The 71,093-nt window shown below is 48.1% G+C and overlaps 3 protein-coding genes across 6 annotated transcripts in view; 2 read left to right on the top strand and 1 right to left on the bottom strand.

The window, feature by feature from the left end:
* Positions 1–26,758: 26,758 nt before the first annotated feature.
* Positions 26,759–36,806, top strand: glis3 (GLIS family zinc finger 3; the record flags this gene model as incomplete). The annotated part of the gene is made up of 6 exons (XM_047045361.1): positions 26,759–27,032; positions 28,574–28,757; positions 29,011–30,166; positions 36,152–36,313; positions 36,511–36,621; positions 36,780–36,806. Coding segments are annotated over 6 exons (1,914 nt in total), but the record flags the coding sequence as incomplete, so codon positions are not given.
* A 5,383-nt stretch (positions 36,807–42,189) lies between these two features.
* rfx3 (regulatory factor X, 3 (influences HLA class II expression)) lies at positions 42,190–59,464 on the top strand. 4 transcript variants are annotated; one of them, XM_047044417.1, is made up of 17 exons: positions 42,190–42,317; positions 47,587–47,681; positions 47,807–47,895; positions 50,129–50,408; positions 51,435–51,509; positions 52,119–52,300; positions 52,823–52,942; positions 53,054–53,178; positions 53,438–53,553; positions 54,011–54,126; positions 55,514–55,668; positions 55,867–55,964; positions 56,212–56,361; positions 56,836–57,044; positions 57,842–57,995; positions 58,409–58,451; positions 58,964–59,464. In XM_047044417.1, exons 2-17 carry the CDS (start codon positions 47,592–47,594, stop codon positions 59,242–59,244), a joined length of 2,283 nt encoding a protein of 760 aa, XP_046900373.1. In that variant the 5' UTR covers positions 42,190–42,317; positions 47,587–47,591; the 3' UTR covers positions 59,245–59,464. The 4 variants fall into 4 exon arrangements, with proteins under 4 accessions (XP_046900373.1, XP_046900374.1, XP_046900375.1 ...); XM_047044418.1 differs by having other exon boundaries at positions 50,129–50,402; XM_047044419.1 differs by lacking the exon at positions 51,435–51,509.
* A 6,139-nt stretch (positions 59,465–65,603) lies between these two features.
* Positions 65,604–71,093, bottom strand: part of smad4a (SMAD family member 4a) — a 13,371-nt gene continuing 7,881 nt past the window's right edge. Inside the window, 5 exon segments of the mRNA XM_047044421.1 lie at positions 65,604–66,109; positions 68,218–68,356; positions 69,850–69,981; positions 69,983–70,019; positions 70,334–70,517. Of these exon segments, the coding sequence (XP_046900377.1) occupies positions 65,898–66,109; positions 68,218–68,356; positions 69,850–69,981; positions 69,983–70,019; positions 70,334–70,517 (704 nt within the window). The 3' untranslated portion in view covers positions 65,604–65,897.

Here is a 71,093-nt window from a genome sequence, read left to right on the forward strand (position 1 = left end):
ATATGTTTGTGTGCTTTTGTCTGTTATGAAAAACATGTGGGATCTAACCTTGACAGGGGGTGTTAATGGTAGAATAGAATGTATGCGAGTCTCTAACAGCGAGTCTCCCTCTCTCTCTCTCTCTCTCTCTCTCTCCTCTGCTCCCTCCCCCTTATGGATGACACATCTAAGATCAGTAGCTGTAGATGTAAACTTCCTGTGAGCTCCATTAGTGTTCTGGGAGGAATCTTCCTCGACCTCCCATCAAAGAGGAGGAAATTGGCCCAAAATATCAGTGTGCCAGAGCATCCATTCATCATGACCAGATTAAAGGTCACCTCTCCGGCTGCCTGTTTTACAGCCCCGTTGACGCTCTGTTGTGGTGGCGGAGGGAGTCGGAGCAGACTGGGAGAGGCGGGGGAGGGAGGCGTCTCTGTGACGGTGCCACCGCACAACACCGTGTCACCGGAGATAGCAACTTCATCAAAGACACACCGTGCTCTATCACGGCAGGTTTCGTTTTGTCGTCCGCGCTCCGCTTAAACAAAGAGACGGGCTTTAGCTGGGGGAGCGCCGGGCGCGTCGCGGACCGCTGCCTCGTCGGAGAGCGCTTTGTGAGGCTGCCCAGTGATGGCTTTTTAATACGAAACAGCCAGAAATCTGTAAATGGAAAATCGCGCAAGTGGGAGTGACTCTTGACATTTGCATTATAGGGGTGCAGTTAGGTGTAAAATAATATTTTGTGCGTGCGGCAGGGGGGGGGGGGGGGGGGCATCAAAGGGCCACTCTCCCCCCCAGGCCACCCCAGGCCCCCCCAGGCCCAAGGGGTCCCATTACCTAAATCAGCTCCATTAGACCCTCTGTGGGGGACTAAGGCAGGCCCTCACACCCGCCCCCGGACTTGAAAACAGCTTTTGTTGCGCCGCCCCTCCATCGCCCCGCAGTTTCTCCACTGATTTACATACAAATTGATCTTGAGGTAAATCAGATGTCACTTTTCTCCGGGTCACGGAGAACACGCTGAGATAATGAAATCAGGGTCCACTGAGTGCTGCACCAGCAAAGCTACCAGATGGGTCTCCCTGTTAATGCACTGCCTCAGTCTGTGTGTGTGTGTGTGAGCATTATCAATGTGTGTGTGTGCACCTTACATATTATCTTTTCACTTGTATTAAGTGCCTGTGTAGCTGTGTGTGCGTCTCAGTAAATAACACCTGACATTTTATCTCTTTATTTTCCTGACGTGAGTGTGAATGCATGTGTGCTGAATCCTCTGACAGCTCGCTGTAAGGGTACAAGGCTCTGCAGAGTGACTGGGTGGCTGCTGAGAAGGGCCTGTGATTAAGTCTGTGTGCTTGGCAGCTTTCGTTGCCTTCTACATTGTCTTCCCTGCATGTGAAGCCCTTCATGCCACCTTGGTGCAGAATGAGGTTCTACGACCGAGGTTCTACTGATGAGGTTTTGCGACTGAGGTTCTATTACTGAGGTTCTACTACTGAGGTTCTACTAATGAGGTTCTACTAATGAGGTTCTGCGACTGAGGTTCTACTACTGAGGTTATACTACTGAGGTTATACTACTGAGCCTAACTATTTTCAGGTGCATTCATACCTTTAACCAAGAAAAGGAAACTGTCAATTCATCACACCCTGCAGTATCTTAATATTTCTATTACACATCTTATTCCTCATTTGATTTCATTTTTTGTCATTTAAATTATCTTCGCATTCTTTTCAGAATCCTTGTTTGATTCAGTATATTTTACAATATACACACAGATTGTCATGTTAGGTTTCCACGACGTGGACAGCCCAGGTTTGGTATAATATCTACTAAATAATATTCCCAAGATAATGATACTGATATCAAGACACTGATGCATGTCCACATACGAATACACCGAAAACCAAGATTCACCACTCCTGGTGAATGAATGTGCTCATTTATCTTCTTCTCCTGAGACCATTTATTACAATCCAATCATGCCATCCCCTGGACAACCGCTCATTGTTGCCATGCAACCGTATTAATAATTGTTCTATCGTCTGCAGAGACTATGGGTCTGGACACTGTCAGGTAGCTAAGTAACAGACTGTCATCTGACCTCTGTGTGACCTTTAGGTGTTGTGCACTGGACACTCATCTCATTAATTGCCAGGCTGTGCTGCCAAACAGGGGCGGGAACAGTGGATAGAGATCTCAACAGCAGGTTCAAATCCGTCCCTCTACTGTGCGCTGCTTGGATACAAGTCTTTGCTAAAGGTAAGCGTTATCACACATAACACTGTGCCACACTGTACCACCGTGGATGATCCCCCGACAGGAAACCAAGATGTTCTGCCGCCTTTTCTCCTTTTGGGGCAGGTGCCAGCACCGGTTACGATGATCATCTGTGTGTTTGTGTCCCATGAGCGCTAGCGTGATCAGGTCGTACAACGACACACCACTCTCCCTCCTCCTGAGGAAAGGCAAGAGAAAGATAGACATAAAGAAACAGACAAATAGAACAGAGAAAAGACAGAAGAAAGCGTGGAGAGAGAGACAGAGAGAGAGAGAGAGAGAGAGAGAGAGAGAGAGAGAGAGAGAGAGAGAGAGAGACAGAGAGTGAAGAGCCGACTTGAAGGAGGAGGGCCCAGGGACACTGAGAAGCAGAAGAGCTACACGGACCATTGCACCCTATTAATGTTGTCAACGGGAAATTAATAAGCAGAGCAATCGGAGACATGTTCCGGTTCCTGGAACAGATTGGCAGAAGAGAAAGGTCTGTGAGCGTCTGTCTGGGGGAGAATGTAGCTGTTAGCACGGATATGTGGTGATGAGACTCACAACCAACTCACAAGACTTCGTATGTCAGCGTTTCTTTGAATAAAAGACTGTGTGTGTGTGTGGGGGTTTGTGTGTGTGTGTGTTGGTGTCTGAGAGTGTGTGCATGTGTGACACTGTGTAGCGTAACGTTAAAGCTTGTTATGGTTTGCCCTACTGAGGCTTATTCAACAGCTACTGGGTCTTCAGCTGGGCGAGAATCTCCTGACATCCCCTCTCAACATCCCACTGACCTGACTCAAACACTAACTAACCCTGACTCAAACACTAACTAACCCTGACTCAGACACTAACTAACCCTGACTCAAACACAAATTAACCCTGACTCAAACACTAACTAACCCTGACTCAAACACTAACTAACCCTGACTCAAACACTAACTAACCCTGACTCAGACACTAACTAACCCTGACTCAAACACTAACTAACCCTGACTCAAACACTAACTAACCCTGACCAAACACTAACTAACCCTGACTCAAACACTAACTAACCCTGACTCAAACACTAACTAACCATGATTCCTAATTATAAGACTTTTCTTGTGTGGTTATTTCTAGCAGTGAATCTGGCGTTGTGGGTTGAGTCTAGGGAGCACAGGGAGCCTCAGGAGTAATCAGTCAGTCTGACAGCTCCCAAATGGGACAATGCCTCAGTCACCTCCTCCCCAGACATGACACGGTTTTAATACGTGTTAAATAACACCACTATGCAGGAGCCAGTGGAAAAGGATTAGATTAGTTTCATTCCGTCCCCCAAAACACAGAGTGAGAAATAACTGGCAGTCAAGTGGCTGGTGACCCAATCTCTACGGCTCACCGGCGTTCAACGACTGTCTGAGGAAGACTTGGGTTTTACCTTCACTGAAGCAGAGTGAGGTTCTGGATTGTAGAACTGGGTTCTAATGGACCTTCACTGATGCAGGGCCAGGTTCTACCAGATTCTAGAACTGGGTTCTATTGGACCTTCACGGATGCAGGGCCAGGTTCTACCAGATTCTAGAACTGGGTTCTATCATACTTGACTGAAGCCAGCTCGCTCGCCTGATCTGTTAGGATGAATCCTTGGCAATTCGTTCTGAAGTGACACCACAGTGAACCCAATTTAATTAAAGATCGCTAATAAAGCTTGAAAAAGGGTACAAATGGAAAACCAAGCAGATGATGGTAACCTTGACGACGTCTAGCTGCTTCCACGTCCTCGTCCACATGGAAAGATTCCGACCCTCCCCTTCCTGTGGAGCATATGAGCGTGTCCTCTTCACGTATCTCTCATCACCCTCTGACGGCAGGATGGAGGAGAGCTCATAAGGAGGCCCGCTTCATGGAGCTCCCCAGAGTGGCCTGGCCTGGGCTGGGATGTCTCCAGCCTGTTCAAGGGGCCCGGTCCCTGGAACTTGATAAATCACCTCAACAATAACAGGAGTGACCGTGTCCCAGGGTGCACCACTTCAAGTGATAAAGGTGACGACTGACGAGCCCGCGAGCCAATAGTGGCGGCGGCGGCGTCCTAGTAAATTTAACACAAATTGTCTGCTTTAATTGGGTTCGTGATCTGTGGGTCCGCGAGTCGCGGGCCTCCAGTTAAACGGCCTGACAAATGGGACGGCCAGATTCTCTCTGCCAGTCAACGCTATTACAAAGATTAAAAAATACTGGAGGTGTCGGCGGAAGGAGATTGAGTTACTGCCAGAGTTTGTATTACCTGGGTGGACGAGTCTTCCCTGGTCTATAATGGAGTCTGAGTGATTTATGAGACAGACAGCCACCTAGGCTGGCAGTAGGACCCTTGGCAGAGAGAGGGAACCTGCTCGGTCTGGCCTAGTCGATACACACACACACACACACTTGTACACACGCACGCGCGCACGCGTACTCCTTCACACAACCACACATCGAAAGGGAGAAGAGATAGGAGAGAGAACAAAAGACAGAAAGATGAAAAGAGAGAGAGACACACATCCAAACCCTTGTTTCCTCTCTCATATAAAATCTATTACGTCTTTATTATTTCTGTCTCTCTCAATCCCTTTCTTTATCCCTCTGTTTCTGTACAGCAGCCTCTGAGCCCACCATAGCAGCAACTACAAGCACTGACCTCGGATTGTTCTGTGGTCCAGTTGAGTCCAATTAAACCCAATGTATCCATTATCTTCTTGTCTGTGTGCTATTAATTCTCATGAGCGCAACGGCATTTAGACTAAGTTATGAGCGTTTGGTCTCTAATTATACAGACGCAGCAGCAATGCATGTAAACAGCCATGGATCTCTGTCAGACGCGGGGACGCTGCGATCAGGTCACGTGACGGCGTGCATCCATGTGAGACAGCGACTGTGATGACTATTGCCCAGTGTTCAGCCCCACTACACTCTGCTGTAGCAGGCAGTACACACATCAAACCAGTCAGCACACACACAACCAGTTAGCACACACGCAACCAGTCAGCGCACATACAATCTCATCAAATACAAAGTAATTTTTTTTCAAAATGTCTAAATAAACGGTTTATAATTGACCTTGGGATGGAATGGAATGACAAAATGATTTCCCATTGTTGTGTTGATGGATTGCGTCTAAATGTTTAATGATGTACGGGATGTATCAGGTGTGAGTCATGGACAGCCCAGTCGGCTCTAAGTGATGGTTGAGCAGCCAAGACAGTGTGATTACGTGTATGGGACTTGTACTGTAAGTGATTATAACTTGTGATTATGACTCCTCATGGGGAAGTCAAATTTTTCTAAGCCCCCTCACTAACCCTAGCTTTATGCTGGCTGAGGAGAAAAGCTCATTTGTAACTGTCGTGGAATACGCACACACAGGAATGAGAACACACACAGGAATGAGAACACGCACACACACAGGAATGAGAACACATACAGGAATGAGAACACACACACACAGGAATGAGAACACACACACACAGGAATGAGAACACGCACACACACAGGAATGAGAACACACACAGGAATGAGAACACACACACACAGGAATGAGAACACACACAGACACCCCAGGGGGTCCCAGGGGCACAAGAGGCTGTGATACAGAGGCTGTGATACAGAGGCTGTGATACAGAGGCGGCTGGGCTCTGATATCTCCCTCTGATGGTTGTGTGTGTGAAGGTCGTTTGTCCCCCTACTCAGCCTGCCTGATCATAAATCACTGTGGAATGGACATGCTGAGTATTCATGGAGGCAGCTCCCTGCTACCCAGTCACCCCCCAGCCTCCCCCCTCTCTCCCGACTCTCTCCCACTCCCCCCCCCAGCCTCCCCCCTCTCTCCCGACTCTCTCCCACTCCCCCCCCAGCCTCCCCCCTCTCTCCCGACTCTCTCCCACTCCCCCCCCTCTTGCCCCTACTCTCCCCCCTCTCCCTCAGTCGGACACACTCACACAACTTTCCAACCCTCTTCCCATCCCCCCTCCACTCCTCCTATCCCCTCCTAGCAGGGGGGGGGGGGGGGTGGGGGGGGGGGGGTCTGTAGACGATGGGAGATGGTCTCATGTTTCTCACCACGCAGCACCTGATCTGGACCACTGCGTCGCTCCCGAACGTCATGAAAGCATCTCCCACACTGTCACATTCCAACAGTCTCTGTGACTATGCCGATGGAAGTGCTGTAAAGAAGCTTTCTGTGTGTGTGTGTGTGTGTTGGGGGGGGGGGGGGGGGTGCATATGTGTGTGACAGAGATAGTAAGTTTGTTTGCACATGCATCCTCATGTGTGAGAAATCGAGAGAGGAGGGGAGAGAGGGAGCGGGGTGAGAGGTAGGGGGTAGACAGAGAGAAAGGGAGGAGAGAGAGAGAGAGTCGAAGGGGAGGGGAGAGAGAGAGAGAGAGAGAGAGAGAGAGAGAGAGAGAGAGAGAGAGAGAGAGAGAGAGAGAGAGGCAGGCAGATTTGGGCCCTGAGGCGATGACAGAGCGATCAAACTCCACGTGTCAAATATAAATTGCTTTGACCTTTTTTCCTCTCAGACTCATGGCTCGGTGGCGACAGGGGACATTTTACGCCAACTGGAAATAGTGCTCAAGTCTGCAGAAAACGAGGGAAATGGAGGTTTGTTGAAATTAGCAGAGGTAAGTGTTTGTCCTCCAAGGGGGCAAAACATCACAACTCCAATCCTCTGGGAATATACGTTTCCAATTTCCCAAAAGACATTCGAGAAACCTTGACGTTTTTATTTATTTATATATTTTCAGCCCTCAGAGGAAATTGCATTCATTGTGTGATAGTGGGATTCAAATCCCAATGAATCTTTAGTTTTTTTTTTGGTGATGATCAAATGAAACATTGTCTCGCAAACATGAAATGCTCCATTTCATATGAGATAAATGTGTCATGGATGTAATTCAGGCTTGACACTGTCATATCTGTTCCCATCAGCTCACCCAGCCTGGACAAGGGTACACTACAGTATCTATTTATTAATTTTTTTAGCTGAACCATATTTACACATCTCCATTCTTCACGTCTGCATAAGTAGATGGCGTAAATGGACCTGTTGTCTTCAGTGACCATCTGGCCAGAAGTTATGTTTTATAAATGGACCTCCAGACACTTGACTTTTCAGCTATATGACGTGATTGCTCTCCTGGCCTAATACAATATTCATGTATTAGCCAGGACAGGCATTAGTTTGTCTCCCCTCCACACACTGCCTCCAGTAATTGAAATTTCTGAAGTGTGGCATGTTTAATAATGGAATTAATTTCCCATGGAAAGTGTATGAGATTGACAAAGCACAGTGAGCTGAGACAGTCTCGGTTTGTGGAAGGAGGGAAGAAAATGGCTGACCAGGAGCTAATTTGCAGTGTTGTTTTTTTCCTTCACAGTGGCATTCATAGATTTCCAACACTATTAAGGATTGTTTTTCTCACAGTATTTACATATTTGCTAACTCCTACCCCACAAGCAAGGTAAGCACACCTCATAACAAATATTTTTTATCACATTAATGTCGGGAGGATGTTTTCAAGGTGGTGTTTCACCGACCAGAAGGGGGAGAGGGATTTCCAGCTGGGTATGAAAGCTGATGATGTTGCCGGCGTGACCTCTGAACCCTGTAATGTGGAGCAGACTGCCTCAGGCGAGCCCGGCACAGATGACAAGCTGTCAGCGCTACGCAAAAAAAAGGAGCTGTCCAACCAGCCACACACACCTCCGCCACAGCAGCCTCCGAGGGGCCAAACACACACCTCGGCCGGGGCAGGCGGGAGGGAGGGGGGGAGGGAGGGACGCCCCGGGTGCAAGGCTGTGTACGGACGCAGCGCAGTCACTCTCAGTTTCACTCAGTTTCGTCTCAGAGTCCCTGTGCTGTCCCCAAACCTCACCGTCCTCTAGCTCTCTCTCTCTCTCTCTGTTTCTGTCTGTCTGTCTCTGTCTCTCTCTCTGTCTCTCTCTGTCTCTCTCTATGTCTCTCCCTCTGTCTCATCTCTCTCTGTCTGTCTGTCTTTCTCTGTCTCTCTCTCTCTCTGTCTCTCTCTGTTTCTCTCTACCCTCCCCCCCTTACATCTGTCTCTTTTTGTTTCTCTGTCTCTCTCTCTCTCTTAAAGATGATTAAAGATGAGGGGAGAGAGAGTGAGAGGAGACAGGGAGAAAGAGAGGAGAGGAGAGGGAGAGAGAGTGAGAGGAGACAGGGAGAAAGAGTGAGAGGAGACAGGGAGAAAGAGAGGAGAGGAGAGGGAGAGAGAGTGAGAGGAGACAGGGAGAGAGAGTGAGAGGAGACAGGGAGAGAGAGTGAGAGGAGACAGGGAGAAAGAGAGGAGAAGAGAGGGAGAGAGAGTGAGAGGAGACAGGGAGAGAGAGTGAGAGGAGACAGGGAGAAAGAGAGGAGAGGGGCACCAGCTGGGTGAAGTGTTCAGCAGCCAAGCTGTAGACACGTTAGGCTAATGAAATGTGCACAGGCTGTAATTGTGGTAATGGGAGGCCAACTCCCTGAAGTACCACAGGAGAGGGTAGAGACAGACAGGCAGGCAGACAGACAGGCAGACAGACAGATACACAGATGGACAGACAAGCAGACACACATGCAGACAGGCCAACAGACAGGCAAGGAAACAGCCTAGAGGACCAGACCTATCAAGCTAATGTGTTTGGTAATCATCACAACCATTGCGGTGAAATTTCTTGACTCGATAGAGACAATTTCCTCTGAGGAAGAGTCTTTTAATTTGTGAATTTTCCTGTTTTTTGGGGGGATTAGATTTTCACCTCAGCCATGCATAGTAAACTCTCTGTTGATCTCTCCCCAAGACAGCTCACACCTGCCAACAGTGCGGATGCTTCCGGGAGAAGGAAGTGTTAGAGACTCGCATACATTCTATTCTACCATTAACACCCCCTGTCAAGGTTAGATCCCACATGTTTTTCATAACAGATAAAAGCACACAAACATATCCTGTCTCTGAAAATGTCAGCTTTGTTAAGGATTGGCAGATTAGCAAACACAGTAGGGATGAAAGAGAGGGCAGTGAGTGACAAAAACAGAGAGAGACAGAGGGAGAGAGAGAGGGAGTGGAGGGCAGAGAGAGAGAGAGAGAGGGAGTGGAGGGCAGAGAGAGAGAGAGAGAGAGAGAGAGAGAGAGAGAGAGAGAGAGAGAGAGAGAGAGGGAGATTATGGAGCAAGTGAGCAGCATTTTAATACCCCCATGATAACATATCCTAAAGTGTCAAGTCCATTTCCATTTAAAGTGCTTGCTTAAACACCCATGAAGGAGGGCTCCCTGGTGCCACGCATGCAGTGATGAGGGGACATCCTCCCAGGATCCTGGAGCCCTCCAGCTCTCACCTCTTCTCCTCCTCCTCTTCCTCCTCCTCCTCCTCCTTTTCGTCACCCTCCTTTCGTCAGTCCTCCAACTTCCTCCCACTTCTAGTTCTACCCCTCCTCCCCTCCCTCGCTCCCATCCTCCTCTCGCCCCCTTCACCTCCGTCCTCGTCCTCCCCTCCTCCCCCCTCTCCCTCTCTCCTTCACTTCCATCTCTCCTCCTCCACCTCCGCCCCTTATCCTCCACTGCCCCCACACTCTTAGGCTGGGTCTGAATGAGACCAGTGCCCTGAGACAACTTAGACTCTGTGTGAAATGGAAGGGAAAATGACAATAATCACACACACATGGTCTGGCACACAGACACCCACACACACACACACAGCACCCACATCTACACACACATGGACTAGCACACACACACACACACGCATATGGCCGTGCCAAAACACCCATGCTCACACACACTAACAGACACATTTCTGGGGCCCTGGCAGCTCCAAACGTTCCCGGGCGAGCCTGTTCTAACGGGGCGTTTGGAACGTGTTCCCTCCCCGTCAAAACGCAGCGCTGGTGTTTGCCTGAGTGCGGCTCCATTGTCTCTCTCATTAAAGTGCCCTCACCCCGAAGTGCCTCACAGCCAGTAAACAATGTTGAACGATGTTCCCTCATCCCTCTCACCCTCGCGCTGATTTATGAAATCACACTTCTCTGCCACACCAAGCCCCCTTTTTCCCCCACTTGATTCATCCTCTCTAATGAGTTAGCTGATGCAGAATGACGTGGTGTAATGAAAAGGTAAAGACAAGCAAGCCGGCGAGACATAAATAAGGCTGGGAGCCGCAGGAATAATGACAGGAGTTTAATGTCCAATTAGATTAAAAGGTTCGGAGACACAAAGGCAGGAAGCGGACGCTGGTGACTGAGCAGCCCAATGAAGCTCAGAGAGACATTGATTAACGCTAAACTGATCTGTTACGCCCATAGGAACCGCGCTGATCAACAACTCTGCCTGGCACCGTGTACACTGCTTAACCCTCCGTGTGTGTGAGAGTGTTTGAGAGTGTGTGTGTGTGTGCCTGTTTGTGTGTGTGCTTGTGTGTGCTGGTGTTGCTTGCATGTGTGTGTCTGTGAGTGTGTGTCTTGTGCACGGTGAGGGTGCAAGCTGTAATTTCTTGTCTGTGTGTGTATGTGCATATGTGTGTTTGTCCCTGTGTGTGTGTGAACACATCCTACCACAGGTACGTTATGGTTTTAAGAGGGCTTGTATATCCATCAGCTTGCTCCTGTTCTCAAGGGCACCCAACAGATTGTTTATTCACCTTTTGTTTTTGCTTATTAATTTCATTCATAAACTTAAGAGCAAGCCAAGCTTAAGCGGTTTTACAATCTACTTTTGTTGATATACGAGCTCAGTAAAACACTAGGGAGTTGTCTTCACAGGAAGGTTCGACTGCGCATGGTTGCCATCGAGACAGGACAGCTTTGTGATAGGTTTGAGGGTCCGGCTATCATCACATGATTTACAGCCAGCTCACGCTGTACGAATAACGTCCGACAAACACCAAACACTCCAAACTTTATACTGTTGGCTGTTGGGTTTAGAGAGTTCGGAAATATTACTATCATTTTCACACTGCCCCAACAAACGCCAACAGGCACATCACACCAATCCAACAGAACCAACAAATGTTGGCTGTTGTTTGTTGGTGTTTGTTTGGGCAGTGTGAACTGGCCTTCATGGGTCATCAGCCTGGGTCTGTAGGAGGCCTGGCCTGCTCATCCTGAGGCCAGGGGGTGGGGATGAGGCCGGGGGATGAGGCCAGGGGATGAGGATGAGGCCAGGGGCTGAGACCAGGAGATGAGGATGAGGCCAAGGGATGAGGCCAGGGGCTGAGGCCAGGGGCTGAGACCAGGAGATGAGGATGAGGCCAGGGGATGAGGCCAGGGGATGAGGCCAGGAGATGAGGATGAGACCAGGAGATGAGGATGAGGCCAGGAGATGAGGATGAGGCCAGGGGATGAGGATGAGGCCAGGGGATGAGGATGAGGCCAGGAGATGAGGATGAGGCCAGAGGATGAGGTAGAGGAGGAGACAGAGGCAGAATCTCAGGCTGAGGCATCTGTGTGTTCAGCTGGGAGAGAGAGGAGGCTGACAGGCTGGTGAGGGGAATGGAGAGACGTGACTTTCACTGATTTGTGTGTTTGTGGAAGGGAGGGTTAGGATTACAGTAGAGTTGTGTGTGTGTGTTACAGCTGTGTGTGTGTTAGAGCTGTTTGTGTGTGTGTTTGTTCGTCAGTGGAGAGAGATGGATGGCATGATGAGAGCTGTCTGCTTTGGTGTGGGCTGTCTACACTTCTTACACATCACCCACAACCCATCATCTACCTCTTCAGCCCTCCACCTCACCACCACTCCATCTCTCACTCTCTCCACCTATTCATCTCCACCTCTCCACCTCTCCACTTGTAGCTAAGAGGAGCAGTTTTACAGGGTCCATATCAAACACAGAATGGTACTGTGTGTGTGTTTCTCTCTCCATCTCTCCCTCTCTACTTCTCTCTCCCTATCTCTCTCTCTCCCTATCTTTCTCTCTCTCCCTCTCTCTCAAGCTCCATCAGCTAGGATGTTTGTGCGAGTAGAGATAGTTTTATCTTCATATTGACTGAATTTACATGAGCGGAATATCAAAGAAAAACATTTCCCCAACGTCTCGTGTAAATACACATTTGAGTCATTCTGCAACGCAAGAACGCAACCGTCCTTCACACATCTGGAGAATTTAGCTGAGACAAATACATCTGTTAAATTCAATAGTCATCACTGGGTGTCATCTCCTCCACGTCTGTTGCGATCAGCCCACGTATCCCCGCTTGGCACTTGATTTACGGATTCAAAGAGTGCTTCTGTAGCTCTCTTTTTCAAACAAGCTTGAAACCCTTGTCAGGCACTTCAAAGGGATACAGGATCTTATTTTGTGCCGAAAGCAAGAGGAGAGGGGGAGGAGGGGGAGAGGAGACGGAGGAGAGGAGAGAGGTGCGGCTAAGGGGAGAAGAGGGGGGAGGAGGAGAGGGAGATGAGAAGTCGAGGAGAGGAAGGGAGTAGTGAAGAGGGGGAGGAGAGGAAGAAGGAGAAACCGAGAAAGATAAGACAGAGATGGGGATGCTTGTCTCTAATGCAATACCAGAGTAATCAAAGCCAAGGTCTCACAATCTTCCTCCTCAACAGAACTTCATCAAACTAACGACCTGGGCTTCGACATCACAGGTCACACCACCAGTACACTAGCTTAGATCCTTTTCCTCTACTTACAGCAATTAGGGGGAGGAGGGATAAGGGGAGGGGGGTTGATGTAGTGAGGTATTAACCCTAGAATAGGCTTGGAGTGAACTGGGAAGTAAAGTATAAACTGTAGAGGAAGAAATCAACTCCCAGCCAAATGGGCAGCCCTCAAATCAACACCAGTTTACCACTGCCAATGTTTCATTCATAAAGTGTTTCATTGCGTTAGATTTGATAGACCAGATTTCCCAATTACCTCTGTGACTTCGGTAACAACCTTTCTGTTTCGTAGGAAAGGCGTCGACAAAGGCCTGCCCGGTGTTTGGATACCATTTTTTGATGACGGTGGGACTTCTGTCCGGCAGGTGAAGAGTCAGGAGTTTCAGTAACGTCTCTCTCCTCTCTGAGGCAAAAAACGCCGCCGCCATTTGCATCACAGAGTGAGGAAAGATTGAGAATTACATCACTCTGAAAGTGGGAGAAGTTAATTAACTAGGTAAGCCTGGGGGCCCTGGGCAAAACGCCTCCCCAAGCAGGAGAGGGAATGACCCCCAGCTACCCAAGACCTGCTTACTGATACAGAAAATGTGATTGCTTTTTCATATTTCTGCGCTGTTTTTAACGTTTGCTGTTTTTTGCGCTCCGGGACACAGCGACGCCCAGAACACATTACAATAGGTGTGTCGTGGGAATTGGGTGAAGAAAAGAGGGCGGGGCCTGGGGGAACGGTATTAGTTAAATGCATTTTAATCAATAACGTTGAAACATAATGCAGCGCACGCCCCTTTTAAAAAGGGAATTAAATGCATGCGGAGCGTTTGTGGAATGTTCGTTCAATTAATATGTAAATCTACTATCTTAATGGGATGACATCACCCAGGTGCCAGAGAGCGTGAGAGTACCTGGACCCCAAAGTATGTAGGGATATCTCAGGAACCTATTGTACAGTGTTGTGGAAGTACAACAGTGTGTAGAAATACACTGGGACATCTGCAGCCCTGCAGACTGTCAGAAAGAGAAACGGAGAAAGGTCCTGCCTACGCTGAATGTGTGTGTGTGTACTTTGGCCTTGCTCAGGGCTCTCCCTGCAGCGTATGTGTGTGTGCGTGCGTGTGAGTTTGTGTGCACGAGTCTGTGTGTGTGTGTGTGTGTGCATGCGTGAGTGCGTGTGTGTGTGTACTGGACTGACATGAGTCCCTCCTCCTGACCAGGGACTGTCTGTCACGCTCATTATACTGACAGCAGAGGAAGAGGAGGACAGGACAAACGAGGCAGTGAGAATTGTCCAGGAGAGTGACCCCTGACCTCTAACATGAAGATTATACAGCACACACTACACAGCCACAGGCTGGATCCCAGGCACCTAGCTAACAGTGGCAGCCTGGCTGGCACCTACAGGATAGGATGCTCTGTTCTAATGACACCTACAGTATCCACTGTGCGGTGGCTTTTGTAGGGTAGGGGTGTCAATCAGTCAACAGCCAGACGCTCAGACAGTCAGTTGGTCAGTCAGCCAGCCAATCATTTGAACAGTCAATCAGTCAGCAAGTCCTTTGTACAGTCAGTCAGTCGGCCAGTCATTTGAACAATCAGTCAGTCAGTAAGCCGGTCATTTGAACAGTCATTCAGTCAGTCTAATGGTGTGGAGCTGAGGGAGTTGAAGACACCTGCGTCTGACGGCGGATAATGAATATGATGATGATGGATAGCGCCCTGCCTCCCCAGCCGCACTGCTCTCCAGCGGAGGGTGATTTCACCAGTAATTGGGATCCTTCGTGACTCCTGGTGAAGCCACTGATGATCACGTCATGACAGGAATACAGATAATATTGACATTACTCATCTCGAGACGCAAACCTGGACGCACGGCTTCACAAATCACCGCTGACAACCCCCGAACCGTAGGAGAGACGGGAGCCAGTCTGGACGGCTGGAGCCTGGTGCGGTGTTCCTTTGCGTCGCCGAGGCAACCAGAAACAACAGCTCAGGTCAAGTCGAGAGCCTTCAAGATGACTCTCGTCCCAAACAACATACGACGCGTCATGTGACATTGGCGAGCGGCAGGGTACAACGCCAAGGGACACTACGCCGTCTCGTCAACTCTCTTCATCCGTTTTTTTTTTCTCCATCCCTCTCCATCTCCATTTGAGATGAAAACAAACCCCATACCTGGAGTTAGCTGGTGTCCTGGTCATGTGGTGTGTCAGGTGGTGTGTCTGGTTCTGTCCTCTCTCAGGGTTCCAAGGTGTTGTTGGTGGCTGACGGGTGACCTCTGGGTGGAGGTGCAGGGGGCACGCCGGCTGGGGGCGGGCGGGGGGGTGTTAACGACCATCTGCTGGGAGAGAGGGGGCAGGCATCGCCTCCTTAATGAAGATGAATGTGGAGAGGAGCTGACCAGGAGGTGCCAGGCGGGGGGCTAATGACCCTCCTCGACCAGAGAACTAGAGAACTAGAGAACCAGAGATCCAAAGAACTAGAGAACCATATTCATAGAACCAGATCTCAGAGACATGACTGGCGGAATGCTCTTCCTGGATTCAATGCTCTGTACATCGACTTTGCTTCCTCCACAACCCACTCTTAGTTCCATTTTACCACATGACCCATTATCCGTCCCTTCCTCCGTGGCTGTTGGTAATAGGTGCATTATGAAGCAGTTCACACCACTCCATGCTAATGAGTTGCTGTCTGAGAGCAACCCTGTCCACAAAGGGTGAAGAGAGACGCTTTATTGTATCAAGCTCTTACATGAGTAGTAAATGGATGCTGTTGCAGAGTTAGTAAAAGGTGCAAGGTACAGATTGCTTGCCTCCAAACTCTTGAAGCTCTGTATGCTGTGCCGGTCTTTGGCTGTAGAGGTCATACATAATTCAAGAGGGTAAAAAAGTTTGCGAAGGCCCCAGATAAGTGCAGTCTGTGAGAAGAAAATACTGATTTGAAGTGAAGTGAAGTATTTTGATGTGCAGGCTAGCCACTAAGAAGAGTGGTTGTCTCGACTCTACAGCTCTTCACCTTCAGCCTGTCTGAAATGGAGAGCAGGAAAATAGTTCATCTTCAGGAAGAACTGGTGTACACCTATTCCGTCAAGAGGGGAACTGAAAGCACCCTTTTGAAAGGAGGTTGGAACCAATTGAAGTTCGCCAGATATAAAAGATGGGTAGAATAACACCTCACAGAAAGAGGAAAACCTGTTGAAAGACTGAAGTGGAACTTACCCTGCTTGTTTCTTGACACTGATGTATTCACAACAGCTCAGCCAACCAACAGCCCTGTCTCGTCAACGCACACAAACTCTATCTTCCTGTCTCACTGCAGCAGTAAACAAAAACCAGGGCGCCAGACAAGAAATCGTCTTGAAAATTGCACTCTAGACCTTTCACAAAAAAAAGAGATTCCCACAATGACATGATTTGTTTACAAATGTGTTTGCGACTTTCAGTACTCCTCTGAGGGTTGTTTCTGTTTCCTGTTCCATTCGCGGTGACGTGTCCTTCAACCCTGTTCCAGCCCCTGTCCTCTGAGCGTTCTCGCAGCGTGTTCCAGCTAACTGGCTGGCAGGCAGGAGGACGGGAACGCACTACGGGAGACATCTTAGCGGTCCCAGAATAGACATGTTCAGACTTATGAAGGGGGAGAGAGAGCCAGGGAGAGAGAGAGAGCCAGGGAGAGAGAGAGCCAGGAAGAGAGAGAGCCTACAGCAGACACCCCTAGGCCTGACCCCTGAAGGGATGCTGAAATTAAGAAGCAGCCTTTGGCCCACCGGCTGTTTTCGACACAGAGCTGTCATGTCAGCAGGCTTTTACTAGAACATTCCTGTTTAAAAAGACAACAGTGGCAAAAACACACTGGTGAAGAAAACGAGAGATACACCTGCACTTCCTGCCATTTGCTCAGTCCTCTCAGCTGTACAGAGGATCTTTTGTTTTAAAGGTCATTAGTGAGGGAGGGTGAGAGAGATAGAGAGAGATAGAGAGAGAGAGATGAAAAGAGAGAGAGAGAGAGAGAGAGAGAGAGAGAGAGAGAGAGAGAGAGAGAGAGAGAGAGAGAGAGGAGAGAGAGAGAGAGAGAGAGAGAGGAGAGAGAGAGAGAGAGAGAGAGAGAAAGAGAGAGAGAGAGAGAGGGTGAGAGAGATAGAGAGAGATAGAGAGAGATATATGAAAAGAGAGAGAGAGAGAGAGAGATAGAGAGAGAGAGGGGAGAGAGAGAGAGAGAGAGAGAGAGAGAGAGAGAGAGAGAGCTAGAGAGAGGGAGAGAGAGAGTGAGATTGATGGATCTCTGTGGATGATGGGATGAGGCATTTCCAGGACCATCACTCTGGCACTCGACTCATCCCTGTCGGGATGATGATGTATGACGAGATGATTAAAGAGCACTGAAGATTATGAGAAACAGCACACACACACACAAACACACACACGCAAACACTGTCAGACGATTATGAGAAACTGCATGCAATTCCAAGAAGTGTAACTTGTTTAAAACTGTGCAAGTTATGTGACCTCCACAAGGCCAGTTTGTTCAATCCTTTCAGCTGGGGTTGGTGTGTGTAGGGTACAACAGTGTTGATTGCTCCTCTGAGAATTCGTTAGCTGGTGGAGGACAGTTCCACCAGATTGATAACGTTAATCACTTTTCCCTCTTTCGTTCTCTCTCGTGTGCTCTCTCTTTCTTTCCCTCTTCACCCCCGCGTACTCTCTCTCCCTCTCTCTCTCTCTCTCTGGCTGCACTGAAAGGGGTGAGTCAGCTCTCAGTAACCTTATGTTTGACTGGGATTGTCATTAGAAAAATCAAATGTGGATTAATGACAAGACCAGAGGGAGGACATGCATTACCTTAAGTGACTATTGTAATATAGCTCGGAGAAAAATCACTAATGATCCCTCTTGCTGGCATTGGAAGGAATGGATGAGGTGCTTTACCACTGTTGGAAGTGCTGCTAGTGTCATCAAGAACAGACATTGATTCCCTGAGTGGTAGAGAGCTAGCAAGTGCATTAATCTGGCAGCAAATGTAGATCTCCAGAAACTCTTATCGGGCCAATCCCAGGTCTCATTTCTGCCTCTCTTTTCTTCACTTGCTCTCTTTCTTCGGTCTCTCCGATTCTTACTCCCCCCGCCCCCCTGGCCCCCTGCCCCCCCCCCCCCCACACACACACACACGCGCCTCCACACCTATTACCACCCACCACCCATACTATATTTTGTCTAAAGACACATCAATTTACATTCATATAGGTTAGGGGTTAACCCTTGAAATAGTCAAAATACACACACAACAGATACATAGATTCGTAGAACTTAAGCCAGATGAATAGAAAAGACCATAACCCAGTAAATAGACCTGAACTGCACTAGTTAATATAGACAGTTCCTGTGTGCTCCACACTTTGCAGCCAGCACACACAGCCTGAATAGATGAGAGAAAAAAAACCCTCAGGCAAAAAAACATGACATCTTGTTTCGGAGTGACCTAAATGATTCAAGACCAAGCTCCAAAATATGATCAATCAGGGGCACAAACATGTAGGTTTGTCTGGGAGTGTCTCAGACAAGCTTCCTATGCTGCTGTTGTTGTTGTTGTTGTGCCCCCAGCCTCTAGTGTTGCTACTTCACACCACGCTCTGACATTTGCAAACACACCGTGACTAGCTTAGCGCGGGGGAAGGAGAGGCCAAATCACAGTAGGACCGGTAGAAGATCGCAGCTCAGGGGACATCCACCCCCAGCAAGGACACTGTGTCTGTGATAATCATGTAAACAGCACTCTGTCACATCTAGATGACCTTCACAAGCTCCAAATGTTGCCCTTTCATGCATTTTAATAGGCATTAGGTATGCCTAACCCCCAAAACCAGATTTTGTTGGTTGCTATTAGCGACTCATGGCATCCTGGTTCATTGGTGTACTTAGACTAACCCCTGCTGGCAAGATGGGAATACTTCACACTATCCTGAGGAATGCTCAGCTGTGAACCTGGCCTTCAAGCCCAAGCTGAAAGCACTCTTGGTTATCAAAGCACAGTAGGCCTACAAAGACTACTGTCTTTGTGAAAGATTGTGAAAGATGTCAAATCTGTAATGGCAACATGTCACTAAAAATACATTATTTGTACTTTTTTTGTGAGGAGCGAGGGTTTAAGACAACGTTCCTTGTTCTTTAATAACCACCAGAGGTCATCAGAGGTTTTCGTTTCTGCTTTAAGCCGTTGCACATTCTTCCAACTATTATGGGCTCAAATTGTCAATTTGTAATTGGATTTTTTTAACCCTCCTGTTATCCTAATACTCTTAGTATCAACCGTCCTGTTGTGGCTCAACCACCAGCATACGCATACTTTCCAAAAATGTAAAGATATTATGGTTCCCCTCCCCACTTGAATGATAGGGTAGACTAAGTGCTCCTAATGTCATCAAAGTGAGTTCAGGAGCCACCAGACACACTGTCAACCAAGTCCAAACAGCTCCATCAATTGTAATGTAATGTGTAATGTATTCAATTGAAAATGATATAATTGAGATTATAAACAATGAGGGGAGGCACGTGTATGGGTACAGTTGGAAAGCCGATATAAAGCCAACAAAACTGAAAACATATTTATTTCAAAATGTAGGAAATTCAATTGGATTTTTGAGTGATTTGCATATTTTCCATAGTCAGGCAAAAGGTTGTTTTGATGTATAAAGGGGGGTGGGTGGAGTATTTTTTTTTATTTAAAGGGCTATTTAGGTGTGCCACAAACAAACTAAAGTACCTGACACAAAAAAAACCTGGGTACAAATCTGATTCTGGGGGTTAAAGTTGCTGGGGTCAAATTGACCCCAAGGACGAAAGATGTTAGTAAATTTGAGGATAACAGGAGGGTTAAATAATATATATGTATTTTTATCAAAAGTCACCATGACTGAAAGCCATGAGGAAAAAGACTGTAAAGATAAGGAACTAGTTCACTAGTATCAAACATGAAATGTTCTTGCCCAGCGATCCCAACCTGTGGGCCGTAGCCCTCTAGTGGTCCGCTAGGGTAATACAGGTGGGCCGCAAAACCTATGAAAACTAAAGTATGAAAAATAAATAAATATAAAAATAGACTCTTGGTAAATGATTATGAAAATTCTTACTAATTTTTAAATGAGATTCTAACAAAAATCTGGAAATGGGAGACTCCAAGGCGAGGGCGACCGGCTGATGAAAAAAGCAACAAGTTGCACAATCTGTTGGGTTAAAAGAGACATGAAATGTCTACATTGGGACTACATTGCTGTTTTGGCTGCTTGCAATGTTTGGGACTACCTCGTTGTTATGATCAGTGACCTATGCTCTTTTGTAAAGTTCTCTCTTGGAAGTCGCTTTGGATAAAAGCGTCTGCTAAATGCATAAATGTAAAATGTAAATGAAATGCTGTTTTTGGATGCTTTTATATAGGCCTTAGTGGTCCCCTAATACTGTATCTGAAGTCTCTTTCCCAAAATTCAGCCTTGGTGCAGAATTATAGCCAGTACGAGTAGTCCCACAATGAGCTTTCAGAACGTGCTGTTTTGGTGTCTGTAGCTTTAAATGCTAATGAGGAGGAGAGGGGCGGCAACATGCGCTAACGTTTACAACGGCTGAATCGCAATGGCTGGTAGCCCCCGTTGCTGTAAGATGCCTCTAATTTAGCCATTCTCATCTGATCACTCTGGTTTGCAGAGGTGCACACTCATAATCATTTCAATGAAGAGAAAGGCAGATATCTCGCGCCATAACACCAACAGCAGAACGGTTATCCAAATAACAAAGAAGTGTACAACACTCGCGTTACAGCGTTTGTATTCACACACACACTTGATGCCATCTACCTTTACATTAGCGACAGTAACTCAGCTAGCTCGTAGCCCCGTTGCTGTAAGATGCCTCGAATTTGCCCATTCTCATCTGATCACCCTGGTTTGCAGAGGTGCACACTCATAAATCATTTCAATGAGGAGAAACGCAGATATCGCCCATGCCATAACACCAACAGCAACGGTTATGTTATCCAAATAACAAAGAAGTGTACAACACTGGCGTTACAGCTTTTGTATTCACACACCTACTTGATGCCATCTATCTTTACATTAGCAAAAGTAACTCAGCTGTTAGCTGCAGAGCTAATGTTACAGCCACATTCTAAGCAAGCTAGGTAACCATATACAGTAAAGCAACAAAATGATATAGCGTTAGTTAACTTACTTGTCCAAGATTTGTAGCTTGACCAAGGAGAGTTAGTAATCATCCAGAATTTTATTTCAGCAAGGCCAGTTTTGTATTGGCTCAAGTTGAGGAAACAGTAGAGGCTGAAATGTTTGGCGCAAACATACAAAACTTTGTGAAGTTGTGTCGGCGCAATTCCAGCGAAAATTAAATTAAGATACTGGTTGTGCAGAAGCTTGGATGAAGGAACTAAAAAAATACTTTTATTTGTACATCCAAGCACTGAGCAACTGTTATGCTTCTTTTGTTTGCTCGCCATGATGTCTCTCCAGGAAAAACCGATATCGCACTCGCCCTTGCACGGTGGTAGCTCAGTTTCTCATGGGCGGGCCAGATGATCTGGACGGGCAAAGCAGAGAGAGGGGAGGTAACCTCCCCCCTAACTACGTCACTAGGGGGAGATTTTCAAACAGAGCAATTGAGCCTTCATTTTGTCAAAGGCGGAGAAGAACACGCAGGGCTTGGTTTACACTTATCGAAAATTCTAGCCACTGGGGGACCAAAGGCAGGCTAGGGGAACTCATATTAATGTGAAATAACCTCATAAAATGAAGTTTTCATGTCATGTCTCCTTTAAGAGAGCAATAGCTAAGGGTTAACAATAGGGATGGGCATAATTAATCGACGATCGATTATCGATCATTAAGAATTTAGTCGATAACATTATTTGTTCATCGATAAAACTAATGCGTGTTCTGTTGCGTAGTGTGAGTCTTGAAGGATTGCAATGGATTTCGCTATGTGGCAGCAATTAGCTAAACATTTTACCAAATGAAGCCAATGTTTGGGAAAAAACGCCACAGGCCTACTAACGTATTAAAAACGTTAGGCCTATGTCACAGCATTATACTTTAATATATAGATACACGCCCAGATAGCAAACTTCATTGAAACTACGTTGAATCAACATTCCGCTGTCAACACAAATTTCGTTGAATCAACGTCAGACTCTGATGTTGATTCAACATCATTTTGCACCCTTATTTAATATTGAAACAACGTTGAAATCACAACGCAGAATCAACGCGGTATCAATGGTATTTCCACCAGTATTACTATTGAAACAACGTTGTAATCATAACCTAACTATAGATCAACATGACTTCAATGGTATTTCAATCGATATATCACAGAAAGCGTATAATTGGTGAAACTGTCCTGCTAACAGCCAGGATAAATGTTATAAAGGCTATCCTACACATTAGGTTTATGTGATATATTAATGAAAAAAGACAATTTTTGTTAGTAAAAATATTTATTTGTAAAAGAAAAAAAAAAAACTTTCACTCCTGCTCTGTTTGGCGTCCAGCCCCACTGTTTGGGGCATAGCGCAGTCATTTTGGTGTGGCCTGGGCAAATGCAAATTCTGAGATTCCTGTCCCCATTTGCTGAGTTGGGGCATCTGAAACAAAAAACATACAAACAAACACAAAGTTATAACTTTCAGTTGTGATTTTTTATGCTGATGATCTGTGTAATCAAGTCTGCAGTCAAACTTTCCAACGTTCCACCCCATTACAGTTACGACCGTTTCTTACGTTCATTTGTTAAAGATTTGCCACAGCAACTAAGAAAAGTAGCCTCCTACATTGATATATCTAAACCACTATTTCAAACTAACAACGTGTAGTTTTTCCTAATTGTATTGTGCAGCGTCAAACTTGACATTTCTCTATTGAAAGTGACTGGGCTGTCGATCACGCCGGTAGACTAGCTCTATACGTTAACACAGTCAAGGCTAGCTCTACCAAAAATGACGATTCCCGACATAACCATTGGATTTTTAAGCCGGAATGTTTTGAGCTTGGTATGTATCTACCTATTAAAGTACACGTTTTTTTTGTATATCCACATTTCTGACGAGGGACTAGAAATAGCTCTAGCCATTAGCACTAGCTAGCTACAGAACCAGTACAGAGTTGGTAAATTGGCCATACACATTCAATAAATACAATATTGATGGAAACTTGACTATGACTGAATTTAATATAGACAATGTAAATTAACGATAAACGTCTGCAAATATTACATTTGGTACAATTTCACATTAAATCAATATTCTGCTTACCTGATGTGGATCCACAAAAGAGAAGAACAAGTTCATCTGACGTTGATTTACCAAACGATGGTCTCCCGGTCAACTATAGCTCAATGACTTTTCGATCATATTTCCCGGTCAACTATAACTCAATGACCTTTCGATCATATTTCCCGGTCAACTATAACTCAATGACTTTTTGATCATATTTCCCGGTCAACTATAACTCAATGACCTTTCGATCATATTTCCCGGTCAACTATAATTCAATTACTTTTCAATCATTGTTCCCGGTCAACTACAAATCGATGTTTAATCAATTAATCAGGACAACTATAAATCAATGTTGTTCCAATGTATCCTGTGTTTCATCGATATTGCAATAGTGATTCAACGTTTATTTAGCATTGAGATTTCAATCTCAACCATTCTGATGATTTAGATGGAAAATCAATATTGATTCAATGTCGTCTTGCTATATTATAACATTCCGGTATTGAAATCCAATCCGGATATGCCTAGAAATGTTACTTTCCTGATTTTAGCAGTTAGCCAGGGGGTCCCATTATCATCCACCCAACCACTTTCAATGGAGAATTGTCAGTTTGACGCTATGGAAGGCAAATGCTACACGTACGGTTTGAGAGCGTATTTACACACTCAAATCTCGAAGTAAGAAGCTGTAATTTGGTGTGCAGCATAATAAGTTGTGTACATATCGATGAGTTACTTTCTTTCGTTGCTGCTGCATATTTTCTTTAAGAAATTAACGGAAGAAACGGTTGTGGACGATAATGGGCCCCGAACGTTGCAGATTTAGAGTGGACGATAATAGGGCCCTTTACACTACAGATCTCAATGCGGAAACACGCTGTGTTTTTTCTATTTTCACCTCATTTTAATATAGCCTATAAATTGTGAATTTTAATATAAAAATGTTAATGATTAATCGAAAATCGATCGTTAATTCTCCCGACGATCGATTAAGACTATTTAGTCGAATGCCCATCCCTAGTTAACAACCTGTTCTGGTTATTAAAAGTCTAGGTACTAGGTACTAGTTGCGCAGGTTAGCTAGTCTACCTCTTTACAATGTGTGCTTACTGTGGCGATGATGGACAATTTGTCTTTGATTCGCTCAAATAAATGTGTCCATGAAAGCGAACTGTTTGGTTCCGGTGGTGTTGTTGTTAGCTAACTTAAGTGATAAACGCAAATTAAGTGAAAGGATGTGTTGGGCAATCGCAAAAATATTTGAGCTATGCAAGTGGGCCGCAAAGTGGAAAAGATCGGGAATCTAGCCAACTAGTACTAGTCGCTAGCTAACTGAGTAAGTAGCCTACACACAGTACAGTACACACGCTCAGTCGGGAGAGAACATTTCCCTCATCAAGCATCTGAGTTCTGACTTGGGACATTTTTGTCAGATAAGTAGCACTAGAGCTACCTTTATTCGTCCTACAATGTGCTTCACCTTGCATACCCGCTATCTTGAAAGGGTTTAGACACACGTCCCTATGGACAGAATGTTTTATTTCATAGTTTAGACCCTTTACTGTTTATTTGGAGCTAGGCTACTCATAGACATATATGAGGCTACAAGCCTAGCCCCTGTAATGTGCCAGCTAGCGCTACCTTCTTCTCGTCATGTCTAGTGTAAACACAGCGGTTGCCATGCCAACTCGGAGCAAGCTCCACGAGCAAACATTCAAGTAGCCAGGGGGATAGTGCTTAACCACGGAGGCGGACCTGTGTGGGGCTGTAGGGAGAGGACGGGATAGGACAGGTTGGTGCCCTATTCTAGGTCTAAGTAGGGCCACTTGTAGATTGCGAGTATTACATCTGTAAATACAGAGCTTCAAAGGGCGTAAAAGGCGCCTAAGGAAGCGAGAATTGAGACCTGCTTTTAAAAAACAATCTTGAACAGAAAACCTCAAGTCTCAATACACAGGCTACTACTACATCATGTAAAGAGTAGGCTAGGCTAAATGGAAGGAGCTTTCTGCCAAAATGACAGATCAAGTGTGTCATTTGAAGGAAGCAGCCAAATATATGACCGCCACAGCAAACACAGGCATACACAAGATAAGAAAACAGTGTACAACTTTTAAGAACATTATTGGAATACAATTAAACTCACTCGTAGGCTAAGTATAGGCTACATGTGCATAATATCCTCTCGTCAGTCTTTGTGTCCGTTTCACAAACACACAGGCCTCACACACAAACACACAGGCCTCACACACAAACACACAGGCCTCACACACAAACACACAGGCCTCACACACAAACACACACAATCCCTGGATGGGGCGGGATTTTAAACAATTCTCAGAACGCAATCAAAACAATAAAACATAGGCTACAATCGTAAGGTATAGGCAAATATTTAACTCTGAACAAGGTTCGCGATAAATAAAAACGGTCTTGTTATTAAATTTGCATAAGGCACCCAGAGCTTCCTCTAAGCACATCACTCAGGGGCTAAAGGGTAACCGATACTCCTTCCTAGAGACTGACCACAACTGGAGTCAAGACTTGCGTCCAAACTCCGCGGGGGGATTCCTGCAGTGGACAAACTGTAGAGAAAGAGAGAGGCAAACAGGCAAGGCAGTCCATTATCAACATTTCGATAGAACTGAAAACTTTTTCGATCGTCTCTTAAGACCAGCAGAATTTAACTACGAATCTCGAAGTGGAGTTTGTTTTGAAAATGTCAGAGCTACTTAATTTAGTTGATTTGAGGCAGACGAATTTCCAGGTGAGTACATTCTTAGCGACCTTGCAAATAGATACCATCGTTTTATTACTTTTATTGAATTATGTTGCACATCATCACATGATGATAAACATTTAGTGAATGACAAGTTCAGGTTATTTAATCTCGAAGTGGAGTTTTTGCACTACTGTAAATTGATTTCTTTGTAATCTATTTCTTAATCATAAATTAGCAACTGAATGCATTGGTCACACAGTAAGCATCTTGGCAAATCATTGATTTATTGTTCCATGTCAAAATAATTTGTTTAATTAGTCGTTTAGCTTACAAGCGTTTTATAGCCTAGACCTTTTTATAGGATAAATTGTTTTATTTCTGCTTTACTGTATTAACATATAGTTTCCTTGGGATAGCGATGCAGTATGAATGTTAAATTTACTTTTGCTTAGTCCACTATTGTAGTGTATTTCTTTTTTATATCTGGGCATAGGTGCAAAAGAGTGGTTGATTGCTGTTCAAGAGAGTGTGGGTTCAAGTACCCCTCCTGTGTTAAGTGGTTGTAGATTAAAGCACCTGCTAAAAGAATACACTAATGTGTTTATTGAATACTCTCCTATACCTCTTATATCCTACGATCCATAACCTTTCTGTGCCATTGTTTAGTTTCAGATATGTCAGAGGAGGTAGACCTTCAAGGATCAGTCGCATGCTCTTTCCTCCACTTCCTCCATCCTGTCTCCATGACTGTTCGGACTAGGAGCACAGCGGACCAATTCGAAGCACTCCACCGAAGCACCCAATAAGACGCAATAGCTCAGACATGAACGGGAAGGGCTGTCAGCTCCTGGTGTCTCCCTCCGGCGGTCACCCGTCCCTGGGCATGATCCCAGGGCACCAGCGCCCTTCCGTACGGATGCCCGCCCGCCCCTCTCTCTCCCCTGGACGCTGTGCCAGCTTGAGCCCCTCGTCTGGGGCGGCCCAGGGGCTCCACTTCCTGGGGCCCGGGGCCCAGACAGGAAGCTCTGTCCAGCTTCCTGCTCGGAGCCTCCGAAGGCAGGTGTTGACCAATGGGAAGCAGCCTGGCTTGCTGACCGCTTCCCAGCCCCCTCGTCAGGCACCTGTCCTTCAGTTGTCCCCGGCAACGGCGGCAGCTGCTGTCAATCATACGTGTTCTGGGAGTGACAGTGGTTTTAAAGGTAGAGTTACCCTCTTGTGTTTACATTTACATTTTAGTCATTTAGCAGACACTCTTATCCAGAGCGACTTACAGTAAGTACAGTGACATTCCCCCCGAGGCAAGTAGGGTGAAGTGCCTTGCCCTGGAACACAACGTCATTTGGCACGGCTGGGAATCGAAGTGGCAACCTTCAGGTTACTAGCCCGATTCCCTAACCGCTCAGCCACCTGACTCCCTAGGTTTAGGGACGGACAGTTAGGGGCATGTCCTGACTGATGTCAAAAGACCATTGAAACATCCCCACCAATATGTTGCAGCAGAGCTGGGGTCGTGTTGTAAGAAAAAACAAACGACAACAAAAAACTTTTCTGTAGCACATTGCACGACAAACTCTCTGCGCCCCTTTATTAAAACGCTCCTTCCCTCCGTTCTGAAACTACAAGCGAACACACGTATCTTCATCCCTCACTTCCTCTCAATGCTGTCCTCCCAGCCCTCGCTGTGTCTCCTCCCAAACCGCTTGTTCTCTCATTTATTGATAGGTAACCAAGCAGAACGCTTGTCCCTAAATTATCAATGGAAGAGAAAGAGGAAGGACAGAACATCTCATTAGTAATTAACAGAGCAGAAAGCATCTTGTTAGTTAGAGGGAATTCAAGTATTCATAAGCTTCTATTGAAAATGAGAAGGTGAATAAAAAGGAAAAAATACTATTCAGTGTTCGGGATGTGATTTTTGTTCAAGGCCTTTGCTTTGCAGGTCCCTGTTGTGCCAACAAGTCCGTTCGTGAAGTGAACTGTGATTGAATTACAAGTGTCTACATCTTTGCCAAACAACCACATCAGTGATATACAGAGTGTGCAAAAAAATTTAAGCATTAGTTGCAAATGCACACCATTAGAGCTCCTGTATGGAGAGTATGCTCCAGCCTGTAATTCACTTAGAAAAGCTTGGTTTCATAACCAAGGAAATGGGGCAGGGTAGTTGTGGTTCTAGATCAGGAGTGGGAGTCAGATGGCTGAGCGGTGAGGGAGTCGGACTAGTAATCAGAAGGTTGCCGGATCGATTCCCCGCTAAGCCAAATGACGTTGTGTCAAGGCACTTCACCCTACTTGTCTCGGGGGGAATGTCCCTGTACTTACTGTAAGTCGCTCTGGATAAGAGCGTCTGCTAAATGTAAATTTAGATCACTCTGTGTTTGGCTTGATTGATTAGGCTTTTGTCACAAGCAACCACCCATGAAAATTTGAAGGGGCCTAGAGAGAAAGGGCTTTACGTATCCTCATGATACCAAGTGAGGACCACATATGGTAGGTTCATGATTAACCTTACCGCAACATTTAAGAAGGACTTCCCTGTAACTGTACTTTTGACATTGTCTCATTCCTGTGAAGTATTTATATGTAAATGATTCACCATGGATATCACAATTCAGATCATTTGTATTCAACGTGAGTAATACACAACGAATAAAAGACTGTCAGAGTAGTTTGTTTTAACAAGGATGCAGTCTTTTGCTGCAAACACATTTGTATACGGTGGCTTTGTGTTGTCCTCCAGGTCCTCCAGTCACCAGTGCTGATATGCAGGTGTATGGCCATCCGGCTGGGGCCAACCTCAGGGTGACTAGTAGCCCCATGGTCGTCCAGAACCAGACCCCCTACCCAGTTGCAGCCCTGGCTCACAGTTACAGCTCCGGGGCCCCACACTACCAGGGCCTGGTGGTGCCCTACAGCGAGGCCAGGTGAGACGAAACAAACAGTCCCCCAGCTCTTTGGTTAGAGCATGTGACTGCAGATCTAGAAGCCGCAGGATCAAATCCTTCTCTGTGTGTCGATTTGGGGGGGAAAAACATTATATCATCATTTATTGATATTGTTGCCAGCTTGTGTTCGTTGTTGAGATTTGGCGCGGGTGCTCAGGGCAGGCCTGTCACGGCTGACGGTAGCGAGAGACGTTTTCTGGTGGAGGTTGACGTCCGATGTTGTGTGTTTCAGGTCTCTGCTGTCCCGTGAGTCCCTGGCCTCCACCACCCTCAGCCTGGCTGAGACCCAGTCCGTGCTGAGTGGCCGACAGGACTGGACCTACGGCTACCGGGTCCTGCCCCCCCTGGGGCCCGGCCAGCAGGGGTCGGCCCAGCCCGGCGAGGGGGTGGAGCAGCTGAGCCTCCCCTCCGGCACTGCCATGTCAGGGGCCACCAGCAACTCCGCCTCCCTGCCCTCCTACCTGTTTGGGGGCGACGCCGGCAGTCCCCGCCACTCGGCTCGCTCCAAAAAGAGAGCCCTCTCCATGTCGCCCCTCTCCGACGTGATGGGCGTCGACTTCAACTCCATCATCCGCACCTCGCCCACCTCGCTGGTGGCCTACATCAACGGCTCTCTGAGCTCGCCCTCCTCCCACCCTGGCCTCTCGCCCCTCCAGCCGGAGGTCTACGGACACTTCCTGGGCGTGAGAGGAAGCTGCATCCCTCAGGCCAACGCCCTGAGCTTCCCAGGCTCGGTGCTGGCCGTCGCCCCACAGAGCAACCCCGAGTGCGGCCGCATGCAGAGGCTGGAGCAGGGTGGAGCTCTGGAGAGCCAGATGGCGAACATGGTGGTGGAGAAACAGTGCCTCCCGGAGGAGGGAGGGACGCTACAGCCGGCCGTGAGGAGCAGAGAGGAGCCCTCCAGCACCCTGCTGCCGTCCGTACAGTTCCAGCTGCAGTTCAACACCATCATCCGGTCAGAAAGCCCTCCCCAGTGTCCACCGCCCCCCTACCACTCCCACCAGCACCTCCACAGGCCTCACAGCTTCCTCCACAGGCAGATCCAGCCTCAGGCCCAGCCTCGAGGTGTCGCTCCCCAGGCTTCCGCACCTCACCCTGGGCACGGACCCAGCTTCCAGCCCCTGGTCCCCATGCTGGAGGAGGAGGAGGGGGAGCTGGAGGAGTACGGTGGGGCGCACTACTGCAGGTGGATGGACTGCAGTGTCTTCTGTGACCTGAAGGAGGAGCTGGTCAGGCACATCGAGAAGATCCACGTGGACCAAAGGAAGGGAGAGGACTTCACCTGTCTGTGGGCGGGATGTCCTCGAAGGTTCAAGCCCTTCAACGCTCGCTACAAGCTGCTCATCCACATGAGGGTCCACTCCGGAGAGAAACCCAACAAGTGCACGGTACGCCGTCTACCTGCATTGTGGCGCAGCGTCGCGGATAAGTGTTAATGTCCTTTAACCAATCAAAGTCGCCGCCACCACACACCCTGTCTGACTACCATCGGTTCAGTCCACTCCGTTAATCACAAAGGGACTTGACACATTCAGGCTGCCCCATGATGTGCACAGTTGCACAGAAATGTTCAAAAAATAATCGACAGTGGTTGAATTCTGCTTAACAGTTCCAATAAGACTTATTCTCCTGTAGCGAGAATGTTTTCCCTTAACTGCATGATTAAGTGTGACAGAGGTCTGCAGACCGAGATATTCTTAGAGCAGAGACAAAGACGGATCTGACATGTTCTTTCTCACATTTAGCCCATCTGTAGGATGAACTAAGGAGCCTGTCAACGTTACTGTATTAGTAGTTCAGTTAGAAACAGGCTGTCTGAGGTCCAGTATAGCACACGCATTGTACTTCGTTATTGCCTTTGTGTGCTGTGATGTGCCTTCGTGGTCAGGTAGAAGGTCGGAAAACGCAGTCTCTCCCTCCTTTTAATTCCAGCCACGGCCTAATTAGTGCAGCTCTGTGATAATTGACATGGGAGTTAACTCAATTATGTAGTTATTAAATCAGCACAAAAGCAGCCCCGGCGCTTTAGATCTGGCAGGAAACCAGATGGGCCTCCTACATGCCTCAGCCTCCCCTGTCTAAGGGCTCTCCAGTGAGCCTCCGTGGGGGCTGGGGGCAGCCAAGAGCCTGCCAGCCAGTCCCAGACTTGGCCCTGGTTCTGGGAAGGTGCCGGCCCCAGGCCGGCCCGCGTCTGATCAGTGTTGGCCCAGTGGCGGAGAGAGAAGAGGGCTTGAATTGTGGTGGTCTCAAAGCTTAGTCTCCTTGGACCTGCTTCTGTTGAAGGGCTGTTTTTTGTTCTCCAGACTGGCTGAGACAGGTGCTCTCCAAGGCTGCCTCTTATCTCTGATATCCTCCTGGTTAGGAAAGACTCCAAAACCTAAGGTAAAAAAATTACGGTAACGGTAGCTCATTCAGATGTAAAAAATAATAATAATTGAGACAAATTCAGTCTACTGTAAAATCACTGTTTATCCTGTTGGAGTTGAAGGGAAAGGAGTATTCTTATTCCTTAACCCTAAAAGGCCTATAATGTAGGGTACCAAGGGCTCTGACTCTGGATGATACGCTGCTTAGCAGTGTGTCATGCTAACTGTGCACTCAAAGAGAGAGTACGCCATACACGTCCTCGGATTAGCCACGTCGCGGTTGAGAAATTAGAGTAGAGCGGGGTTAACCTTGCTGGATTTGCAAGATCTGGCACTACAAAAATCCATTTTACCAAGCGCCAACTTAACCGTTTGAGCCCAAACCACAGTTGTTTGGACCAATCAGCGTCCTATGAGGAACTATTGGCAGCTACAGGTGGTTGAAGTTACCTCGTGATAGACAGATGGTTCATCCAATCACCTGCCAAGTATCTTTTTGATAGTGCCTGCCCTTTTCCAAACAGTTTCCACCGTTGACTTCCCAGATGAATATGTGAAACAAACTCAGGTTTGAGCCTGATGTCTTACTCAATCCCCCAGAATGCTGGAGGTTGGGATGAGTAAGAGGGCCAGCCATTTAAATGTCTCATTTCGCTGCTTTTGGTTGGTCAATTATTAACAGCTTGCATGCCTGCGGTCGACCTTTCGTTCCAAAACACTCACTTATTAGTCCTTACCGGTCCTGTTGCCATGGAGGCTTTAGACGGTACATGGCTTTCTCTACCATGCAATCACACTCGGGAGGGAAAATATCCAAGGTGACGAGCCACCGGGAAAATAATAGGGTGAAAAAGTACCCCTAAGTGATTTTACAGTCTTTTCAGAAGTCTCAACCCAGTAGCAAAGGCTAAAACATCAGACTTAAAATCACAGTTGATGGTCAAAGAAAAGTCTTAATTGTAGCAACTTGAGAAATACAGGATGTAGATTGAGAAGAAACCCGTTTCACCTCACAAAACGGTCAGAGACACCTGTTGTCCCTAGTCGTGAAGTGTGTTTCTTTTGTGAGGAATAATTGACAGTTTATCTGGGCCACGAGGCACTGGCCGTAGAACAATGGGGCAGATCTGATTACACAACAAACTGAAGGAGGCAAGCCATGACTTGTCACTGGGACTGTGAGCATGTTTAATGGTGATGGAACACATGCTTGAACGCTACCTGTGTGTAGAGCGTGGACCATGACACTGGGATGTCACTGAGTCCATAGAGGTTGGACGAGTGTGAGCCGACAGCAATTCACTCCTAAACACGTAAACCAGTTAGAATTTTTGCAGTTCCTTTATACAAAGCATCACTGGTTTGTCAACTCATCTACAAACACATCGATTTGAGAGATACTTTTGAGGCTAATGTTATATACTATCCTCCTTAACTTTAGTTAAAATTATGTTTTGTATCACAAGTAGCCTTTTGTTATTTTTTGGAACTTTCCCCCTAAATAGTCACAGTGAAACTGTATTTTAATTTCTTTCAAATGCTCGCATGGCAAAGAAGTGACCTTTTTTCCATGTGTGAAATTGTCTTGAAGGCAGGTCTTTGCTTCCTGAATGGTAGATCTGTAGTTTGTTTGAGAAGGTGGTGTGTGCCCTACCAGCTGGGAATTCTGGGTTCTGTAGTTTAATGCAACTGTCTGGAGTGTGCAAGGAAGCGTCATCCTGTGACCTACTGTGAGTGAGAAAGTTTGCTCGAAAGGTTATTCGTTGCATACACAGGGCCACTTTGTTGTGTTTAGACACTGTGGAAATGTTTGGATAAGTATCTATAATATCTACTAATCTTCACATAAATGTTCTTAGTAGGGATAGGAAAAACACTTAATAGTAAATTAATAGTTTAATTTACTATTACCAAGAATACTGCTAATTACGAAGAACTATTAACATTGATCGCTTGGCACTTACAGTTGTAGAGTCAGAGTCAAACCGGTTCTCTGCTTAACTGATCTGCCCCAACAATTCCTGAAGGTGAATGTACTCAAGGAATCATGGTGCGCGCATGAGCTCACGCTTGGTTGGGTTTGAGCATCGAATGTAAGCAGAAACCACGTCAAGGTGACAGACAGTCACAGCAGCGTGCTAATCCAGTTAGCTTCCCTGCAATTAGCAACTTGAAATTCAAGTCCTGCTTGCCTCCACTGAATGCTGTGGGCTGATGAGATTTCTGGTTTGCCAAGATTTTTAGCGGCATCTTCACAATAGTTTGGAGGGAAATAATTCATTTTAGCGCCAGAAACTCTCACTTCAGATGGGTTTTGTCACAAAGACTGTCCCTCCTACCATCCCATCACAGTTTGGCTCGCAACAAAGAACTACAGTTCAGCTCTCCACACAAAAAAGTATGGTTCTGGAGATGCTGTAGCCTATACAATTTCTGATCAAGTGTAGAATTGCTGTTCTAATGCAGAATAACAGCCTGTTATCGTGTTTCATCTTATTATAAAGGAATGCATTCCTTTAGCGGACGCTTCTTTCCAAAGCAATCAGAAGGGGATTAGAACTAGCAACCAGCTGAAGTCAAATGCTCTAACCACTGGGCTAAACCCATCTCCATCTCATGGATTTCATCCAATGCTCATTCCCATGCACTTTATTCTGCTACAAAATATATATATACATATTTTTTTTTTTTACAACTGTTACCTCAGTGGAATATCAGTGAGCCAAGGGGAGGTGAGAGAGTGGGTAGATTTCAACCTTTATTCAACCAGGCAAAATCATAAATAAAAAATTCTTATTTTCAGTGATGGCCTGGCAAAAAGCAGAAGCTTTTTGACGGCGAGGGGAAGGCGGCTAAGGAAGAAAAATCTGGTTAAAAAAGCACAACGGCACACAACCACAGCAGTAAAGACATACAGAAAGGTTCGCCGGCCGTTCTCCAGACACGTTCATGAGAGCAGGGCTCCGTATCCAGCGAGCGGGGGATGAGGCAAAGGAGTTGGCCTGCCCACAAGAGACGACAGATTTAAACACAAAAACAAGACAGAGCAGAGATGAGAGGGGGAAGGGGTACATCGGGCACCGGACTGACTGTTGGCACGGCGACGGCGCCTCGTTCTTCAACCGGGGGCGCGGCCGTTTGCCAGGAGCTGTCAGAGGCTGGCGGTGGCATCGAGCTGCTCAGAGGAGCCATGTTGCTGTCCATTCAGACACAATGTCCCCTCGCCGCAGCTAAAAGGGAAGCGAGAGAAAGGGAGAAAGAGAGAGGGTGAAAGAGAAAACACACACTGGGTTGCTCCTGGTCACCGCTGCACTCCTGGCCGTGTGTTTGGGTCTGATTCTGGTCGTCACTTCTCCTCCCCACCTCCCGCCCCCCCCCCCCCCCCCCCCCCCCCCCCCCCCGACCCAGACTGAATGAAGGGTTTACCCTGTTCGTGCTGTCGGCGGGTTGTTTTTCTGATGGGGTGACGTTGACCTCTTTGTCTCTGCTTTGTTTTGGAGGGTCCGTTAATGGTCTACTTTCTTGGTGGGCACTTTCATAGTAAAGCTTTTTGGGACCCAGAATTCCCGCTGTGTGAGAAGGACAACGTCCCTGTGTGTGAGGAACTTGCCCAAATGTGCCGCTAACCGCTGTCTGTCCCTGTGGAGAGGAGCAGGACCACAGAATGTCCTGTGTCACAAATGTCCTTTGTGTCCACAGTCCTTATACACTGTAAATAATCAGTCCGTCTGTATGCCTTAGGGTCTGTCTGTATAACTGTTGGTCAGTCTGTCTCCTGCCTAAGTGTCTGTTTGTCTGTATAACTGTTGGTCAGTCTGTCTCCTGCCTAAATGTCTGTCTGCCTGCCTGTCTGTCTGTCTGTCTGTCTGTCTGTCTGTCTGTCTGTCTGTCTGTCTGTCTAACTGTTGATCTGTTTGTTTGTCAGCCTGAGACCTCACCCTCACACCCCATCTCCCATTCCTCTTCTTGTCCGTAGACACATAGTTCATCAGAGGTAGTCTCTCTGGGAGAGGCCCAGCGAGGGGACAGTCTTCTGGGAGTGCTGTGAGATTTTCCCAGCAGGTTTTCTGGTGGAGTTGCTGTTGTTCTTCAGCTGAGAAATCATGCTTTTACTGCTTCAGAAGGTAGCCCTGCTAACGCAAGACATCATTTTATATTCTTAAAGTAAGACATAATGGCAGTTATTATGACAGTGAGATATGATTTTTACATTCTCCATGAGGTTGCACCGCAATGGAAAAAGGTTTCTCCTTCGAGAAGCATTGGAATGTGATGAGTCAAATATTAAGCTTCATTTGTCGAATGAAAGGCCAGAGGGAGATGGAGCAGTGTGTGAGGAATCCAGTCTTGGGAGGAATGATAATAAATTCGGTCACGGTATGTGATTCAGCCCCTGCTCTTGAGAAAGGACATTCCAAGGCTTCAACCACAGAGAGTAAAGTGCTGGTCTGGCAATCGGAATCCATGACACCTTGCATACCTCAGGAGTGAGGTCATCGGAATGCACTTGACCAGAGAACAGTTCTGCTGACTTGAATAAGCATACAGTATCCATCATTTCCAGGCAGTTAGGAAACTAAACAGTCCACTACATCATCATGTAGCAGGGAAATTATACAACTGCTCTCATCTTATGCCTTGCTGGGGGGGTTTTCTAGCTCATTTAGTTGTTTTGCACGGTGCTAATTGGCTACGAACCCCATGCATACAGACTGATTTGAACTACTGACACGATTATTAAAGAGACACTGACCCCTGCTGGTAAAATTGCCCACCACACCCCTTTCAGCTTGCAGCCATAAGCTTCTGAAGACAACAGCTTGAAGAGACACGAGGCCACTGATGATGAATTCCTTGGTGTACAGAACAGACTTGTACACTCACACTGGTCACCCCCCCCCCCCTCCAGGCCCCCTCCTGGTCACCCCCCCCCCCTCCAGGCCCCCTCCCCCCCCCCTCCCTACCCCCCATGGTGTTGTGAATCTGTGTCCTCTGATGTTGTTCCAGTTCGATGGCTGTCAGAAGGCTTTCTCTCGTCTGGAAAACCTGAAGATCCACCTGCGTAGTCACACCGGAGAGAAGCCGTATCCCTGCCAGCATCCCGGCTGCCACAAAGCCTTCAGCAACTCCAGCGACAGAGCCAAACACCAGCGCACACACCTGGACACTGTAAGTGGCCCACCTGTCACCACAGCATGGATACTGGCAGTGATTAAGCAAAGTTGGAGCAAAGCAGGGCTGATTTTCTGCGTGTGTTTTGTGTGTACGTGTGTTTTGTGTGTACGTGTGTTTTGTGTGTACGTGTGTTTTGTGTGTACGTGTGTTTTGTGTGTACGTGGCCTCGGCGTGCATTTGTGACTTTGCAGAAGCCGTATGTTTGTCAGATCCCAGGATGTGTGAAGAGATACACAGACCCGAGCTCTCTGAGAAAACACGTCAAGTCCCACTCCTCCAAAGAGAGACACCTGAGGAAGAAGGTAAAGCCACTCGTCCATACTCACTGCCTCTCATCCCGTTCCCGTAGTCATTATTCACACAGATAAACAACTTGTGTTGTTGCTCGGCTGCGACAGCGAGCTTGTTAACATTGTTGAGTGTGAGAAACAACGCTCATTAACACACTGTTGCCGTGGAGGTTATCGCCATAGATACAGAAATATGAGGTGAGCGGTTTCAGTCTGTAAAAGTTACAGTTTTTAAATGCTTCCACAGAAATATACAGTTGAAGATATTAAGCAGTCAATAAATAAGCTGTCTTTTTTCATTATGATTCATTAATCCTAGCACATTAATCTACAGTACATACAAAAATACATTCTGCATATTTTTTCTCTATAAGTTTCTCTTTTAATTGTAATCGTTATTAATATAATTATAATTATTAATTATAGATAATTTTAGAATATGATTCTTATATTATCTTGTATTAATATTATAAGACTTTCTAACACAGCATCCCTCTTGTCTGAAATGTCTGCCATCCTGTTTACTTTGGTCTGTGATTGGTCTACAGCTGAGGTGTTCAGTTGAAGTGACCCAAGAGGCACTAAAAGACTGCCTAACCATTCATCCTCTGCAACCCTGCCTCTTCCCTCTGGGTATGATTGACAGCAAGTTGGACCAATCCCCTGGTCCCTCTCATGACCTATACACAGGTATAAAATGGTTACAGTAGGGAGATGGGTATATGGCTGAGTCTTTCACTGCAGATCGAGAGATCGCAGATTGAAATACCCCCCCCCCTCTCCCCCACCTCCGTACATCTCTAGTGTTAAATAAATACTTTATTATTAGTAGTACAGAATGGAAAAGACGCTTGCTCAGACTGGTTGACTTATCTCAGTACAGTTTTCATATGATGCCTTAACTCTAGTATGACATTACACTTTTATATGTGATTCATTCGGCAGTCGCTTGTATCCAAAGCGATGACATGGAAAGCACAGCAGGAGATCAAGGATCAGAAGTGCCCAGCTCTGTGTTGTGTGTGTCACAGGTATTCTCTCCAGTGTTCAGCCGGGCCGTGCTGTCTCTTTGTCCACCCCTGCTGTTCCACACAGTCACAACACCTCAAACGACTTCCACCAGACTCTCCTGCCGTCACTACAGGATAGTTACAGGTACTCTCCTGCCCTCACTACAGGATAGTTACAGGTACTCTCATGTCCTCACTACAGGATAGTTACAGGTACTCTCCTGCCCTCACTGCAGGATAGTTACAGGTACTCTCCTGCCCTCACTGCAGGATAGTTACAGGTACTCTCCTGCCCTCACTGCAGGATAGTTACAGGTACTCTCCTGCCCTCACTGCAGGATAGTTACAGGTACTCTCCTGCCGTCACTACAGGATAGTTACAGGTACTCTCCTGCCCTCACTACAGGATAGTTACAGGTACTCTCCTGCCCTCACTACAGGATAGTTACAGGTACTCTCCTGCCCTCACTGCAGGATAGTTACAGGTACTCTCCTGCCCTCACTACAGGATAGTTACAGGTACTCTCATGTCCTCACTACAGGATAGTTACAGGTACTCTCCTGCCCTCACTGCAGGATAGTTACAGGTACTCTCCTGCCCTCACTGCAGGATAGTTACAGGTACTCTCCTGCCCTCACTGCAGGATAGTTACAGGTACTCTCCTGCCCTCACTACAGGATAGTTACAGGTACTCTCCTGCCCTCACTACAGGATAGTTACAGGTACTCTCCTGCCCTCACTACAGGATGGTCACAGTTACTCTCCTGCCCTCACTACAGGATAGTTACAGGTACTCTCCTGCCCTCACTACAGGACAGTTACAGGTACTGCTGATTCACCCCACTAAACGTTATCATCCTGGACTGTGATCTTTGTATCTAATGAGATCTTATTTGATCCTTTCAGGTATATTAATATTTTTTTTATAGCTTAGTAGGATACTTTTGTATGTAGATATTCGACTGTAGATTTGTGTGTATCTTTAAATTATGACCATGTTCAAATGACTAACCAGTTGCCTCCATCATTACAAGACAAAACTCCTTAGTCAGCACTTCAGAAGTCAAGTATTTAGATCCAGAATTGTACACCAAAAGGTTGCAGACTTAATTCATAGAAATGTAAACATAAAACATGAAAATAGTATAGTAAATGTATATTCTTTATTACAAAGTTTATATATATTTGTAATTACATTTTTTAAATCATGTTCATAGCCTCTGGAACAGCCAACTGTTCTTGGTCCATTTAAAAGGTCTATTGGGCCGCCCATTTGGTATATTCTATTCATTTTAAGTTCCCACTGGCACAGTGCCTGCAGCCATGACTGATTTAACTACCTCCCCCTTTTCTCTCTTTTTACTGATCTGCAACAAATAAGTACATTGGTTGTCATGGCTTTATGGCTAAAACCAGAGTTTGAATAATCAGATTAAGATAAAGCTCTATTTTCTATCCTTTTGAAAGACTCCAATGGGCCTTTTTGTGGTCTCTGCATCTCTGCTGTGAGGACAGAGGCTGGGAAGAACATTTACAGGTTGGGAATGGCCAGCAACACTGTTGCATGGTCGGCCCCAGTAAACTACATTCCTTCATCCATCCACTTCAAAGTCGGCGAAGAGAAGGGGGTGTATTTTGAGTGTAGGCCAGCCAGATGCTAGGCTTCTAACTGGCTGTGATTGTGCAAAGCAGCAGCAGTCGTCCTCACCGCAGGCTTCTGGGTAGACAATTGGCTTGTGAAAGTGGACCTCGCCTTGCCTCATTGGTCTCAAGGGCTAGCATTATCGGACGCTATGGCCACCAACTGGAGTGGCTCAGGAATTCAATAAATGAATCATAAAATCTGCAAAATACCATTTCAAGTCTGGATGGAGAGGATTGCTGTAATTACTTTTCTAGATGTTAAATCGATTGTAAAATCCCTGCTGCCATTTTCCCCTGGTCTTTTATGTGGGTGTTTTCTGTCGTTATTTAGCTAACGTTGGTTTAGTTACCACCTCAATCAATTGCATTGTCATAATTTCAATTCCTTTATTTAGCATCCTGATGGCAGTAAGATAATGAAAGATGTTATTCTGTAGCAGTTGTTTGGCATTTTTTATTCAGCTTTCAATTTGGCATGGCTCATTGTCGCAGTAAGATGTTTTTACAGTGCTGCGTATATTATGCAAGGGAGACTTGTTCAAAACGACTGCTGTTAGTTTTCAAAAAGTTACAAAAGGTGAACATATTTACATAGAACACTAAATGGGCATAAAACCAAAACTTAAAATATCCTTATTATATTATTCGTATTTACCTAAACATGTGTCCCTTTATGTTTGACTCGTTTCAGGTTTGTTGACAAGTCCCCCCATCAGCTCCACCCTGGGGAGGACTTTGTGCCAGTGCCTCCCCCATGCCTCCCCCATCCTCCCACATGCCTCCCCCATCCTCCCCCATGCCTCCCCCATCCTCCCCCATGCCTCCCCCATCCTCCCCCATGCCTCCCCCATCCTCCCCCATGCCTCCCTCATCTTCCCCCATGCCTCCCCCATCCTCCCCCATGTCTCCCCCATCCCCCCACAGTGATACCCCAGTCCCAGCAGCACCACCCAGACGTACAGAGCCTGCCCAATCCCTCTCTTGCTTTTAACCATTTCCACCCAGGTACAAATCTCTGATTAGTGCACCTGTTGTTCAGGATTTGTTAGAAATTAAAGATAAAGATCAGATTACATTGCTGCTTGTGAATATCGCAAGTAGGAGAGAGGGTTTGGGGGGGGGGGGGGGCACAATTCTTTCTGTCTCAAAATTCCACTGCGATAGTTATCGTGTGTTGTAATCTAAAAATCCTATTAACAAATGTGTGGGTGGTGTGACAATCTGTTTTGACAGAGACTTTCCAGATGTACATTGATCATGCAGTATGTGTAGTAGGCAGCAGGTGGTTAGTGTTTATCTACTAGGAAGAGCCAGCTTCACTCTCCTGTAGCTTGAAATAGATTGCTGCCTTTTCCCTCTAGACCTGACAGAAGCAACAAAGATGTTCACACACACAGTGCAGCTTTCTTCTTGATGAGAGCAATGCTTAAAATCACTTCTAGCAAACTTCACATTAAATTGATTTTTTTAAACATGATGGGTCGTGACAACTTCACTCACAGGATTCACAGCGATAAGACATTTTTTTGTCTGTGGTAGTCAGAATAAGTTGTTGTACTGTTGTCCGTATGACTTTTCAGGGTTCACTGGCCACGTCCAGATGATCAACTCTCCACCGTACAGTGGTAGCACTCTACCTACAAGCCTTTGCCAGGTGATGCAATTTCCAGCATTAGATGACAACCAAGCTTTAACAGTAACCAATCAGAATGGAGACATTTCATCATCAAGAACTCTCGCAGGAACCCTTGGTAATACATACATCATGGATTGAGATACAAGCTGTAGATTCATTTGAATTAATTTAATAGAAATGTGTTTGTCTTTGCCCACAGAATTTGATCTCCATAGTGGATCCCCGGACTTTCATGGCAATCCAGTGAAAGTCATGCAAGATGACAGCTTCCTACACGTCAATGCAGCAGATCGCTGTCCGAGCCAGCTGTCCTGTATCTACACCGAGGGCTGACTTCTCCCTTGTCTTAGGGGAAAATATGTATCAGAAAAGAAGGGATTTGGGGATCTTCTGAAGATAACTATTGCCTTTAAACTCTGTGAGACACTGTTTCTACAAAACACTATCAACTTGTAGGCCACTGAAAATGGAGAACTGTTTACATTGATTATTATATATTGCGATGTTTGTGTAGAGTATATTATTGTTTCTTTAATGAACCCTATTTTAGCCCTCCATATGAAGATTTATACTGCACAAATGACCACATTATCAAATTATTACCAGGCAAATGAGGATATATCAACATTACTTTACAAAAATCTGAGTAGATGATGGTATAATTTTGGCTGTGATCTTTATTAAATGGCTTTACAATTTTTTTTATAGTAAATTTGTAAATATTTTAAGAAAATAAAGCACAAACATTTCTATAAAGAGTGTGTTCTGAAGAGGCCATGCCGTTCTTTTTTCATTTTCTCGCCTGTGCTATCTCAACCAATCTTTAATAGGCGACGACAGTCCCGCCTTGAAGCGGTCCTGAGAACGGGAGCTCCAACGTCTCGTCTTCTTTGCAACCTTTTTCTCAGATGTCTTACGAAAGACGTTATATACTGATACAATTTTTGTTTTTGTCAGTTAATGATGAGTAACTGACAAAATTTGAGATATGTTGGTAAAGAAGGAAAGCTTGTGCTTCATAATGTTAATGTACATGTGGCTTTATCGTTAGCTACCAACACTAGCTTGCATGCACCCTTTTTTTTTTTAAGTGGCCTATATAGCTGAGTTAGACTGAATCATGTCAAATATATCATGCTACTTGATATAAATGATAATATCTCGAATGTATATTATATTAAGAATGTGTTTGCTCTGTCAAATATTGACTGTAATAAAATGCAGCATCAATCCCCTCCCACTACCACTGGAATCATGTTCGGTTGCGCCTAGTGAGCTTTATAGCAACTGTTGCCGTGTGAGGCAGCGCCATAGTCACCGTAGCCCTGGCGACTGTAACCCACCAACAACAACAACCTCTCGCTCCATCATTACCACCTCCACCATCCTCATCCTCATCAACCAGTCCTGTGCCCAGGTTTGAAACTCTTTTATTCTGAGCTAACTTCGTTCTGTATTTACAGTTTTAAGGATTTTATTTCCATATATTTTTTACAGCAAGCTTCTGTGTGCTCTTTGTAAAATGAATTGGCTGATGGACTGTGCTAATGTCAGCTAGCGGCTAATTTCAGTTAGCTAACACCTCAGCCAACTAGACATCTGGATAGCTAACTTGACTAGCTATCTACTCTTTGCCAAATTAACTATAGGCTTCCACATATTTCTTATACCTACGTGCATGGTTAGATGCAAGCTAGCCAACTCCTCCTTGCCTTGTCGACAGTTACGTTTTGTGACGTTTAGCGTGTATCAAAGTTAACTGCGTTAGCTGTGTCGTGTGTATCGTTAGCCACGGAGCAGGTGTCTGATTGATGGACAGTGCTAGCTGGTTTAGCTAGCTAATGTCCATCGCTAGCCACATAGCTTCCTGGTAGCACCAGCTAAAATGATGGTCGGAGTGTTTCATTTCCACCGATATGTCAGCAATGCAATGTTATTACTTGTTATTATGCCAAGTACATATGTTTATGAACGTTTATAGCGTTGACTTCATAGCTGAGCTATTGCTGTAAACATTCAATTGCTAATTGACATTAGCTGAGCCTTTCTTCTCCCTTTTGTCTCTGTGTAGCTAACGTAGCTAGCCAACGTTAGCTTCCAAGCAAGATATCATTGCAGGCTATCAAGCTTTAATTATAGTCAATAAGCATCGAATATGATTAGAGCTAGCTAGCTCGCTAATTAGAGTAGCTTACAACATATCTAGAAATTAATCGCTCGGTAGAAATCTAACTTGTGTATTTTAATATGCTGTAAGGGGATTTCCCACAACGGTCAACTAGCCTTACAGCAACACAGAATTCCGCCCATCTAACTTATCATTGCCTTAGTAAACCAGGTGGCTAGTTGTGGGAAAGTGATGTTGAATTAAAATAAACGTGTATGTGTGTGCGCACGCCATTGATGATGATTGGCTCTTCAGGGTGTGCATTAGGACGCATTTCCCTTGTAATTTTTCGATTGCCGTGCAGTAAGAGAAGCTGGCATGGAATAATGCACTCACACAAATTCATTATTGTAAATTAATTAAACATAGATAGACAATTAAAATGTTTATTTTCTCCTAGTTACTTTTCGTTTTTTTATGTTTATTGTGAATTGGGCGACAGGGACCCCTTAGAAATATACAGGTGTTGTATTCAATATCTTATAATATCTTACTTCAGGTCCTCTCATATTTTGTGGCAGGTAAAGGTTCCAGCAGGTTTCTCTGTGTTGCATCATTACTGTCCCTGGTCCATTGGGTCCTCTCTGTATTTGAAGTGCTCTGTTCCCATTAAAGCTGGGGAACAGGTGTGTGTGTGTGTGTGTGTGTGTGGAGGGGGAGGGGTGTTGGGACAGGTGCACAGTTGGTCGCAGGAGGGCTCCTGACTGTGGTGTGGGTCCTGGATGACCAGGCATAATGGTTTGTGACCCCACAAGACAAACTCTTCAATGTTAATCAAGCCAAATAGTAAACATGCCTGTGACTATATTACCTACTGTATGTCTGGACTCTCAAGACTACTCATTTCCACGTGATGCTGCGATTATCTAAGCCAGGGACCATTTAGTCAGGTGGAGGAATAAAGGCTGAACTATATCCAGGGTTGTATGTGGATGAGGCTGGTCCTTGACTGCACACACTCAGATGCGCCATGAGGACAGGATTTTAGAAACCTAGTTATCAGATCAGGTTACCTCGTACCTGAAGTCAGGTGTAGGGCAAAAATAGGGCCCTGCCACCTGTCCACTAGATCCAGTTCCCTTTCCAATCAGTTAAAAAGGGGCTAATTAATTAAATTATTCATCCATCTATTTTCATGGCTTAGTAGCTTAAAATGACTTTGGCTTGTTATCTGGTTTTACAGGCTGTGTGCATACATACAGAACATTGTTTACGGAATGGGAGATCTTCAAGGCCTGTGTGTGTAACCCATAAACTCTCCTGCTGGCTGATGGCTGAAGGGAACATGGTGCATGTTTGGCCACGGATCTCTTAAGCTCTGTTTTTAAAAGGTGAATGGTGGGAGTAGATGGACCGCTGTAAAGGGTCGTTTCCGGTGTGTTGTAGCTGTGTATTCATGGAGGATTGTGTGCTGACTCGGTTTGTTGTGCGCGTCTTTCAAGTTTTTTTCTCGGGAGTAAAGCCTGGCCATCGTTTAGAGTTTTAGCTCAACAAAAGGTCTGCTTTTATGCTGTTGTGTTCTCCGGTCAAGCTGGGTATTGCACGTCTTTGGTGCTTATCCTGTGTTCCGCAGTACGGGTCAGTTTATGGTGCGGTAAATGTGACGCGTGGACAGCTGGAAACTAACTGTGGACTGGAAGTTAGGATGCAAAAGCCCTCCATACCTTGTTGTTGCCCCCCCCTCTCCTTCTCCCGGCTGTCAGTCAAACAGGAGGGGGGGCTAGGAAGGGGGGGCTAGGAGGTGAACGTCGCCCTCCTCTGTGCCCTTTGTTCCTGTGTGGCTTTGTAAGGCTCGCAGAAGCTCAGTGGAGCACGGTTTATAAGTGGGCCACTAGGGAGTGTCTGAAAGGGGGTGGGGGGGGCCGGGGGGGGCGGGGGCGGTGTTGGTTGGTGTATGAGGAGGCTGCAGGAGTGAGGCAGGTGCCCCTGTTTACACGAAGGAAGTCTCTCCTCTCTTCCTCCTCCTAATCATCAGGAGGCTCCTCTGTGGGCACGCGGGAGGGAGGGAGGGAGGGAGCAGGTGGATCCTGGAGGCTCCTGGCTCTCCGGGGCTCCTGTTGGAGCGAGGGGGGGGGGGTTCTACAGCCACAAGTCCCCTGTTCCACCTTGCGGAAAGGAAAAGAACCACGTACCATAGACGCGTCAACACGCCGTAACCGCCATATTCTTCATCCCCTTTATTTATGTGTCGTTAAAGCCTCCTACCCCCCCCCCCCCCCCCCCCCCCGGCAGGGGCGCCCTAGCTCCCCCTCTCCTCTGGCAGGGACCCCCTAGCCCCCCCTCCCCCCCGCTCAAAGATGAACCCGGTGTGTTCCGTACGCAGGAAGCAGAGAGAACCCTTTGGCTGGCCGTCGTCTCCAGCGCTGTGAGAAGGAGTGCATGGATCTTGGAACACCCGTTGCTTTGATTTCTATGTGGCAATTTATTTATTTATTTTTCTTAGTCCAAAGTGAAAAGGTAGAAAGCAATAGATGGTGCTTCATGAGATGGTGCGGTGCTGAAGGCTGTGGCCCGTTCTGGCAGGATGTTCTGGCAGGATGTTCTGACAGGATGTTCTGACAGGGCTGGCTGAGACTCCAGCCTCCCCACAGAGACACAAAGCTAGTGTTTTGGACATGCATGACATGTGTTTTTGATTTGAATAGCCTTCATTTACTGTTTTTGGTCAAGGGGAACTGTGGCTATTACGCTGTCTGTCCCACCGGTGTCCACTCAGGACTCAATGTTGAGCAGTGGTACCTGCCACTAAGTGGAGATGCCCAGCACAAGCTGTTAACCTGAGATACTACAGGGGGGAAGGGAGGGGAGGAGGGGGGAGGGAAGGTTGTGGTTGGTGAGGAGGAAAGGGAGATGAGATCGGGGAGGGGGAGGGGGTGGGGGTGGGGGAGGAGGAGGGGGAGGGGGAGGGGGAGGGGGAGGGGGAGGGGGAGGGGGAGGGGGAGGAGGAGGTGGAGGTGGAGGGGAATGGGGAGGGAGAGGGGGAGGGGGAGGAGGAGGTGGAGGGGAATGGGGAGGGGGAGGGGGAGGGGGAGGAGGAGGTGGAGGGGAATGGGGAGGGAGAGGTGGAGGGGAATGGGGAGGGAGAGGCAGTCCTCTGAGACTACTAGAGCTGTTTGGAGAGTCGGTTAATTACCCAGAAGAGGCTGGGTCATGGAAACTAAGTTGTGGCAGAGGGGAGGGGGGAGGGGGGGGGGAGGTAGCTTCAGGAGAGATGGGTGGCGTTGTTCCTCTTTTTGTTGTACTGCCACTGTCATCACCAAACCCCGCCCCCCCCCCATTGCTCTTCTTACCTGTGACCCGGGTGAGCCAACAAACCTGGAGCAACATCACACATATCCCGACTCGCTGTCCCTTCCCAGTCCAAGTGCCGCGTACAGATGGATACCTCACCCAGTGGTTTTACATTTAACCTGGTTCTGTAGCCAGTGGCCTAAACACCAAACATCGGACTAGCACGGAGCAGGAAGTCAGTCCGAGCTTGGAGAAAGCTCTGGACGCTTGTTAAACATTAACTTGTTTTATTGCTGTGAACATGGAGAGGAGGAGCAGGGAAACAGACTGGATGGAGTACATTCAGTCCTACTGGACCCTGCAGCCACACCAGTCTGCCTCAGCACAGCCAGTTCTCGCCCTGCTTATTGTCTGTCCTGAGCTAAAATCATTCAGCTGGACACACAACTCAGAACCGCATCGCCATTAGGCCTATTAAAGGCAGCCTACTTAAACCGTCAATTTGAGATCATTAGGGCGTTTATTTCCTTGATGGAATGTTTTTATATTTTCACATACTGTTATTATAATTATTGTTTTCACCAAGGCACCCAACACAGTTTATTTAGGCTACAGCTTGATAGCTTCTAGATAGATTTTAATAGTCGGTTGGTTAGATTTGTTGTGTCGTTACTTCAGTGAAACCCTGTAATAGCAGATTAACATTACAGATTAACAAAACAGGTAATAGGGGGGATTTGAACCTGCAACTTCTTGATGTGCAGTCAAATGCTCTAACCATTGAGCTATACCCACCCCCCAGACTTCCTGCTTATCTTGCCTGTGACATCACAGCCGTTGTGCAGGTCTCGACACGGCTTTCATTTAGGCGTCCAACGTTATCTTTTTCATCTCTAACCATGTGACCTGCCGGAGGAACACTTCCAGGCAGGAGGGAAAGAAAGTGTAATGATCAAGACACGGGCTGACACACAGAAACATCACGTCCGTACCTCAGAAACATCACGTCCGTACCTCAGAAACATCACGTCCGTACCTCAGAAACATCACGTCCGTGCCTCAGAAACATCACGTCCGTACCTCAGAAACATCACGTCCGTACCTCACAAACATCACGTCCGTACCTCACAAACATCACGTCCGTACCTCCACGGCTAACCCCTCACTCCTAGCCATTTTTTTTTGTGTGTGTTTTCTGTTGGTAGTGTGCTGACGTGTGTGTGTGTTCTGTCCTGCAGAGTGTTGGTAGTGTGCTGACGTGTGTGTGTGTGTGTGTTGTGTCCTGCAGGCGCCATGCAGACCCCCGAGGCAGGCACTGACTCTGCCTCCACTGTCTCTCTCCAGACCACCGTGCCTGTCCAGTCTGCAGGCTCCACCCAGCAGGTACACTCTCCCTGTGTGTGTGTGTGTGTCTCACTCTGTGTGTGTGTGTCTCACTCTGTGTGTGTCTCACTCTGTGTGTGTCTCTCACTCTGTGTGTGTGTGTAACCCCTGCCATGTGCTTGCAGGCCCAGAGCGTTCAGCAGGTGCAGCATGTGTACGCCGCTCAGGTCCAGTACGTGGAGGAGGACAGCGGAGTCTACACAAACGGCAACATGTGAGTCACACACACGCCTCCCGCACACGCCTCCCCGTAGTCGGCAACGGTCCCCCTCCACAGCACCCTCTACGCCACACGCACATGACATAAGGAGGGGGGGGGGGGGAGTGTGTGCAGTCACCTGAAGATGACCAGGAGGATCTGTGATTGCTGCTGGGGCTGAAGCTAGTCCCCACCCCCAACTCTCTCCTTCTGTCTTTGTCTTTATCTCTCTCTCTCCTGTGACTCTCTCTCCCCCCCCCCCCCCCCCCCCCCCCCCCCCCCTTCCTCTACCTGGGGGACAGGGTTATCCACGCACTTCAGTGGCCAGGCTGCGTGTGTCCCACTGAGACAGACACACACACACTGTCACTGGAGCCACTGATGATGGCAGGGGGGAGGATACTGCCATGTTAAACCACCTGACTGAGCCAGCCCCCCCCACACACGCACACACACACACTGTCAGGTTCAGGTTGTGTGCGTTTGTGTGTTAATGCCCCCTGCTTATCAAATGCGCCCAAACTGTGATTGAGTGCAGCGTCCACAGAGAGAGATTGAAGCGCGCGCTGCCGAGTCAACATGTTGAAGAATAGAAATGATGGACCTGTCAAACGGGCCGTTCTTTAAGAAGGGGGGGGAGGGGGGGGAGGGGAGGGGGGGAGCTCCTCCATACAGGAAAGGGAGGGTTTAGGGGGGGGGTACAGTACTAGTGATGGAGGCTAGGGTAGCAGTACTAGTAATGGAGGTTAGAGTAGCAGTACTAGTGATGGAGGCTAGGGTAGCAGTACTAGTGATGGAGGTTAGGGTAGCAGTACTAGTGATGGAGGCTAGGGTAGCAGTACTAGTGATGGAGGCTAGGGTAGCAGTACTAGTGGTGGAGGTTAGGGTAGCAGTACTAGTGATGGAGGTTAGGGTAGCAGTACTAGTGATGGAGGTTAGGGTAGCAGTACTAGTGATGGAGGTTAGGGTAGCAGTACTAGTGATGGAGGTTAGGGTAGCAGTACTAGTGATGGAGGTTAGGGTAGCAGTACTAGTGATGGAGGTTAGGGTAGCAGTACTAGTGATGGAGGCTAGGGTAGCAGTACTAATGATGGAGGTTAGGGTAGCAGTACTAGTGATGGAGGTTAGGGTAGCAGTACTAGTGATGGAGGTTAGGGTAGCAGTACTAGTGATGGAGGTTAGGGTAGCAGTACTAGTGGTGGAGGTTAGGGTAGCAGTACTAGTGGTGGAGGTTAGGGTAGCAGTACTAGTGATGGAGGTTAGGGTAGCAGTACTAGTGGTGGAGGTTAGGGTAGCAGTACTAGTGGTGGAGGTTAGGGTAGCAGTACTAGTGATGGAGGCTAGGGTAGCAGTACTAGTGGTGGAGGTTAGGGTAGCAGTACTAGTGATGGAGGGTAGGGTAGCAGTACTAGTGATGGAGGCTAGGGTAGCAGTACTAGTGGTGGAGGTTAGGGTAGCAGTACTAATGATGGAGGTTAGGGTAGCAGTACTAGTGATGGAGGTTAGGGTAGCAGTACTAGTGATGGAGGTTAGGGTAGCAGTACTAGTGATGGAGGTTAGAGTAGCAGTACTAGTGATGGAGGTTAGGGTAGCAGTACTAGTGATGGAGGTTAGAGTAGCAGTACTAGTGATGGAGGTTAGGGTAGCAGTACTAGTGATGGAGGCTAGGGTAGCAGTACTAGTGATGGAGGTTAGAGTAGCAGTACTAGTGATGGAGGTTAGGGTAGCAGTACTAGTGATGGAGGTTAGAGTAGCAGTACTGGTGGTGGAGGTTAGGGTAGCAGTACTGGTGGTGGAGGTTAGGGTACACAAGTGGCTTCAATAAAGTCTCAGAAATCTCTCTCCCTTAACCAGAAATCCACAGGTGATTTGAGTAGCCATGGAAACCACATTTTCAATAACACAGAGAATATTGCATGCCGAGAGAGAGCGAGTGGTATGGCACAGCTAATTGACATTGAAAGTTGCACCTGAAGTGCACTTTCAACCTCCTCCTTTTCAGTTCGGAAGTATTCTTTTTTATCTGACTTTTGATTTTCAAAAAGTTTCTGCATTTTTCTCCTTCCTCCTTCTACCAATTTGTGCACCAAATCTGAGTGTGTGTCCCCCAACCAGTGTGTCCCCCAATCTAATTGTGTGTGTCCTAACCCTTAGTGTGTGTCCTCACCCTAAGTGTGTGTCCTCACCCTAAGTGTGTGTCCTCACCCTTAGTGTGTGTCCTAACCCTAAGTGTGTGTCCCTGCCCCAGACGCAGCTACTCGTACTCGGAGCCGCAGCTGTACAGCCAGAACAGCGGGGGGAGCTATTTCGACACGCAGGGCAGCTCAGCGCAGGTGTCCACCGTGGTCACGTCGCATGGCATGAGCAACAACGGCGGGGGCGGAGGAGGCGGCGGGGGCGGAGGAGGGGGGCTGAGCATGGGCCTGTCCGGAGGGCAGGTGATCAGCAGCTCAGGCGCCTACCTCATGGACAGCAGCACCCCCCACACAGCCGGACAGACCACCCGGGCTTCTCCTGCTACTGTGAGCGTACGGACCCCCCACCTTTATACCTCTACCGCCCGTCTGTCTGTGTGTCAGAGCTCCTGTCTGTCTGTCTGAGCTCCTGTCTGTCTTCCTGTCTGTCTGTCTGTCTGTCTGTCTGTCTGTCTGTCTGTCTGTCTGTCTGTCTGTCTGTCTGTCTGTCTGTCTGTCTGTCAGAGCTCCTGTCTGTCTGTCAGAGCTCCTGTCTGTCTTCCTGTCTCTGTCTGTCTGTCAGAGCTCCTGTCTGTCTTCCTGTCTGTCTGTCAGAGCTCCTGTCTGTCTGTCTGTCTGTCTGTCAGAGCTCCTGTCTGTCTGTCTGTCTGTCTGTCTGTCTGTCTGTCTGTCTGTCTGTCAGAGCTCCTGTCTGTCTTCCTGTCTCTGTCTGTCTGTCTGTCAGAGCTCCTGTTTGTCTGTCAGAGCTCCTGTCTGTCTTCCTGTCTCTGTCTGTCTGTCTGTCAGAGCTCCTGTCTGTCTGTCTGTCTGTCTAACTGTTTTTTCTGTCGGAGTGTGTGCCTGTCTGTCGAAGTATGTGTGTTTGTGTCTGCAGGAGCGTGTGTGTGTGTGTATGTGTGTGTGTATGTCCAAGTCCAAGCATGTCTCTGTGTGTGTGTGTGTGTGTGTGTGTGTGTGTGTGTGTGTGTGTGTGTGTGTGTGTGTGTGTGTTAATAACGTAGGTCATTTTAATAGCAAGTCTCATCTGTGGATCTCTACTGCCCCCTTGTGATGGGAAACTCTCCTGCTTGCTTTGTTTTTACCGTGCACCATGAACACACTGCGGGATTTAACCCTTTACCCAGATGCCGCTAGGTAGTTGTACCTAGTAAGGGACCTCTGCTATGCTGGGCTGTCTGGACTGGTTTGAGTAATGCTTGCTTTGGGATCTTCTGGAATTTTCCTGATTCTCTTGTGTCCGCAACAGCTTATTCTCTTCCTTTTTGTTGTTGTTTTAATTTATTTGGGTTTTGTGTTTGTTCTTCTATTGTTTGTTTTCCCCTCCTCTGTTCTGTGGTCTTCCGCTCCTCGACCTATCAGATTGAAATGGCGATTGAGACGCTTCAAAAGAGTGAGGGTTTATCCAGTCAGAGAAGCTCGCTGCTCAACAGCCATGTAAGTCGCCATTTTCAACACCTCCCCTCCCCTCACTGTGGCTTGACTCTCTCTCCTTCTCTCTCTCTGTCTGTCTCTCTCTCAAGCTCGCTCTCTCTCTCTCTCTCAAACTCTGTCTCTCTCAAGCGCTCTCTCTCACTGTCTCTCTCCCTCAAACTCTCTCGTGCTGTCAATCTGTCTCTCTCAAAATCGTCTCTCTCGCTCCTTCTCTACCTTTCACCATCTCTCTCTCTATCGCTCTCTCTCCCTTTCTCTATCTCGCTATCTCCTTCTGTCTCTCTCTCCCTTTCTCTCACTCTCCCTCTGTCGCTCTCTCCCAAGCGTGCTTTCTCTCTCTGTCCTTGGGGATGAAGCTGCATTCTATGCTTGTATATTTTGATTTGACCTCTGACCCCCTCTGTCGCTCCTCTTGGGTTCTGCTTGAAATGCAATGCAGGGCAACAACACATGTAGTGTTTGTCTGTGGGGGTCGACAGACAGAGACCTTACAGGAACTGGGAACACTGTTTTAACAGATGTATGGGTTGGGTGTCTGTGTGCGTGTGTGCGTGCATGTGGATGGATGTGTGTGTGTGTGTGTGTGTACATATGTGTGTGTGCGCCCCACAGCTCCAGTGGCTGCTGGACAACTATGAGACAGCGGAGGGGGTGAGCCTGCCTCGCTCCACCCTATACAACCACTACCTGAGGCACTGCCAGGAGCAGAAGCTGGACCCTGTCAACGCAGCCTCCTTCGGGAAGCTCATCCGCTCCATCTTCATGGGCCTGAGGACACGCCGTCTGGGCACGCGGTGAGGTCCCAGGACACACACACACACTGGGACACGTACTCACACACACACACACACACACACACACACACACACACACACTGGGACACGTACTCACACACACACACACACACACACACACTCTGGTACTGATGCACAGACACTAAGGCTGCAGCTGTTTCTTCTCCCGTCTCTCTGCTCCACTTGATCTCTCTCCTTGTCTTTCTCCATCTCCACTCTGCCACAACCCTGTCCCTCCCTCTCTCCTCTCCTGTAGACTCTGACCTCCTCTTTCCTAGACTCTCACCTCCTCTGCTAAACTCTCACCTCCTCTCCCAGACTCTCACCTCCTCTCCTAGACTCTCACCTCCTCTCCTAGACTCTCACCTCCTCTCCTAGACTCTCACCTCCTCTGCTAGACTCTCGCCTCCTCTCCTAGACTCTCACCTCCTCTCCTAGACCCTCAGCTCCTCTGCTGGACTCTCAGCTCCAGGTGAGCAGGTGTTGCAGCAGGGTTGACCCCTGTGCTGCTGTGTGTTTCAGAGGGAACTCCAAGTACCACTACTACGGGATCAGGGTGAAGCCAGACTCTCCTCTCAACAGGCTGCAGGAGGACATGCAGTACATGGCTCTCAGACAGCAGCCGGTCCAGCAGAAGCAGAGGTAACCCACACACACACACACAGGACCAATACACATATATGCACACTCACATGGACACAGAAAGATACACACACACACACAGGCAGGATGACTGGAGGCGTGCTGTTGCAGGTTCAAGCCGGTGGCGAAGGTGGACAGTGGTTCTGGAGAGACCTACTCAGGGGCCGCTCAGCACACCCCCAGCGCCGCAGAACAGACCGTCATCGCCCAGAGCCAGCAACACCAGCAGTTCCTGGGTGAGTGTGTGTGTGTGTGTGTGTGTGTGTGTGTGTGTGTGTGTGTGTGTGTGTGTGTGTGTGTGTGTGTGTGTGTGTGAGAGTGATTTATTTGAGTAGAATAATGTGGGCTAGGATCTGTAGTCATTCTTGGAAGATTTCTGCCCTCCCAGAGGGAGGAGGGGTGCGGGGAGGAGGAGGGGAGAGGAAGGGAGCAGGAGAGCAGGGAAGCGTTGAGACAGGGTGTGACTGGTGTCTCCCCCTGGTGGCGGGTGGGCAGATGCGTCCAGAGCGCTGCCTGACTTCATGGAGCTGGACCTGGGAGACGGCAGCCTGAACGGGATCAGCTCCGACGACATCAGAGCTCTCCAGACGCTCTACAGAGAGCACTGTGAGGTCAGTCCTGCCCCTGCCTCTGTTAACACATCCCTCTAGCCCTCCATCCCTCTCTACCTTCCCTCCTCTGTCATCCCTCTCTACCTTCCCTCCTCTGTCATCCCTCTCTACCTTCCCTCCTCTGTCATCCCTCTCTACCTTCCTTCCTTCACTCCTACCCATCTCTCCCTCTGCACACACATTCCTCTGCCCTCCCTCCCTCCACCTCCCTCACTCTCTCTACACCTCTCTCTCTCTCTCTACACCCCCCTCTGTCCCCTAAACAGCTGTTTCAATAAACAGAACCAATCAGGAACAGCCATTATCGGAACGACCAGGATCTGCAGCTGCTGTGTGTGTGTGTAACACAGACCTCTTCTCTATCCTCCACTCTCCTCCCCCACTCTCCTCCCCTCTCCTTTACCTCCTCTCCTGTCTCCTTTCTCCTCTCCCTCGATCTCCTCCTCCTCCCCTGCAGGCTATCCTGGACGTGGTGGTGAACCTCCAGTTCAGCCTCATAGAGAAGCTGTGGCAGACGTTCTGGCGCTACACCCCCTCCGACCCTGTAGAGGGCGCCACCATCACAGAGAACAGGTGAGCATGGATCACTGGGAGTACACCAAGCCACGGGTTACATGTTTGTTTTGAAGTTTCTTATTATATACAGTACCAGTCAGACACATACATGAGGGATAGATTGCACTTGTAGAAATGGCTGTGTGTGTGCGCGTGTGTGTGCACAAAGCCTCTCCCAGCAGGGTGAGTGAGGTCGAGGGTGTGTGTCTGATAGAAATCTGAAACTCAATACACTTAAACAAAAATTTCTTTATATGAGTTATTTTATGAAGTGAATGTTTGTGCTGAAAGAGACCAGAGGCCACAGAGTCTATGATGAGCGGGAGGACACTCGGATGACAGGATCTTTAGAGAAAGATAACGAGCTGTGCAGTCACCTAAACAAAACAGGCTTTTGTTCATAACAGTGCAGAAAGTTACAGCACAAAAGGCTCCAGCTAGGCTACAAGGTTTCAGCATACAAAGGTGTTTCAACTAACAATAACCATATACTGACTATAACAGGATTACGATTGACAGTTGATGAACAACGTTTTTTTGTCCATCTTTTTGCCTAGACACAATTTAGCAAGCTTACATGAGAACATACTAACTAGAATCCAATGACTAGTTCTATTGATTAGTGAATAATGTAAGCACACAGGAAATCCCAATTTCTTCCACCCAGTGTACTCACCCTCTTCCACCCAGTGGGGTGAGTGAGTGTGTGTGTGTGTGAGTGTGTGTACTGACCCTGTCCTACCTCCCCAATGGGGTGAGTGAGTGTGTGTGAGTGTGTGTACTGACCCTGTCCTATCTCCCCAGTGGGGTGAGTGAGTGTGTGTGTGTGTGTGTGTGTGTGTGTGTGTGTGTGTGTGTGTGTGTGTGTGTGTGTGTGTGTGTGTGTGTGTGCGTGTGCGTGTGCGTGTGTGTGTGCGTGTGCGTGTGCGCGTGCGCGTGTGCGTGTGTGTGAGTGAGTGTGTGTACTGACCCTGTCCTACCTCCCCAATGGGGTTAGTGAGTGTGAGTGTGTGAGTGTGTGTACTGACCCTCTCTTCCTCCCCAGTGGGGTGAGTGAGTGTGAGTGTGTGAGTGTGTGTACTGACCCTCTCTTCCTCCCCAGTGGGGTGAGTTAGTGTGTGTACTGACCCTCTCTTCCTCCCCAGTGGGGTGAGTGAGTGTGTGTACTGACCCTCTCTTCCTCCCCAGTGTGAGTGTGTGAGTGTGTGTACTGACCCTCTCTTCCTCCCCAGTGGGGTGAGTGAGTGTGTGTACTGACCCTCTCTTCCTCCCCAGTGGGGTGAGTGAGTGTGTGTACTGACCCTCTCTTCCTCCCCAGTGTGAGTGTGTGAGTGTGTGTACTGACCCTCTCTTCCTCCCCAGTGGGGTGAGTGAGTGTGTGTACTGACCCTCTCTTCCTCCCCAGTGGGGTGAGTGAGATGGAGAGCCGGCTGCCCTGCTCCAGGCTGCTGGAGCTCTGTCGGAGTGAGGCTGTGCTCAGGTGGATGAGCACCTGCGACCACCAGATGTACCAGGCCCTGGTGGAGATCCTCATCCCTGACGTCCTCAGACCTATCCCCAGTGAGGCTGGCACACACACACACACACACCAGTCACTTCCTGTACACACACACACACACCAGTCACTTACTGTACACACACACACACCAGTCACTTACTGTACACACACACACGAGTAACAACATAACGTGCGTGCGCTCACACACACTCAGACTGGAATGCTCGTGGTGTGATCTGTTTGGGTGGTTCTCTCTGCAGGTGCCTTGACTCAAGCCATCCGCAACTTTGCCAAAAGCCTGGAGGGCTGGCTGAACACTGCCATGAACGCCGTTCCACAGAGAATGATCCAGACCAAGGTGGAGATATGCAAGCACCACACACACGCACGTACAGGAACACACACACACAAAAGCACGGTAAAAGTAATACATAGGAAATCCGTGTTTTCTACCTGAAGTGGCACTGTGTTTAGAACACGTAAATAGGCACCTCATGTTTTCCAGATTCAGTCTATCTGGTTTGACATGGTCTAAAAATGAAATAGCACATGAGGAATGGTTTGATATGTGTGTGTGTGTGTGGTATGTGTGTGTGTGTTCCCAGGTTGCTGCTGTTAGTGCCTTCGCCCAGACGCTGCGCAGGTACACGTCCCTGAACCACCTAGCCCAGGCAGCGCGGGCTGTCCTCCAGAACACCTCCCAGATCAACCAGATGCTCAGCGACCTGAACCGGGTCGACTTCGCCAATGTCCAGGTCTGTCTGGGGCTGTGTGCGTACCTGGGAGTGTGTGTGTGTGTGTGTGTGTCTCTGTGTGGTTCAGGGTATATTTGTGTGTGTGTGTGTCCTTCTCCTGTCCTGATTGTGTTTGGGTCAGCGTGCAGGCTTCCTGTCAGCTGTAATCTGTAGACAGCTCTACTTTTCCCTCTGTCTGGTCATTCCTCCTCTTTGATTGAAGTAGCTGGACGGCTCCTCCCCCTCACCCCCCTGACCTGTCCTGTGTGTGTGTGTGTTCTCGCGTTTGTCTTCCCGTTCCTGCGTATGTGTGTGTGCCCACGTCCGGCATGCGTGTGTGTGTTCTCTCTCGTGAGTGTGTGTGTGTGTGCGGCCGTGTGTGTGTGTGTGCGCACACGTGTTTCCCCCGTACGCAGGTATAGCCAGGCACCTGTGTGTTGGGGTTCTGCATGTGACTCAGTGTGTGTGTGTGTGTGTGTGTGTTCCCCCCTGCAGGAGCAGGCCTCGTGGGTGTGCCAGTGCGAGGAGGGCGTGGTCCAGAGGCTGGAGCAGGACTTCAAGGCCACCCTGCAGCAGCAGAGCTCCCTGGAGCAGTGGGCCTCCTGGCTGGACGGCGTGGTCAGCCAGGTGCTGCAGCCCTACGAGCACCGGCCCAGCTTCCCCAGGGCTGCCAGGCAGTTCCTGCTCAAGTGGTCCTTCTACAGGTCAGGACGCCACACACACACACAGAGCATGGAGACACACACACACAGAGCCACACACACACACACAGAGCATAGAGACACACACACACACAGAGCATGGAGACACACACACACAGAGCCACACACACACACACAGAGCATGGAGACACACACACACACAGAGCATGGAGACACACACACACAGAGCCACACACACACACACAGAGCATGGAGACACACACACACACAGAGCATGGAGACACACACACACAGAGCCACACACACACACACAGAGCATGGAGACACACACACACACAGAGCATGGAGACACACACACACACACAGAGCATGGAGACACACACACACACATCATCTAGGAACACATTGTCGCTGTAGGGCAGAAACCTCATACCGCTTTTCGTTTTTTTCTTCTTTAGGAAATCAAAATGTCAGCCTAGGGCTGATCTGAAAACATTTTATTGAGCTGTTTACTTTAGACAGTCCCTTTGTCACCGGCGGCTTAGCGCTAGGAGGATTTGCAGACAGTTTGCGGATCCAATGGAGTTACGAGATTTAGTCACAAGCTCCTTTTTTATACTTTTCATTGGTTGAATGTGTAAAACCATTAATAAAGGGTGACCAATAGCATTAATTTATGGAGAAAAAGTGTATGTATAAATAGATTCACAAAGCACCAAGGAATGATTTATACATACATAATAAACACTAAGAAAAACAGGATGCTAACACAAACATTTCTTTCAGAATGTCAGCATGTGTACAGTATGATGACGTGTGTGTGTGTGTGCGTCCCCCAGCTCCATGGTGATCAGGGACCTGACCCTGCGCAGCGCGGCCAGCTTCGGCTCCTTCCACCTGATCCGTCTGCTCTATGACGAGTACATGTTCTACCTGGTGGAGCACCGCGTCGCCCAGGCAACCGGGGAGACGCCCATCGGAGTCATGGGAGAGGTGAGGGACAGCACACACACACACACACACGCTGGAGTCATCATACTTTACAGACAGACTTACACTATGTACACAAACGCTGTACATGCATACACACAATGGCCGGGTTTCCCAGATTCGTTAAGAAGCTCTTAACGCTCAGAGCTTCTCAGGAGCGTTCTAAGAACGCTTTAGAACACTCTTAGAACTAATAAGCTGTTAGCGTTAAGAGCTTCTTAACGAATCTGGGAAACCCAGCCATTGTGTATACACACACACACACAGTACACACACAATTTATACACACATGCACACAAACTGTACACACATATGCACATTCTACATAAACAGACAGACATACTGTACACACACACGCACACACACAGAAATGCTGAACAATAACAACCGTGTCAACATTGCCCTCTGTGTTTCAGTTTGACAGCCTTAACACCCTATCCCCTGCTAACATGGACAAAGGTATGTAAGCACTCGGCAAGCCAGCTGGGAAGCAGGGGGTCCTTTGTGTGTGTGTGTGTGTGTCTGTGCGTCATACAGCCACTTTCCTCCTCCAGAACACTGAGACGGGAATTGCCTGTTTTCTGTGAAATACATACAAGATTCAGTAAGATTCAGCTTGCTGTGGCGTTCCCAAGGAAACCATAGTAGCTGGATCATGGCTCTTGGCAGCGTCTCTGTCAGACGGGGCTTTGGTTAGGTTGGTTAGCTTGTTTAGATTATTATGCTTATTTAGCTTTGGGCCTTGAATCCCAATCAGAGCTGTTAGCAGTTGGATGAGCCTGTTTTGGAGCGGGGCGGTAGCTAATCCTGAGTGTGTGTTTGTGTGTCTGTCTGTGGTTTTGTTTAAAACTTTTGGGGCCCTGTAGCTTCAGATACTTTGTTTAGAGGTTTTCGGGTTAGAAAACCATTATGGGTCAGGTCTCACTGAGATAGGAAAACAAACCTTGTGTGTGTGTGTGTGTCGTCCTCAGACGAGGTCAGCGAGATGGACAGCGACCTGGACGAGGACATGGACGAGACCGGGGAGCCCCTGGCCAAGAGGGAGAAGGCTGAGCACGAGGGGATCCAGGTGATCCAGGTGGGGGCTCTGGAGGACAGCTCCAGCCCCGTGGTGGGCGTGGTCCAGCCAGGCATCCTGCACTCGCTGCCCCAGCCCCCCCAGGACCACGCAGAGCACATCCTCACCCCCTCGGCCGGCATGCCCACCATCCGCCACTGCAGCGCCACGGGCAACACCTACGCCTCTGTCTGACCCAGCTACAGCCTGGAGATCTCTGTCTCTCTGTCTGTCTGACCCAGCTACAGCCTGGAGATCTCTGTCTCTCTGTCTGTCTGACCCAGCTACAGCCTGGAGATCTCTGTCTCTCTGTCGGTCTGACCCAGCTACAGCCTGGAGATCTCTGTCTCTCTGTCTGTCTGACCCAGCTACAGCCTGGAGATCTCTGTCTCTCTGTCTGTCTGACCCAGCTACAGCCTGGAGATCTCTCTCTCTCTCTCTGACCCAGCTACAGCCTGGAGATCTCTCTCCTTCTCTCTGACCCAGCGACAGCCTGGAGATCTGTCTCTCTCTGTCTGACCCAGCTACAGCCTGGAGATCTCTCTCTCTCTGTCTGTCTGACCCAGCTACAGCCTGGAGATCTCTCTCTCTCTGTCTGTCTGACCCAGCTACAGCCTGGAAATCTCTCTCTCTCTCTGTCTGACCCAGCTACAGCCTGGAGATCTCTCTCTCTCTGTCTGTCTGACCCAGCTACAGCCTGGAGATCTGTCTGTCTCTCTATACTTCTGAACCAGCCTCCAACCCGGGAGATCCGTTCGTCTCTCCCTCTCTTTCTCCGTCTGTCACTCACTCCTTCTCCTCGTTCCTCCCCACCTATCCATGTGTTGTTGTCTAAACTCACTGGTGCGTCTGGTCTGTCCGTCTGCTGTGAGAAGTGTGTGTCTGGACTCCTGGCTCCCTTCTGAGGCCAGGGTGACAGGAGGGGGGCGGGGGGGGGGGGGGGGGCGGGAAGGCAGGCGATGAGCGACTTGTGCTGCTGGAAGCTAAGGTGGAGGGGGTCTGGAGGGAGGGTGAGGAAACCCAGAGATGAGCCCGAGCCTCTTGCTCGGGCGCTCGGGCGCCGCGGTCTCCCAGCTCGACCCCTAACCCTCCAGAGGAAACGCCCAGTCCTCCCTACTGACTAAAGAGTCGCTTCTATTTAGATTTAGACTGTGTACATAGTTTCTGTTGGGTTTCTTTTGTATAGAGAACACGAAACAAACGCTAAACGTTTTGGTGCTATCGTCCGACTCGAGCAGGCACCCCTTGGGAACCAAGGTCAGATACTGTCGGGACAAAACCCCCCCTGTCACATTCCACAGACGAGAGGAAGAATTTGTCGAAACACAGCAGAAAAATCTCTGACTTTTAAAGGAAGAGAAAAGAGGGAGAAAAAAAAAGAAGAAAAAAAAGATTCTAATTGCATTTGGTTTTGTATACCTAGCTGTTTTAGTATTTGTGTGTGGTGACATCAGAATGGAGGGTAGCCGTGTGTGTGTGAGTGTATATTGTGACTGAGTGATCCTGTGTAACGTAGCTAGCCCTGACCTTGAGGAGAGAACCTCTGGCGGCCTTTTAGCCTCACAGAACCTTCTGGAACTCAACTCCTGCTGCTACTGTACAAAGAACCTGAGATGAGACGGGCTGTACTCAACCACTAATCCAACACTGGCCCCTCGCTCCCCCTCCACGCTCTGACGCCATCATCGTGTTCTTACTGCCTTTGCTTTGCTGGTTTTTCATCCTCGTGGTGTGAGCGTAGCCAGGATTGGCTGTATCTTTGTACCCTGTGGGGGAGGGGAGGGGGGGTCTGGTGTGTTTTTTTTCCAAGCGCTCTTTGAAAGAATTTTCTTGGGATTCTGAGTGGACCAAACAGAAACCAGAGGAGGAAGCGACGTGGCGCCCAGGTTTCCTGTCGCGGAGAGGAGAGTGAATGTCAGGGATCCTTCGTACCTCGGCTTTATTGTAGTGCCTTAACCCTTGAACTGCAGCTGTGTATGTAGTCCTGACTGATTGTCCCAGCAGCCACTGCTTCAGGCTCACTGGCGTGTGGGGCGGGGAGATGCTGTCTGGGAGGACCTGCTGGGTGTCGTGGGGTGGGTTCTAATGAGGTCCTGCCTGTACTTACACTGGTCCATGGCCTCTCTCTCTCTTTCCTACGCTCCAGTCATTGCCTGTTCCTGCATTGGCCTATGCTGTGTGTGTGTGTGTGTGTTGGTATCGATTCTTGTAGGCATAATGTTATGTTTTTGATTGTTCGGTTTTTTTTGCGTGTTTGAAAGCACACAAGCGTGTCTGAGCATGTGTGTTTGTGTTTGAACACGTCCACTAGTCACCCTACCTCACACCAGTGGTGCCAGCCCTTCAATTCATGCAGCACAGTCACACACACATACACACACACATACACACACACATACACACACAATCAATCTGACTATACTAATCTCTTAAACACTAAACCAAGTTCCTTTCTTTGCCCTCACCACTAAGTCTCCATTGGATACCCCCCTCCTCTCCCCCTGTTTGTCTCTGCTTAAAGTGCATCTTTTATATAGTGGACCAAAAGTAGATATTTTCTGATATTTAAAGATATATATATATAAATATATGAGGATGAAACGCTCCATGTGCTCATTTAGTTTGTTTCTTTTTCACGTGGTTGTTACGGTTGATCTCATTTGTTCTCTGTGGTGGTTTCTTTAGTAGCTCTTTTGTAATTGGTGGATTGACTGTGAAATGGGAGGGGCCTGGAGACCAGCGTCTTGACTAGACTGGAGACAGATTTTGTACTTGAATTGTTCTTGATAGCTTTTTGCGTTATGGAAAAACTCTAAAAGCGAAATGTGCTGAATGAAAATCTTCTTACTACTGAAACAATTTTTTTTTTTTTTGCCTCATATCTGGAAAACTGTCTGCACCAATGCTTTGCATAGACTTTATTTATTGATATTTATTGTGCTTTTATTTGACCATGTTCATGGTGTATACTTATGCACCTGAATTCATGCTTGAGTCTTGAAATGAAATCGATGACTAATTCTACTGTTCCAAGTTTGAAACAAAATACCGAAAAATTATTTTCTTGTTGATGTGTATATATCAGTGAGGGTAAATTTGAATTAATTGCTTAGATGCATTTGGTACTTTCCACATGGCAATCATGTTTGTTGTGTGCTTTATATTCCTGGCCTGTTGTACTGTACCTGACAAGGGTTGTGTGTGTGAGAGAGTGGCCCTACAGGTAACTGACAACCTTGGACATTTGTTTACATGTCTGTCCACATTGGAGGATGGATCTTATTTTGACAACCTTCATTCAACAGTCACCCTACATGCAGTTACAGATGGCTTGTGAACTGAAATCTTATGGTTGGTTGTCATATAAAGAAAATACTGTAGATGTAAATTTGTGTGATCATTTGTGCCTGGAGTCCAAACGGCTTACAGACTTTTTTTTTTTTTTTTGCCTAAATATGTGCTTTATAATCTTTTTTTAAGTGCTTTTTTTCTGCATGCCTTCTTTGTGCTGCTAGAATCTATTTGTTGGTCTATTTTACATTTACAATTTCTTTGAACATGTGCCAGACAGTAAATATAGACTTATTCAACCTCACAAATCCTATCTGTTAAACACTGGACTGAAGCCAATGCTGCCAATAAATATTTTGATTTTATTTGGGAGGGTGGGAGGGGGCATGTTTAAAACATCCTTTAAGAGACAGACACTAGGGCCTTCCATTTAGGTTTTGTAACAATTTTCTTCGCTAAGACGCCCGTTCCAAACCTAAAAGACACAGATATCCTAACAGTGACAGAACCCCTGCAGTCTGCCAACATATCAGCTCATTTTGAACCCCGCTACGCAGCAAGGCAGCTCCCCCCCCCCCCCTCCTCCTCCTCCCCGACACACAGGAGCCTCCAGCGCCTTTGACGTGGCCCTGGGCCCTGGGCCCTCGAGCAGGAAGCACCGGGCCCTGTGGGAACTGGACCTGGGGGGACCCAGGCATTAGCCCCTTCCCCAGGACCTCGTCACTGAGATGGATACAGCTGTCCAGGGAATCCCCTCATAGACACACACACACACACAACCTGAACCACTGAGATGGATACAGCTGTCCAGGGAATCCCCTCATAGACACGCACACACACACAACCTGAACCACTGAGATGGATACAGCTGTCCAGGGAATCCCCTCATAGACACGCACACACACACAACCTGAACCACTGAGATGGATACAGCTGTCCAGGGAATCCCCTCATAGACACACACACACACACACAACCTGAACTGCATGAGCTAATTACGTGTCCTCCTCATATAGGCGTACAAAGATCTGGCAAATGTCTCAACACATTCTCACACACGTTTAGCCTCAGCTTTTCATTCAAACTGTCCAACAATTTCAAACACTGGAAGGGACTTGTGGACAGTGGATCACATATCCACTTGGACTTCTTTATAGAATCATTTGATCACTAATCACAACAGGAATATTTAAAAACACGCTGGATTAGGATATCCCCCTCACTGCACTATCATTGTTTTATTACGGTCACTGTATAATTATCGATAGGGTGCTTACTGACCACTGCTTTGTTCAGTTCGTTTTTTGACTACTAGATTTTCGACCTTTTTTAAGTGCCATTTGACAGACTAGCAGGAGTCAGCTGTAGCAAGCACAAGCATTCAGCTGTGGAGGAGTCGCCTGGAGGTGGTTAGAGTTCACCTCAGACGTTATGTAAATAAGTCCACATGGGAAGGAAGAATATTTATTTACAGTGTCTTAACTATTTGTTCCGTTTGAATGCATTTTATTTACTCAGATATGTTGGCATCTGATCTCTTTCTTTTCGGATAATGTATTGTATTTATATATATATATACACACATATATCTCATGTGACTTTCTTTTGTGTGTTGTTTCAAGTTACCTCTTAGTATATATCTTCTCAAATCGGCAAGAGCAAACCAATACGTGTAGGGTGATTTGTATCGTGTATTTTACATCAAACAATGAAGAACACTGGGGAACTTTTATATTTATAAAGGTATATAATAACATTTAGTGTGTCGTAATGATGAAAATATAGGAAATATTAAAAGACACATGTAGTTTGGTTTTCTGAATATTTCAGACTTGAGCTCAGGCTAGCTTATTAGTGTGGTTTTCTTAAGATTTGTGGCTTGTCTTTACATTAATAAACTTTTTCCTTGTTGAAAAGTCTTTGTCACAGTTATATTTGAGACCACAAGGAGATCATTTTAAAAGAAAACATGGCGTGTTGGCAAACAGTATTCTGAATTTATTTTAATACATTGTGGGTAATAGTTGAATGAGGTATAGCAATGTACAAGCATGGTCAAGCACACGTTTAACTACATTTGTTTATAGATATTCTTTTTAGAACAATAATTTTTAGGGTTAGTCATTGGAAATATAGTAAAAAATACAAAATAGTCGTTATTTGAAAACTGTCAACACAGAGCCAAACGCCAAAAGTATGTTTGGATTTATTGATACCAACCAGCTACGAAGCATTCAGTCATTATAATACTAACCTGATCTGATAGTCTGTAACCTTAAACCTGGTGTCAGTACACCACCTTACAAATCCGACCCCACATCTAATCTAAAAATTAATAATAAAAATTGTTCCTAGTGGTGGTAGCCATTTTTCAAAATCTTTCAATTCATTACTCAGTGAAGTCTTGACTATCAATGTAGGTGGTAGGAAAGGGTTGGGGTGTGGGTGGTGGAGTTCATTAGGGAAGGCTAGTCAAGGTCAGACCAGTAGGCATCCAGTGAACGACAGCATCACCAGAGTGCACCCATTCTAGAGTGCGTTTCCCAGATTCGTTAAGAAGCTCTCAGGAACGTTTTAAGAGCGTTCTAGAGCGCTCTTAGAACGTTCCTAAGAAGCTCTTAGCATTAAGAGCTTCTTAACGAATCTGGGAAACCTGGCCAATAGGTGTACGTCATCTTTAAAACCATTTTGAACACAGTAATCTACAGTCGCGACAGACCTAAAACCCCTTCAAAACAACTCAAGGTCGACCGTCGTAAAATTCACAAACCGCCAGTCCTCGATGCATCTGAATTGGACGCTGTAGGGAGACTGTGACACTGTAGTGAGCTGGGGTGAAACCCTCTGTTCCTCTTCTGAAGCTAAACAGTGGTCAGGTGCCCTCTTCTCCAAGGATCCCACTGGTCCATGGTTTCAGGGTAGAGTAGAGGCTGGGTCCATGGTTTCAGGATAGGGTAGAGGCTGGGTCCATGGTTTCAGGGTAGGGTAGAGGCTGGGTCCATGGTTTCAGGGTAGGGTAGAGGCTGGGTCCATGGTTTCAGGGTAGAGTAGAGGCTGGGTCCATGGTTTCAGGGTAGGGTAGAGGCTGGGTCCATGGTTTCAGAGTAGAGTAGAGGCTGGGTCCATGGTTTCAGGGTAGAGTAGAGGCTGGGTCCATGGTTTCAGGGTAGGGTAGAGGCTGGGTCCATGGTTTCAGGGTAGGGTAGAGGCTGGGTCCATGGTTTCAGGGTAGGGTAGAGGCTGGGTCCATGGTTTCGGGGTAGGGTAGAGGCTGGGTCCATGGTTTCAGGGTAGGGTAGAGGCTGGGTCCATGGTTTCGGGGTAGGGTAGAGGCTGGGTCCATGGTTTCCGGGTAGAGTAGAGGCTGGGTCCATGGTTTCAGGGTAGAGTAGAGGCTGGGTCCATGGTTTCAGGGTAGGGTAGAGGCTGGGTCCATGGTTTCAGGGTAGGGTAGAGGCTGGGTCCATGGTTTCAGGGTAGGGTAGAGGCTGGGTCCATGGTTTCAGGGTAGGGTAGAGGCTGGGTCCATGGTTTCGGGGTAAGGTAGGCTTGTCTGGCTAGTCCAGGGGCTGAGGGTCGGCGATAGGCATGGTGTGCAGCACCTCGTCCAGCAGCTGCAGGGCCCGGTGGAGGTGGATCTCGATCCAGCAGGGCGTCTCCTTGATGCTCTGTCGGGGGTAGTCTGGCCCCCAGCCCTTCACAAAGCTCATCCTCAGGATGCACAGCCTGCGCAGGTCGTCCACTCCTATCCCCGCCGCTGCAGACAGGCCTGGGGGGACGACTTGTGTTAATACTTTAGGTACAGGTGATGGAACTAAGCGTTATTTAAAACATGGTAATAAAGCCTTAGTGAGTCACTAAATCTCGTAATGAACGAGTTGTTATAAAGCTTTGCAGAAGCCTGATAATGACCGTTTAGGTGTATTGGAGCTGGGAAACATCTAGAACATGCAGGACAGGGGTTCCCTGAAGATCAGGGTTGAAGGACCCTGCTCTAGAGGGTAGGGGATGATGAGGTGGTTTGTTTCGTGTGACAGGCCAGCCCTAAACGTCTGGGACCTCGGCAAAGCAGACCCCCAAACTCCACAGCTCCACCTCACAGGAACATAATTGCTTATAGAGAAAAAAAGAAATAAATATATAGAAAACGTTCAATCGTCTGATTTAATACAGCAGCTTCTAGTCCCCCTTCTCCACAGTTCTATTAATGGAGCGGAATCCCGTCGACGACTCCAGGCACCATTGCCGTGGCAACGTCCACCATGGAATCCTTTATTTATTTTTTTACTAGATTTTTGTTGTTTGTTGACTTTTCCACATCAAGGCTTATGACTCTTCACGCCGACCGAGGCCCAGTCCCTCATTCTGTTTCCTCAGCAGGAGTACAGAGCATTCAACTTCAAGTCTCCAAGTGGTTTCCTGAAGAGAGCGAACCCACAGAGAGAGCACTTTGTCGACCCAAACACTTAGTCAGAACCCATCCCTGTAAGACAAGCAATGTGACCGAGCTGCAGTCAAGATGACTCTTCATCACAGCAAGAGCTGAGAAACTTGGGATTTTGTTTTTGTTGCAATGCCTGAATAATAATCAATAAAAAACAGAAACTGGCAGTTCCTTGCCACCAAAACACTTTTGGAACAGTCAACTTGAGATCCTTAGTTTTCTACTGTGCTTACTACATTCATTATTTCTTTATCCGCTTTGAATAGGAACATCTGCTGATTTAGTGAGACATGAATGTATTCATGAAGTATTTGCATGAAGGGAAAAATATCTTCCCAAAAGGGGGGAGTGGAGGACCAGGGTGGCACCAGACCAGAGGGGCCCGGGGGAGGGGAGACCCAGGGTGGCACCAGACCAGAGGGACCCGGGGGAGGGGAGACCCAGGGTGGCACCAGACCAGAGGGGCCCGGGGGAGGGGAGACCCAGGATAGGCCTGCTTCAGAGGAGGCAATGCATCATTCAGTGCCCGGTTCTCGATAATCAAGCCACAGGAAGACAAAGATTCCTGCCTTTATAGTGAGATGTCATAAAAGTCCCGCTGAAGGGATTGGAAGACAAACAGGTTGTCTGAGCCTTCTTCATAGAGGGGGAGTTCACACAGAGACAGAACTCAGAATTTCCTTCAGAAATCTCCAGTTCAGAAACCAGGTTCAGATGGGGGGGGGGGAGGAAGAAGATCTGAGGGTCTGTGAAGCAGGAGTCATGGGGGGGTCACCAGGAGCAGCCCTGAGCCCCAAGGCTGAGGACCTGCTGTGGGGAGACCAGGTGTGACGAAGATGAAACTCTTCTCCGGTCTCAGAGAAGGGTTTCAGAAAGAAGAAAGTGACAGCAGCGGGGGGAGGGGGGGAGGGGGGGGGGGGGAGGGGGGCGTATCTTTGTGGAGGGAAGCGCACCATGGAAGCGCAGTTGCAGAAACATAAAAACCCTTCCAGCTGGCATAAAGCACCGCCTTCCTCGGAGGTGGCGGTCACAAGAACAGACAAGGCACCTGTCACAAGGTGGCGTAGGAGGCAGACCAACTATAGAAAGAGGATGGATGAGTCATAGCTCTTAAGTACACCGATGATTATCTCTAACCACCGAAACACGGATAAATACAACTGGCGCTTCAGACCCTTGACTATCTCCTGTACCTTTAACATACTTGGAAATGTCCTGAAAAGAAAGCATTGGCTTAGTGAACCTGAGGGCGGATGCAACTCAGTGTTCAGCGCACTCGACTGGCAGATGTGAGGTAGAATATCATGAAACATGACTGGTAGGGAGGGAGGGGGGGGGGGGGGGAGGGGGGGGAGGGGGGGAGGGAGGGAGGGAGGGAGGGGGGGGGGGGGGGAGGGGGGGAGGGAGGGAGGGGGGGGAGGGAGGGTACTCACTGATGGCGGGGGCGATGCCCCCCACGGAGCCAGGCCCGGGGATGTTACCGACCACTGCTGCAGCCTGGGCGGCCACCGCGGCCTGCGCTGTGGCCGCCTGCTGCTGCATCTGCCGGTGACACTGCCTCAGGTCAAACACCTGCGCCAGGGAGGACAGAGGGGTTAGGTGAGGCAGCGGGGGTACGGCGAGGCAGGGAGGCAACCTGAGGCACAGCCATGATCCTAGATGTATGGGAAGTTTCACATTTATTTGAATGTCACAAGTACAGGAACATTTGCATCCTTTGATCCTGCTAATCTTTCAGTTTCCTAGCCGAGACCATCTATCTAAACCTAAGAGAAATAATCAAAATCTATTATAAATATGTTGAAAATGTGGGGAGGGCACTGGTAATTCTGTATTATAGAATATAAATTGAGATAAAGCTTCTAGCTTTATCTAGCTAGCTTCTTTGGGGGACCCTTTCACTCTACCCAATTGGTCTTGTACCCCAACTGTATTATTATTGTAATATTTGAAGTGGTATTGTGAATAAATCAAATAAAAAAATAAAGCGCTGAAGATATGAGCGCAAAAATTTGATTTTTGTTGCACTGTACACACGGTGCCATGTAATATTGATGGTCATGTTGCAGAAGGGTAGATCTTATGCTCCCTCCCCCCCCCCCCACCTTGGCATAGAATAGATCTTGTGCTCCCTCCCTACCTCCCCCTCCCCCCCGGTCCCCTACCTCCCCCCCCCGTCCCCCCCCTCCTACCTTGATGTCAGCTGAGGGGTAAATCTTGTGCTCCCTCCCTACCTCCCCCTCCCCCCCGGTCCCCTACCTCCCCCCCCCGTCCCCCCCCTCCTACCTTGATGTCAGCTGAGGGGTAAATCTTGTGCTCCCCTCCCTACCTCCCCCTCCCCCCCGGTCCCCTACCTCCCCCCCCCCCGTCCCCCCCCTCCTACCTTGATGTCAGCTGAGGGGTAAATCTTGTGCTCCCCTCCCTACCTCCCCCTCCCCCCCGGTCCCCTACCTCCCCCCCCCCGTCCCCCCCCTCCTACCTTGATGTCAGCTGAGGGGTAAATCTTGTGCTCCCCTCCCTACCTCCCCCTCCCCCCCGGTCCCCTACCTCCCCCCCCCCGTCCCCCCCCTCCTACCTTGATGTCAGCTGAGGGGTAAATCTTGTGCTCCCCTCCCTACCTCCCCCTCCCCCCCGGTCCCCTACCTCCCCCCCCCCGTCCCCCCCCCTCCTACCTTGATGTCAGCTGAGGGGTAAATCTTGTGCTCCCCTCCCTACCTCCCCCTCCCCCCCCCGGTCCCCTACCTCCCCCCCCCCCCGTCCCCCCCCTCCTACCTTGATGTCAGCTGAGGGGTAAATCTTGTGCTCCCCTCCCTACCTCCCCCTCCCCCCCGGTCCCCTACCTCCCCCCCCCCGTCCCCCCCCTCCTACCTTGATGTCAGCTGAGGGGTAAATCTTGTGCTCCCCTCCCTACCTCCCCCCTCCCCCCCGGTCCCCTACCTCCCCCCCCCCCGCCCCCCCCCTCCTACCTTGATGTCAGCTGAGGGGTAAATCTTGTGCTCCCCTCCCTACCTCCCCCCTCCCCCCCGGTCCCCTACCTCCCCCCCCCCCCGTCCCCCCCCTCCTACCTTGATGTCAGCTGAGGGGTAGATCTTGTGCACGGCGTCTCCAGGGGCACGGCCAGCCTCCCTGTCCAGGTAGTAGCTCTGCACGAACACGGCGTGGTCGCTAAGGCAACGCACCCACACGTCCCCCTCCCCCCTTGCACTCCAGCTGCACGCCCTTCCCGATGTGGAGCCTGCGAGGGGAAAGGTCTCTAAGTAATCAGAAGGGCCTTGAGAAAGTGAACAATGGATTGTGTTTGCTCCCTTGCAGCATCGATTGCTTCTGCTGCAAACACAGAACCGGTACGAGACCCTTTACCGGCTGAACCGTGCCACCCCTCATCATAAACCCTCCGGCGTACTTTCAACGCGCCGTTTCGGCGGGGGATGGGTGCGGAGGGGGAAGGGTGGGGAGGGGATGGGTGGGGAGGGGATGGGTGGGGAGGGGGCTGGGTGGGGAGGGGGCTGGGTGGGGAGGGGGATGGCCGTGGATCCGCAGGCTCCGTACCTGGCTCTCTCGATGTTCTCCGTGCGGTGCACGTTGCTGAGCTGGCCCAGGCAGAAGCGGTCTCCTCCTGAGGGGTCCACGTAGCCGTCCACCGTCACCACGGGGCAGCTGGAGGGCACCTTGAAGGTCTCCCCCACCTGCACGTCCATCTCAAAGTAGGCGACCGAGCACCAGTACTCAGGAGCTACAGAAGCATCAACACATGATCACACCTCCTAATCATAATTATAAAGATAATAATAGTATTTTTCATCTGCAGAGGTTTGTTCCAACCCCTTCATCTGCTGTGAACCCGACCTGTGATGCTGCGTCGATCACAGTCCCCAGCTCTGTGGCTACCTCTGTTTATACTGACATTTGCCAACTGACCCAAGTTGAACCCAGGATTTAGGTGTTTCAACACCCAACACAATTTTCTGATGTATGACTATGTTTAGCCTGTGTTCTGCACCTCTCTTTCACCAACCGTCTCTGGAGGGGACCCCTCACTGAATTGCTCCTCCCAAGGTTTCTTCCATTTGTTCTTCTCAAGTGAACAAATTTGTGAAGCCCTCAGTGTATGTGAAGCACTCTGTGACATGCTTGCATGTAAAAAAACTATTCAAATACATTTAGATGTTATTGGATTTGTGAAAGGAGTCATGCTCACCTACAGAGCCCTGGTAATGTATTTCAGAAAGCAGAGTTTTTGAGGTTCAGGGTTGACGGTTTCAGAACAGGTGGTAAAGAACTGTTCAGTCAACTCTGAGTCTAATTAACC

This window comes from Hypomesus transpacificus, chromosome 22 (assembly GCF_021917145.1).
Source record: "Hypomesus transpacificus isolate Combined female chromosome 22, fHypTra1, whole genome shotgun sequence".
In the NCBI taxonomy this organism is placed as follows: domain Eukaryota; kingdom Metazoa; phylum Chordata; class Actinopteri; order Osmeriformes; family Osmeridae; genus Hypomesus; species Hypomesus transpacificus.

Excerpts from the sequence above, each read along its gene's own strand:
- rfx3 (XM_047044417.1), top strand. The coding sequence starts at position 47,592 with ATGCAGACCCCCGAGGCAGGCACTGACTCTGCCTCCACTGTCTCTCTC. Across the intron at positions 53,554-54,010 it reads TCTACAGAGAGCACTGTGAG|GCTATCCTGGACGTGGTGGT; the intron begins GTCAGTCCTGCC and ends CCTCCCCTGCAG. Across the intron at positions 56,362-56,835 it reads TCGACTTCGCCAATGTCCAG|GAGCAGGCCTCGTGGGTGTG; the intron begins GTCTGTCTGGGG and ends TCCCCCCTGCAG.